Genomic DNA, 72,089 nt, shown 5'->3' with positions numbered 1-72,089 from the left:
TCCACAACTAAGAGTTGCTATGACCCAAAGTCGAAGACATTAATAAACAAATATGTCTCACACAGAAAATTCTACAGGAATAGATAAATCTGTCTCCCACATAAATACCTATGAGTTTTGTTCCGTATTTTGATAAATCAAGGTGAACAGGAACCAATTGATATACTAGACTTATATTCCCGAAGAACAGCCTAGAACTATCAATCACCTCACAATAAACTTAATCGACTAGCGAAACAAGATATTGTGGAATCACAAACGATGAGACGAAGGTGTTTGTGACTACTTTCTATCTTTCCTATCGGAGATATAAATCTCAAGCCAATCTTACGATTGTACTCAATCACGATAGAAACAGCGAGATCAGATCACGTAACTACAGAGAAAATAGTTGGGTCTGGTTTCACAATCCTAATGAAGTCTTTAAGTCGTTAACCTATAGGGTCTTGAGAGAAACCTAAGGTTAAGGAGAATCGACTCTAGCTTACACAACTAGTATCACACATGAGGTATGGGGATTGGGTTTCCCAGTTGCTAGAGTTCTCCTTTATATAGATTTTAAATCAGGGTTTGCACTCTAAGTTACCTTGGTAACAAAGCATTCAATATACACCATTAGATGAAAACCTGATTAGATTCAAGCTAATATCTTTCAACCGTTAGATAGAACTTATCTTGGTATACACAAATGAAATATAACTTTATTTAGGTTTGAGTAGCCGTACCTAAACGTGTACACCTAGTTGGTTCAACAATAGTTAACCAATGGTTAGCCATATGAGCACTTTCATATCAACCTTATTCATCTTCACCATAACTAGTCCAAATGACTCAAATGAACTAGTTAGATAGTTGTTCAATTTCTTAGATCTCATAGAAGTATACAAGACACAATCGAAGCAAAATCGGTTTTGATTCACTCGAACCAATTCATGAACATTATAACCACGGTTTGCAAAGATTGCATTCCTTAATATATATATAAATGTTTTAGTTCATGAAAAAACCGATTTTAGAAAGTAACGTACCTAAGTATGCGAACATGTACGCGTACTTAAGTAACCGGATTGAGTTTGTTTTCACTTCCAAACTCCAGCAGAAATTCACGGACGTGAACTTTCCGCCAGTACGCGTACGGGTATACATACTTTGGGTTCCCGGATTTGGACTTTTGCACAAATGTGAGAACACACTATGTTTATATCCAAATATGGTTACATGTTCTAAACTCTCATTTCAATCATTGAAACTTTCTTAGAGAATGTTATATAGTTGTTATTCATAAACTATTTTTCATCAAAGCGATTTTCAAGTCATTGAAATAATCAGCATGACTTTAGTCACGAGTAAAGATGAACTTGGCCAAAGCGAAAGCTTACCAACACATATTTCGAGAAATAGTTAAGCGAGATAAACTCGGCTCGAAATAGAAAATGTGTATAATCGAAGTCTATATAGCAATACGACTTTTGTCTCAAGATAGGAGATAGAATAGATAGACTTTTGAGTGATAGATAAGTTCAAGTCTCCACATACCTTTTTGTCGATGAAGTTCCACCAGTTCCTTGAGTAGTTCTTCGTCTTTGCATGATGAACGTCGTGGAGTCTAGAGATCAACTACACTTATTATCCTAGTCCGAGACTTAGCTATAAGTATACTAGAAATCAAGACTTATAGTTTTGGTAACTAAACTTGACAAACAAGTTTGAGATAGCAACGGTTGCGAGTTCGACCGAGCAGTGCTCTAACACTAGTTAATCTAGACTAAATGGTATGATGCAAATTATCCTGAATATTTATATGTGACTGATGACAAAATTTAAAAATTTGTTGAGAGGCAGCCCTAAGATGCATTCGTTTTCCTTCAAAAACCTTAGCACATATAGCTTTCCATAACTGCCACATAGTGACCACATCTAGGTTTAATAAACCTTTCCTATCCTTGCAGACTTTGACAGTTATTAGCATCTTGAATAATATCTTGAGAGGCATAAGACCAAACTTGTTGAGCAAATGAACAGTGAAGAAGTAAGTGATCCTTAGTTTCTAGATGAGTATCACACATCACACAGTTACTGTTGTTTACTGTATCTATTCTTTGAACTCTTGCTGCCACAGGAAAAATGTCTCTGGTGATCTTCCGTATAAATAGTTGACATTTAAGAGGAATATTCAGATGCCAAATAAGAAGCCACATTTTTTCTTGCTTTTTAGAAAAAAGCTGCTGGGAACTCTGTTTTAAAATTGCATTATAAGTATATTGAACTGAAAAGGAACCATTTTTAGTAAGAGACCATCTCAAAGTATCTGTTGCAGGTTGAGAAGGGATTCTGATTGTAGTTATCTGGGAAATCAGATCATGATTAAACAGCTGTTGAAGAATATTTTGCCTCCAAACTCTGTTCTGGTGATCAATAAGAGAAGTAACCTTGAGATCAGCCTGATTTACATGTGTAGAGTTCATAGAATCTTGAAGAGACTCTGTACCAATCCAATGAGCTTTAGAAACTTCAATTCTAGGCCCATCACCTATCTCCCGGATATGAAACTTTCTTATTTGATGCAATCCTGGTTGAATTCCTTGCCATATCCAAGTGCCCTTCTTCTTAATATTCCCATAAAGAGGATCCATATTTCTGAAATATCTAGCTTGCAACAATTGAATCCATTTAGCTTCTGTCTCATGAAGCATTCTCCATGCCAATTTAGTTAAGAGTGTTTCATTGAAAATTTTAATATTCTTGAATCCAAAACCCCCCATTCTTCTTGGCTTATTTAATTCTTTCCATCCTATAAATTTACAACCTTTTTTCGACGCTTTATTCCACCAGTAATTTATTTGCAATGACTCAAGTTTCCTTGCTGATTTTTCTGGAATTTTGAGACATCCCAATTGAAATTGAGCCATAGAAGCAACAACAGCTTTAATCTGAGTTGTTCTCCCCGCCTGATTTACAAGCTTTCCTTGCCACAACTGCAACTTTGAATTCATTTTACTTGTTGTTTCTTCAAAACAAACATTTTTATTCCTCCCATCTCATGTAATGGCATTCTTTTCATCTTAACTTCTGCAAGAATACTCTGAATAGCTGTTTCACTTAGATTTTTATTGAAATGAATATTTGATTTATGAAGATTAATCATTTATCCAGATATGACACAGAATTGATTGACAATATCCATCAAATTAAGCACATACCTCATTGAAGCTTTTGAGAATAATATGCAATCATCCGCGGAAAAAAGGTGAGAAATTTTCGGACCTGTTATAACTGGTTGAAGAGGAATAATGGATCCACTCTGTTGAGAAGTTTGCAGCATTCTACTTAGAATTTCCATATAGAGAATAAAAATATACGGAGATAGAGCATCACCTTGACGTAGACCTCTAGAAGGAGTATATGAAGCAGTGGGAGAACCATTTAACAAAATAGAAATATTAGAGGTACTTATACATTGGTTTATAAGTTGACACCACTTTTCGCTAAATCCCAGTCTCCTCAAAATGTTAATGATAAAGCTTTGTTCCTTTCTATCAAACACTTTCGCCATATCCAACTTAATTGCAACTTCTCCAGGGAAAATATGAGTTCTCTTCATATAAGCAATGAATTCATGGGCAATAATAGTATTATCTAATATATTTCTTCCTAGAACAAATGTTTCTTTCCAAGAAGATATTATATTGTTGAGATTAATCTATTAGCTAATGTCTTAGATATTACCTTATACGCAATATTACATAAACTGATGGGATGAAAATCCGGTGGAGTTTCCACACAGAGCTTTTTTGGAATGAGAACTTGATAAGTGTAGTTCAATTGCTTAAGAAGATCACATGTTCTGAAAAAATGTTGAACCATATCTACTAGATCGTCAGAAACTTCATCCCAACAAGCTTGGTAAAACCCTGCTTGAAAGCCATCAGGGCCTGGCGAAGCCCATGGCCGCATCTGGAAAAACACCTGCTTTATTTCCTCTTTACTGGGAATTTTAGTAAGATCTTCATTATCAACATGTGTAATGCAAGGGTTTATGAGCTCTAGAATCTCCGCATTCTGAGTAGGCTGACTAGTTGTTATTATGGGGCTGAAATGGGAAAGAAGCAACTTTTCAATTATTTGAAAATTAGCGTTATCAGGTCCTTTGGTTAAAAATCATCGGGAATAAGAACTAGTAAGTTCGAGAGAGCTTTTCTTAACTCGGCGATTGACTCAGGAATAAATCGGAGTGACTCATCAACCATTATAACTTAATTTACCTCTCTGATCTTTGCTTTCTGATAATATATGCTATTCTTTAATCTTATCTAATCTTCTTTCATATTTCTATGAACATTTAATGGATTTTTTCACCTTTTTTTAATAGGTGCGGGCTTGAAGTTTGCTTGAAGCCTAGAGTGCTTTTGCCTATTTTTCGAGTAATCTTCTTTCGTATCTATGGATCCACGTTCGATACTTGTTTTCTATGTCTTGATTCAGCTATTACCCTTTGGAATGAATCTCGTATTAAATGAGATATCATTACTATTCTCTTACTATCTTTTTAGGGTTTTAAGACAGAGAATTCGTATTTCATTAATGTTAATTAAGATATTGGGTTGTAAGAACATTTCCACCAGGTGTACGACATTCATCTGTATGAAAAGAGGCAAAGATTTATTATTCCTTTATTTCTACCTCGTTCTTTTCTCCCAAATATTTTCTTATTCCTTTATCATTTGTCGTTCTGAGATGGAGACTGAACTACTACAAGTCCAAAAAAAGATGGAAGGTACATCGATTACTGATAGATTGTTGGCTCTAAAAGAGCCAGAGATCTCCACCAAAGATTTGCTAGAGGGAGTGATGAGTGCTAAAAAGTGCATATTTCTATATATTTTTCTTGGCATTTAACTCATCTTTTGTGCATTAATTCTACATTTTATCCCATATTCTGTATTTTCATTGTTTTCAAGAATAAATATTTTTCTTACTTAATTTTGCATTTTTAGGTAATAAATAAAGATTGGATGAGTTGCGGAGCAAAAAGAGCAGAAAAGTAGTGAAAAGCCAGGAGGAATTACGCAAGGAAGCCGCGAAGAGTGATGTGCGGAAGACCAAAAAAAGGATAGAAATGGGCTTGAAGAAGAAATTTGTTCTTAAAGAAGAAGTGGGCTCAAGGTTTTCCAAGCCCAAACTCATTTCCCAAACCCATATTCTATACCCAAAAGCCTAAAACCCAAATCCATACCCGCTTGCGTCTTCAGCCGTCAGATCAGTTCTCAGAAGCATCCGACGGTCGCTCCCTTGCTGTGCATCGAAGTTTGATATCTCCGCCTTACACTACAGTACCTAACTCCATCAAGTACCGTTCGTTTCGTTGTATCTCTTCATCCGACGGTCGCTCATCGCCTGCCTCCGCATCGCCGTCAGATCCACCTACCATCTTCCCATCCATCGCTCCTTGTCGCAGATCATCAAACGTCGCTGCACCCGCCTAACACCCAAGTATCGAACACCCTATACCCCTAGCCAAACGCCCCCTAACCCAAAATCACTCGACCTCTTCTCCTCCATACCCTGTTGCAGAGAGCTGCTCTGCAACTCCATCACCTCCACCAGCTACACCTCGCTGAACCACACCACCCTGCCATCGCCACTTCCTCCACTGTCACCAAACACCACCTACACGCCTTAGCTACCTCCCCTACCTCTATAGCCATCTAACTTATTGATTTTTCACCACTGAAACCCTAGGTGATAAATCAATAAATTAGGTGAGGCTATAAGATGCAATTGAAGACATGGAGAGGAGCAGAGAAGAGAGAATAGGCATGGGTCGACATCAATTCAGGGATTAGGTGAGTGGAATTTTCAATTCAAAAATTAGGGTTTGCAAGTTAGGGTTTCGAAATTTGGGGATATTTTGTAAAACTATAAAAGGCAATTGATGTGTAGAGAGAAGGGTGTTCTTGGTTAGCCGAGATACCCCCTAATTGGGTTAATTTCAGTTTAATTCCAATTTTAATTTCAGTTTTATCATGTGTTAGTTTCAATTGCTAGGGTCTTAAGGAAGCCTTAACTTGCTATCCTGTGTGATGTGAATATGCATTCTTGAATGTTAAAAATGTTTAGGAGATAATCACTTTGGCATGTATGCAAATTGCTCTCACAGTGGATGCCATGTATCCACTGTAGTTAGAATATCTCTATGTGGACACAGCCACCAATCATGCTAAACCAGACCATGTTGAGCCTTAGACTAGTTATACTTAGCCAGATAACTAGTGCTATGGAGCAATGTCTTATTGGGGATGATTTCTCTATTGGAGAAACTTCTTAGACATAGGGCAGACCACATCTTAACCCATGTCATCACAAGAACAAGAATGTAGTCGTTGAATACATGGTGTAGGTTAGTGGTGGAATTAATGATCCTAGCTCCCTTCATCTGCTTTGTTTGCTTTCACCACTGCTCACCCACTGCCTATGACCTTTGGTCACTGTCACTGTTTTTGTTACATTGCCTTGTTTCTTTCTGCTTTGCTCACTCATCATCTTCACTGCCCTGTTCACTGCCTCTTGGCTTTGCTTTTCTCTTTACTGCCTTCTCATTGTTCTCACTGCACTGTCACTGCCATTTAGCTTAGGAATCTTCATGAACACACCCAAGTCCCTGTGGATCGACCCGTACTTGTGCACTCACTACATCGAAACCGTGCACTTGCGGTATCACTGTAGGCCTTAACTTTCTCCATTTTTTATACACTGTCCCCGGCCTACCAAGTTTTTGGCGCCGCTGCCGGGGACTTGGTTGTGTTGTGTTGAATTTTTTCTGGGCTGTTTTTGCATGTTAGTTCATTTGCATCATTGCATACTCTTTTGCATATTGTTTCATTCTAGCATACTCATCATGCATTGCATTCTTGCATTTTAGTGTAACTTGCTGTTTTAGTAGCTGTTGTGTAGTGCAGCTGAATTTCTTAGCTTCTAGCAAGAAACTTACTTCTCTTTTTGAGCCAACAGGTGTTGCTGCTGCTGCTGCTTCCTGTTGCTGCTTTTCTTCCTTGCTGTCTGCTGCTGCTGCTGCCAAGGCAAGTGCTGGAGAAGCTGCTGCTGTGCCTGAGAGCCTCTTGCTGCTGAGGCTGCCCCTGAGTTGCTGCTGAACTGCCCCTCCTGAGACTTGCTTGCCAAGACTGCTGCTGTTGCTGATCCCTGCTGCTGCTGCTGAGTCCCTGCTGAAGCTGCTGCAGCTGGTGTAAGATAAAGCCCAACTGGGCTTGTGAAGTGAACTGATTTGAACCAAGCCCAACTGGGCCTTAAGTATTGAAGCCAAAGCTTAGGATGATCCAAGGCCCAACTGGGCTTTTGCAACCAAACTGAGCAGCTGGGCTGTGCTTAAGCAAGTAAGCCTAAACCCATTAAGAGAACCCAACATGTGGGCTTCCATTTTTAATTTGTGGGCTTGTAATAATTTTTTCCATTTTTTTTGTTGGGCTTGTAATTTAAGTTAACTTTTGGGTTTGTATTTGAGCATTAACTGTGGGATTGTCCCTATCAAAATTTTGGGTTTCAAAAACCCAACAAACAACCTAAACAAGGTTAACTGAACCTACCAACTCAGCTGGGCTTCATTAGTTTCTGGGCTTGCTGAAGTCGTTAGTGGGCCGTGTACCCAAACTCTAGGCCGAAAGTTGGGCTCTGTTTCACAACAGTTCCCCAAACCCATTGCCTCACCAAAGCACAACCAAAACAGTGGGCTTATCCCCATAAAAACCAAATGTTTCCCATCAAAAACCAAATGTTTTTCATTCCCATAAAAACCAAATTTTTCCCAAAAATCCAAACCCATTAAAAACCAAATTTTGGGCTTTGTAATATAGTTACTTAGCTTTTGAGCCCAATCATGTCTAGATCTTGTTCTACAGTTGGGGAATACAACGAATCCCTTAGAGAACTTGCGTATGGACAAACTTCACGTTATGAACCTCCCACAGACCATGATGTCAATAGTTATAGGAATTATTATGGACATTTTCAAAGTCCCGAGCTTCAATACATGAACCCTACTGACTATTCGCACATGCATCGTTTGCCACAACGTGAAAATGAACATTTTGCTAGTGCCTCACTCACACAATCATCTCTTGTGGATCAATTAGAAGCTAGGATCGCAGCTTTAGAAATGCAATCACATGAGGAATCTGTCACATCTAATTTTCTTAGGCAACCTAAAATCTATGCATGTCCCGCATGTGGTAGTTTAGACCACCCTGTTGAGAATTGTCATATTTTGCATAATTTTAGGCAATCTAGAGAAAATCCAAGGTATGAAATGCCCATAAATTGTGAGAATGGTAGTCATTGGGAACATAATCAATCCTTTGAGGGTTGCGATCAATCTTTTATAAACCCTAATGACCATGCACACATGTACCAATCACTACAATTTGAACATGAAGAATTTTGTACTCCCATGAATTTAGACTCCACCACAGAAGCTTTCAAACTAAGTGAGCAAAACTTCGATAGATCTACATCACGAATTCAGGCATATTTAGATCAGATTTTGCTTCACCTACAAAAGGAGGAAATTCATGAGGAAATGTATGTTGTCCCTAATGAAGTGTCTAGTCCCATTCATGTAAATGATGTTGAATATGAACCTAATTTAGAGGAACATGAATCGACTAACGACACCACCACTTTTAATGAGGACCAATATGCATGCTACCATGATGATGATTATGATGATTATGATGATATGTTAGAAGAACATGAAAATATTGTGGAACCTGTTGGTTCAATAACATATGGCTTCTCGCCCTCAACCTTCATGAATGTTGTTCTTTCTAATACTCATTGTAATTCATATGATTTTGATATTGACATGGGATTCGTACAATTATTTTGTGAAGATGAGCATGACATAGGAATAGTTGAATCTTCTGTAGACACTAATATGCATGAAAATATATTTGATGTGTCTGATTCTCTACCTAGGTCACATTGTGATATTTCTCCTGATTTGCCGATGCATGAGAATAAATCTGTTGATGATGTTGATAATTCTGATTGTGATCTTGCCAATTTGATTGATGATTGTGAGCATGATGTGACATGTGTAGATGAGTTAGAAGATTTTGATTTGATTGATAATGATATGCCTATTCTTCTACCTAAGTCACAATCTGATGGCCTTCCACCCAACCTAGATTTGGTTTGTACCAATATTGTAAAACCAATTTTTCTGAGAATGCCCAACCTAGGTTTGGAACTGTGTGCTTCCCAAGTCCTCTTGGACTATTTTGCTTCTAAGTATAATACATTTGAGGAACCACAGTTGGAAATTGCATGTTTGCCCGTCCCTAGCACAGTTCACTTTGAGCTAGACCTTTTGCATGATGAACCCCCGAAACTGCGCGATTTTGTTTTCAAAATTATATCTTCTGTAAAATCCAGGTTTGGGGGTAGCTCATTTTTTTTCAGAGCTTCACTTGAGAGTTTTCAGAGATTAGGTAAACCTAATTTCAATCTTTATGAAACCCTAATTTTATGTTTTTTGGAAAAACTTGTGCATGTATAAATAGATGCTTTGGGATGTTGTAATGGGTATGCTGGGTTAGCCAGCTTCACTCTTGTAGAGAACTGGACTAGCCAGTTTCTCATATGTTTGCCCTGTTTTGTTTGAACTTCAATTCATATGTTGTTTTGTCTTAATTTCAGTTTTATCATGTGTTAGTTTCAATTGCTAGGGTCTTAAGGAAGCCTTAACTTGCTATCCTGTGTGATGTGAATATGCATTCTTGAATGTTAAAAATGTTTAGGAGATAATCACTTTGGCATGTCTGCAAATTGCTCTCACAGTGGATGCCATGTATCCACTGTAGTTAGAATATCTCTATGTGGACACAACCACCAATCATGCTAAACCAGACCATGTTGAGCCTTAGACTAGTTATACTTAGCCAGATAACTAGTGCTATGGAGCAATGTCTTATTGGGGATGATTTCTCTAGTGGAGAAACTTCTTAGACATAGGGCAGACCACATCTTAACCCATGTCATCACAAGAACAAGAATGTAGTCGTTGAATACATGGTGTAGGTTAGTGGTGGAATTAATGATCCTAGCTCCCTTCATCTGCTTTGTTTGCTTTCACCACTGCTCACCCACTGCCTATGACCTTTGGTCACTGTCACTGTTTTTGTTACATTGCCTTGTTTCTTTCTGCTTTGCTCACTCATCATCTTCACTGCCCTGTTCACTGCCTCTTGGCTTTGCTTTTCTCTTTACTGCCTTCTCATTGTTCTCACTGCACTGTCACTGCCATTTAGCTTATGCATCTTCATGAACACACCCAAGTCCCTGTGGATCGACCCGTACTTGTGCACTCACTACATCGAAACCGTGCACTTGCGGTATCACTGTAGGCCTTAACTTTCTCCATTTTTTATACACTGTCCCCGGCCTACCAAGTTTTTGGCGCCGCTGCCGGGGACTTGGTTGTGTTGTGTTGAATTTTTTCTGGGCTGTTTTTGCATGTTAGTTCATTTGCATCATTGCATACTCTTTTGCATATTGTTTCATTCTAGCATACTCATCATGCATTGCATTCTTGCATTTTAGTGTAACTTGCTGTTTTAGTAGCTGCTGTGTAGTGCAGCTGAATTTCTTAGCTTCTAGCAAGAAACTTACTTCTCTTTTTGAGCCAACAGGTGTTGCTGCTGCTGCTGCTTCCTGTTGCTGCTTTTCTTCCTTGCTGTCTGCTGCTGCTGCTGCCAAGGCAAGTGCTGGAGAAGCTGCTGCTGTGCCTGAGAGCCTCTTGCTGCTGAGGCTGCCCCTGAGTTGCTGCTGAACTGCCCCTCCTGAGACTTGCTTGCCAAGAACTGCTGCCTGAAGCCTACCTGTGCTGCTGCTGCTGCTTCCTGTTGCTGCTGCCAGCCTCTGCTGCTGTTGCTGCTGTGCTCCTGTTGCTGTTCCCTGCTGCTGCTGCCTGCTGAAGCTGGTGTAAGATAAAGCCCAACTGGGCTGTAAACTGCAGAAGGAGAGGAAATTGAACCAAGCCCAACTGGGCCTTGAGTGTTGAAGCCAAAGCTTAGGATGATCCAAAGCCCAACTGGGCTTTTGCAACCAAACTGAACAGCTGGGCTGTGCTTAAGCAAGTAAGCCTAAACCCATTAAGAGAACCCAACCTGTGGGCTTCCATTTTTCATTTGTGGGCTTGTAATAATTTTTTCCATTTTTCTGTTGGGCTTGTAATTTAAGTTAACTTTTGGGTTTGTATTTGAGCATTAACTGTGGGATTGTCCCTATCAAAATTTTGGGTTTCAAAAACCCAACAAACAACCTAAACAAGGTTAACTGAACCTACCAACTCAGCTGGGCTTCATTAGTTTCTGGGCTTGCTGAAGTCGTTAGTGGGCCGTGTACCCAAACTCTAGGCCAAAAGTTGGGCTTTGTTTCACAACAGTTCCCCAAACCCATTGCCTCACCAAAGCACAACCAAAACAGTGGGCTTATCCCCATAAAAACCAAATGTTTCCCATCAAAAACCAAATGTTTTTCATTCCCATAAAAACCAAATTTTTCCCAAAAATCCAAACCCATTAAAAACCAAATTTTGGGCTTTGTAACATAGTTACTTAGCTTTTGAGCCCAATCATGTCTAGATCTTGGTCTACAGTTGGGGAATACAACAAATCCCTTAGAGAACTTGCGTGTGGACATACTTCACGTTATGAACCTCCCATAGACCATGATGTCAATAGTCATAGGAATTATTATGGACATTTTCAAAGTCCCGAGCCTCAATACATGAACCCTAATGACTATTCACACATGCATCATTCGTCACAACGTGAAAATGAACATTTTGCTAATACCTCACTCACACAATCATCTCTTGTGGATCAATTAGAAGCTCGAATCGCAGCTTTAGAAATGCAATCACATGAGGAATCTGTCACATCTAATTTTCTTAGGCAACCTGAAATCTATGCATGTCCCGCATGTGGTAGTTTAGACCACCCTGTTGAGAATTGTCATATTTTGCATAATTTTAGGCAATCTAGAGAAAATCCAAGGTATGAAATGCCCATAAATTGTGAGAATGGTAGTCATTGGGACCATAATCAATCCTTTGAGGGTTGCGATCAATCTTTTATAAACCCTAATGACCATGCACACATGTACCAATCACCACAATTTGAACATGAAGAATTTTGTACTCCCATGAATTTAGACTCCACCACAGAAGCTTTCAGACTCAGTGAGCAAAACTTCGATAGATTTACATCACGAATTCAGGCATATTTAGATCAGATTTTGCTTCACCTACAAAAGGAGGAAATTCATGAGGAAATGTATGTTGTCCCTAATGAAGTGTCTAGTCCCATTCATGTAAATGATGTTGAATATGAACTTAATTTAGAGGAACATGAATCGACTAACGACACCACCACTTTTAATGAGGACCAATATGCATGCTACCATGATGATGATTATGATGATTATGATGATGTGTTAGAAGAACATGAAAATATTGTGGAACCTGTTGGTTCAATAACATATGGCTTCTCGCCCTCGACCTTCATGAATGTTGTTTTTTCTAATACTCATTGTAATTCATATGATTTTGATATTGACATGGGATTCGTACAATTATTCTGTGAAGATGAGCATGACATAGGAATAGTTGAATCTTCTGTAGACACTAATGTTATTATGCATGAAAATATAAGTGATGTGTCTGATTCTCTACCTAGGTCACATTGTGATGTTTCCATTGAATTGCCGATGCATGAGGACAAATATGTTGATGATGTTGATGATTCTGAGTGTGAACTTGCTAATTTGATTGATGATTGTGAGCATGATGTGACATGTGTAGATGATTTAGGAGATTTTGATTTGATTGATAATGACGTACCTATTCTCCTACATGAGTCACAATCTGATGGCCTTCCACCCAACCTAGATTTGGTTTGTACCAATATTGTAAAACCAATTTTTCTGAGAATGCCTAATCTAGGTTTGGAACTGTGTGCTTCCCAAGTCCTCTTGGACCATTTTGCATTTAAATATAATATCTTTGAGGAACCACAGTTGGAAATTGCATGTTTGCCCATCCATAGCAAAGTTCATTTCGAGTTAGACCTTGTACATGATGAACCCCCAAAACTGCGAGATTTTGTTTCCAAAATTTTATCCGTTGAAAAATCCAGGTTTGGGGGTAGCTCATTTTGTTTCACAGCTTCACTTGCATGCCTATCATATTATTATTGTGTGAAGCTGTTGAAACCTCTACACTTTGTCTTTTGGGTTGATCCTCAACTCTTTAGATTGTTAGTGTATGGTGAATTTTTGTATATAATCCAGTAGATAAAATTTCTTAAAACCCTTTTTGTTCCTTTTGTATATATTTTGCTAATCCAATATGATCTCGGCTGAAATATGTTGGATTTTTGCCTTGAATAACGGAGTTTTAATTCTGCTTTCGCCGAAATCGGGTATTCTCTCTTCTTTTACTCTACTCAACATGTCCCTTTCCATATGTTGCATTTTAATTCTTTCCATATTTTGAAACATTGAGGACAATGTTTAGTTTAGGTTTGGGGGTATAGAGTAGATACCATGATAATTTGCCATAATTGAAAACGAAGTCCTTCTTCTTTTTGAAAAAATTGAAAAATTCCAAAAAAAAAAAAAATTGAAAAATCAAAATAAAAATAAAAAATTAAAAAAATGAAAAATCATAAAAATGGAGCTCATTTACCTTGAAATGTTGACTCTTGTGCAAATATGTAATTATTAGGAGTCTTAGTCTAGATATTTAGGCACCCTGATTCTAGCACAATTCACATTGTGATAAGAAATTTGCACGCGCACGATCTACCAATACATGTATGGCCTCGATCTTCAAGGTGTTTGATAGGAAGTTACGATTGCCAATCACTTTAGAATACTGAAAGAAACTTGACTAGCTTGTTCTTTGGTTGGTTGGGATAGAAGGTGGAGGTTACATTAAGAAAGACAACCATCGAATTTAACTGGGTGCATCAAAAAGGGCTACCTCTTGCAAAGTGTCATGTAATTCGACCTTGGTTCTTAGCCTGAGAAACTATCTCTTGGTGATTAGTAGTCATAACTTCAGATCTTTCTTTACACATGTGTAGATACACTTTACACTCTTATCACATGTCTTTTTTTGTTATCAGTGCTAGGATTGTGCCTTTGATAGCTAGATTGACATCTCCATTTTGCTGTGAGCTTAACTGACTTGCACATGTCACATTTGATGGAATCTGAGCTTATATTTTGACCTAGAACTTTGTAGGTACGTTCTAAGCAAACCTTCACGAGACTTCAACTCGTCCACTAGGGACACTTAGTGGTTTAAAAGGCTTAGTGCATACGCTAAATGCATTCGAGAGACCAGCGACAGTGGTATAGGTAGGATTTCCTTAGTTTTTTTTTACTTGAGGACAAGTAAAATTCAGGTTTGGGGGTATTTGATGAGTGCTAAAAAGTGCATATTTCTATATATTTTTCTTGGCATTTAACTCATCTTTTGTGCATTAATTCTACATTTTATCCCATATTCTGTATTTTCATTGTTTTCAAGAATAAATATTTTTCTTACTTAATTTTGCATTTTTAGGTAATAAATAAAGATTGGATGAGTTGCGGAGCAAAAAGAGCAGAAAAGTAGTGAAAAGCCAGGAGGAATTACGCAAGGAAGCCGCGAAGAGTGATGTGCGGAAGACCAAAAAAAGGATAGAAATGGGCTTGAAGAAGAAAGTTGTTCTTAAAGAAGAAGTGGGCTCAAGGTTTTCCAAGCCCAAACTCATTTCCCAAACCCATATTCTATACCCAAAAGCCTAAAACCCAAATCCATACCCGCTTGCGTCTTCAGCCGTCAGATCAGTTCTCAGAAGCATCCGACGGTCGCTCCTTGCTGTGCATCGAAGTTTGATATCTCCGCCTTACACTACAGTACCTAACTCCATCAAGTACCGTTCGTTTCGTTGTATCTCTTCATCCGACGGTCGCTCATCGCCTGCCTCCGCATCGCCGTCAGATCCACCTACCATCTTCCCATCCATCGCTCCTTGTCGCAGATCATCAAACCTCGCTGCACCCGCCTAACACCCAAGTATCGAACACCCTATACCCCTAGCCAAACGCCCCCTAACCCAAAATCACTCGACCTCTTCTCCTCCATACCCTGTTGCAGAGAGTTGCTCTGCAACTCCATCACCTCCACCAGCTACACCTCGCTGAACCACACCACCCTGCCATCGCCACTTCCTCCACTGTCACCAAACACCACCTACACGCCTTAGCTACCTCCCCTACCTCTATAGCCATCTAACTTATTGATTTTTCACCACTGAAACCCTAGGTGATAAATCAATAAATTAGGTGAGGCTATAAGACGCAATTGAAGACATGGAGAGGAGCAGAGAAGAGAGAATAGGCATGGGTCGACATCAATTCAGGGATTAGGTGAGTGGAATTTTCAATTCAAAAATTAGGGTTTGCAAGTTAGGGTTTCGAAATTTGGGGATATTTTGTAAAACTATAAAAGGCAATTGATGTGTAGAGAGAAGGGTGTTCTTGGTTAGCCGAGATACCCCCTAATTGGGTTAATTTCAGTTTAATTCCAATTTTAATTTCAGTTTTATCATGTGTTAGTTTCAATTGCTAGGGTCTTAAGGAAGCCTTAACTTGCTATCATGTGTGATGTGAATATGCATTCTTGAATGTTAAAAATGTTTAGGAGATAATCACTTTGGCATGTCTGCAAATTGCTCTCACAGTGGATGCCATGTATCCACTGTAGTTAGAATATCTCTATGTGGACACAGCCACCAATCATGCTAAACCAGACCATGTTGAGCCTTAGACTAGTTATACTTAGCCAGATAACTAGTGCTATGGAGCAATGTCTTATTGGGGATGATTTCTCTAGTGGAGAAACTTCTTAGACATAGGGCAGACCACATCTTAACCCATGTCATCACAAGAACAAGAATGTAGTCGTTGAATACATGGTGTAGGTTAGTGGTGGAATTAGTGATCCTAGCTCCCTTCATCTGCTTTGTTTGCTTTCACCACTGCTCACCCACTGCCTATGACCTTTGGTCACTGTCACTGTTTTTGTTACATTGCCTTGATTCTTCCTGCTTTGCTCACTCATCATCTTCACTGCCCTGTTCACTGCCTCTTGGCTTTGCTTTTCTCTTTACTGCCTTCTCATTGTTCTCACTGCACTGTCACTGCCATTTAGCTTAGGAATCTTCATGAACACACCCAAGTCCCTGTGGATCGACCCGTACTTGTGCACTCACTACATCGAAACCGTGCACTTGCGGTATCACTGTAGGCCTTAACTTTCTCCATTTTTTATACACTGTCCCCGGCCTACCAAGTTTTTGGCGCCGTTGCCGGGGACTTGGTTGTGTTGTGTTGAATTTTTTCTGGGCTGTTTTTGCATGTTAGTTCATTTGCATCATTGCATACTCTTTTGCATATTGTTTCATTCTAGCATACTCATCATGCATTGCATTCTTGCATTTTAGTGTAACTTGCTGTTTTAGTAGCTGCTGTGTAGTGCAGCTGAATTTCTTAGCTTCTAGCAAGAAACTTACTTCTCTTTTTGAGCCAACAGGTGTTGCTGCTGCTGCTGCTTCCTGTTGCTGCTTTTCTTCCTTGCTGTCTGCTGCTGCTGCTGCCAAGGCAAGTGCTGGAGAAGCTGCTGCTGTGCCTGAGAGCCTCTTGCTGCTGAGGCTGCCCCTGAGTTGCTGCTGAACTGCCCCTCCTGAGACTTGCTTGCCAAGACTGCTGCTGTTGCTGATCCCTGCTGCTGCTGCTGAGTCCCTGCTGAAGCTGCTGCAGCTGGTGTAAGATAAAGCCCAACTGGGCTTGTGAAGTGAACTGATTTGAACCAAGCCCAACTGGGCCTTAAGTATTGAAGCCAAAGCTTAGGATGATCCAAGGCCCAACTGGGCTTTTGCAACCAAACTGAGCAGCTGGGCTGTGCTTAAGCAAGTAAGCCTAAACCCATTAAGAGAACCCAACCTGTGGGCTTCCATTTTTAATTTGTGGGCTTGTAATAATTTTTTCCATTTTTCTGTTGGGTTTGTAATTAATTTCTTGTGGGCTTGTTTGTTTAATTTCTTGTGGGCTTGTGGTTTTAGATTGATTTGGGCCTGTTGTTTGAATTAAAGAAAACTGAACTTTTGAAAGCCCAGTTGGGCCTCATATTTTAGTTAGTAGCTAGCCAAAGCCCAACTAAATTTCTGGGACTGTGGGCTTAACATCCATTTGAAAACAAAACATTTACACTGTGGGCTTGCCCAAAAACAGAAAACGTTTTCAAAAGCCCAGTTGGGCCTCGACCTTTGGCTATTTAAGAGCCCAAATTTCAAATTGTTACCTGGGCGTGTTTCTGAACTGTGGGCCTGAACCAAAGTTCAAGTGGGCCAAAATTTCAAAATTCCAAAAACCAACAGTGAGCTTTACTCACCAGTCACCAGCAGTGGGCCTGTTTTTAAAAAAAAAGAAAAAAAAAAGCGTAGCTGGGCTTCGCAAAACCCAACAGTGGGCTTGGCCTTTTATCCCATAAAAACCAAAATTTTTCCTCATCCCATAAAAAACCAAATTTCTTTTCCAAAATTCCCAAGAAACACAAAGCTCTTTGCTCCCTTTAAAAAAACCAAAAGTTTCCAAATGTCTCCCGCCAAAACCAAATGTCTCCCGACAAAACCAAATTTTTCCCAAAAAGTCCAATCCCATTAAAAACCAAATTTTCTTGTAGATAATGTGTTAGTTAAATTTCCTTTTGTATATATTTTGTGCTCATCCATTGTGACTCCGAATATGTTGGAGTTTTGCCTTGGATAACGGAGTTTTAATTCTGCTTTCGCCGAAATCGGGTATTCTCTCTCCTTTTACTCTACTCAGCATGTCCCTTTCCATATGTTGCATTTTAATTCTTTCCATATTTTGAAACATTGAGGACAATGTTTAGTTTAGGTTTGGGGGTATAGAGTAGATACCATGATAATATGCTATAATTGAAAACGAACTCCTTCTTCTTTTGAAAAAATCGAAAAAAATTCAAAAAAATTAAAAAATGAAAAATCATAAAAATGGAGCTCATTTACCTTGAAATGTTGACTCTTGTGCAAATATGTAATTATTAGGAGTCTTAGTCTAGATATTTAGGCACCCTGATTCTAGCACAATTCACATTGTGATAAGAAATTTGCACGCGCACGATCTACCAATACATGTATGGCCTCGATCTTCAAGGTGTTTGATAGGAAGTTACGATTGCCAATCACTTTAGAATACTGAACGAAACTTGACTAGCTTGTTCTTTGGTTGGTTGGGATAGAAGGTGGAGGTTACATTAAGAAAGACAACCATCGAATTTAACTGGGTGCATCAAAAAGGGCTACCTCTTGCAAAGTGTCATGTAATCTTTTGTTTCCTTTTGTACATGTATCAAAAGTGTTTCCAAAAAAATCAAGTATTTATCAATTCCATCATCTCTTGTTCCAAAAATAAAAAGAGAATAGTCAATGTAAATAAGAGTCATGTAAAGAGTCATTTTGTTGTTTCATTGTAATAAGCAAGGAGGGTGTATGCCATTGATGTACAACGCGAGTAATTGTGAAATACCTCCAACTCATTCACAATTCTCGTAAAGTCCGGACAGCTAGCTAGATTTCGACCTCAGTTCTTAGCCTGAGAAACTATCTCTTGGTGATTAGTAGTCATAACTTCAGATCTTTCTTTACACATGTGTAGATACACTTTACACTCTTATCACATGTCTTTTTTTTTTGTTATCAGTGCTAGGATTGTGCCTTCGATAGCTAGATTGACATCTCCATTTTGCTGTGAGCTTAAACTGTTTTGCACATGTCACATTTGATGGAATCTGAGCTTATATTTTGACCTAGAACTTTGTAGGTACGTTCTAAGCAAACCTTCACGAGACTTAACTCGTCCACTAGGGACACTTAGTGGTTTAAAAGTCTTAGTGCATACGCTAAATGCATTCGAGAGACCAGCGACAGTGGTATAGTTAGGATTTCCTTAGTTTTGTTTTACTTGAGGACAAGTAAAATTCAGGTTTGGGGGTATTTGATGAGTGCTAAAAAGTGCATATTTCTATATATTTTTCTTGGCATTTAACTCATCTTTTGTGCATTAATTCTACATTTTATCCCATATTCTGTATTTTCATTGTTTTCAAGAATAAATATTTTTCTTACTTAATTTTGCATTTTTAGGTAATAAATAAAGATTGGATGAGTTGCGGAGCAAAAAGAGCAGAAAAGTAGTGAAAAGCCAGGAGGAATTACGCAAGGAAGCCGCGAAGAGTGATGTGCGGAAGACCAAAAAAAGGATAGAAATGGGCTTGAAGAAGAAATTTGTTCTTAAAGAAGAAGTGGGCTCAAGGTTTTCCAAGCCCAAACTCATTTCCCAAACCCATATTCTATACCCAAAAGCCTAAAACCCAAATCCATACCCGCTTGCGTCTTCAGCCGTCAGATCAGTTCTCAGAAGCATCCGACGGTCGCTCCCTTGCTGTGCATCGAAGTTTGATATCTCCGCCTTACACTACAGTACCTAACTCCATCAAGTACCGTTCGTTTCGTTGTATCTCTTCATCCGACGGTCGCTCATCGCCTGCCTCCGCATCGCCGTCAGATCCACCTACCATCTTCCCATCCATCGCTCCTTGTCGCAGATCATCAAACCTCGCTGCATCCGCCTAACACCCAAGTATCGAACACCCTATACCCCTAGCCAAACGCCCCCTAACCCAAAATCACTCGACCTATTCTCCTCCATACCCTGTTGCAGAGAGCTGCTCTGCAACTCCATCACCTCCACCAGCTACACCTCGCTGAACCACACCACCCTGCCATCGCCACTTCCTCCACTGTCACCAAACACCACCTACACGCCTTAGCTACCTCCCCTACCTCTATAGCCATCTAACTTATTGATTTTTCACCACTGAAACCCTAGGTGATAAATCAATAAATTAGGTGAGGCTATAAGACGCAATTGAAGACATGGAGAGGAGCAGAGAAGAGAGAATAGGCATGGGTCGACATCAATTCAGGGATTAGGTGAGTGGAATTTTCAATTCAAAAATTAGGGTTTGCAAGTTAGGGTTTCGAAATTTGGGGATATTTTGTAAAACTATAAAAGGCAATTGATGTGTAGAGAGAAGGTTGTTCTTGGTTAGCCGAGATACCCCCTAATTGGGTTAATTTCAGTTTAATTCCAATTTTAATTTCAGTTTTATCATGTGTTAGTTTCAATTGCTAGGGTCTTAAGGAAGCCTTAACTTGCTATCCTGTGTGATGTGAATATGCATTCTTGAATGTTAAAAATGTTTAGGAGATAATCACTTTGGCATGTCTGCAAATTGCTCTCACAGTGGATGCCATGTATCCACTGTAGTTAGAATATCTCTATGTGGACACAGCCACCAATCATGCTAAACCAGATCATGTTGAGCCTTAGACTAGTTATACTTAGCCAGATAACTAGTGCTATGGAGCAATGTCTTATTGGGGATGATTTCTCTAGTGGAGAAACTTCTTAGACATAGGGCAGACCACATCTTAACCCATGTCATCACAAGAACAAGAATGTAGTCGTTGAATACATGGTGTAGGTTAGTGGTGGAATTAATGATCCTAGCTCCCTTCATCTGCTTTGTTTGCTTTCACCACTGCTCACCCACTGCCTATGACCTTTGGTCACTGTCACTGTTTTTGTTACATTGCCTTGTTTCTTTCTGCTTTGCTCACTCATCATCTTCACTGCCCTGTTCACTGCCTCTTGGCTTTGCTTTTCTCTTTACTGCCTTCTCATTGTTCTCACTGCACTGTCACTGCCATTTAGCTTAGGAATCTTCATGAACACACCCAAGTCCCTGTGGATCGACCCGTACTTGTGCACTCACTACATCGAAACCGTGCACTTGCGGTATCACTGTAGGCCTTAACTTTCTCCATTTTTTATACACTGTCCCCGGCCTACCAGGGAGCAGTACAATACAAGTTTAGTTTTTTGGGTAAAATCTATACCTCAAAAGTTTATTCAGTTAGTGATTTAGATAAGGAATTTAAAAATCTTTGGCCTAAATGCAAAGATATCTACATCAAGAAGGAGGACAATGAATGTCTTCTCATAGTTTCATACTCATGATGATTATGAAGTTGTACTGAAGTTCAAGCCTTGGTTTCTTGAAGGGGATATTTTTGTTTTAGAACCTTGTTAGAAATCCGTTGCGTAGAGGATTCTGGGTGAAGAATGCAGCGGGAGAAGAGGTGTGGATAAGATTATTTTATGAAAAACAGCCATTTAACTTATGTGGTCTTTGCTACACAATTAATCACAAGGATATGGAATGTGAAACCATAGTTGCGCTTCTCCTTCAACAACAGAGAGGTTATCTGTCTTCTACTTCTCTACTTGATCCACCATCATGGACTAACCCAGATACTAGAAGAGTTGGAGTTGAGAACCAGCTAGAAAACATTGAACAAGATGATCAGAGTACTAAGGAAGGCAATCAACCTTAGGAGACTCACCTGCTGAAGGTACAATGATAGTTGCATATTTAACATGCATGCATGCAAGAAATACAAATTTTAATTGTGTGCAATTTAATGTTGAACTGTCTAAAGATGCAGTATGTTTAATCGAGAAGGATGCTGACAATAATTTAAGAAATATTCATTTGGCTTCTTCTGATTCAGTTACTGTGGTTGACTGCAACTCTCAAGGTATGATACAAGTTCAAATGTTAAACAACCAAGATTCTGATAATGTGGTCCATAGACAAGAAAAAGGAAATAGATTTGAAGAAGGTGGTCCTAGTAATACTAAAAATATTGATCAGGATGTTTATTAAAACTTAGAAAAAGATAGTATTCCAGGAAACATGTCTGAGGAAAATGTGGCAGAACAATTGAAATTTTTTTAAGGAGTCTATGGGTCAGAAAGGTGGATACGGGTCGAATATGGAGTTGCTTAAATCTTATATGGCACTAGGGGAATTCGATGTCTCTTTTGATGACTTCAATGTCGGTAACATTGATCCAGACTCACTCCACTCAGAAAATGTATTCAAGGAGCCCCTTCAAGAACTGATTAATCAAATCGAGGAAAATCTTTCCAGTTATAACTCTTCTAGCCGCAACATAGATAACTCCGGGAATGAATGTGTCAATTTGGAAGTGGATTCACCATCTCCTGATTCTTATCCTATCTTCCATGGAACAGTTTCTGAGCAAAACCACCCCAAAAGGCGGAAATCGACTAACTCAAGCAATGCTGGCCAGGTACCTTCTTATCCTGCAAACTTTCATCAATTTAATTTATCTCTTCCTTATTATACTTTCTGCATCCAAGCCTATACTTTCAATTTAAGCAATTTTCACTTTATAGTTCTTATTCCCGAGTCTTTTGCTTGATAACATAATCTACATAGTCAACATGAATTTTTTTTATCTTGGAACGTGCAAAGTCTTGTTGGAAAATAAACTAGAGATACTTTAAATGATCTAATTCGTATTCAAAATCCAGGTGTTGTCTTTTTGATGGAACAAGATAGGGATGGATAAAGCAAAAACCTATACTCAATTTCTAAATTACCCTAATGCCCATTTTGTTAGCTCTATAGGATTATCGGGTGGATTAGCTCTTCTTTGGAAAGATGGTTTTCCTTGTGACATTGTCTGTAGTAATGATAACATGATACACCTTTTAATCACGTCAAATCCATCTAAACAAGAATGGCTTCTTTCTTGTGTTTATGGATCAACACAACAAGATTTTAAAAAATGCCAGTGGGAATTTATCAAAGAGATTAGTGAGAATGTTTTTCAAGCTTGGGTAATTTTAGGGGATTTAAATTTCCATCTTACAAACTCGGATGCTTCTTCTAGTGTAACTACCATGGATAATTGGATTCGCAGTGTAGTCAATAATGCAGGTTTAATGGATTTTGGATTTTCTGGTTTTCAACATACTTGGTTTAGTAGAATAAATGGACTAGGCCCAAGAAGAGCTATAATTGATATGGCCCTTCATAACGCTAGCTGGATTAGAGATTTCCCAGACTCTAAAGTCAAACATTTGTCGTTTCTAGGTTCGGACCACTGCCCTATACTACTGGTTATTAAAGCTGAAGTAGTTATACCTAGAAATGCTTGGAAATTTTATAGATGTTGGCTACAAAATCCAAATGCTTCTGCTATTATAGAAGATGCTTGGAATTGTGCTAATAAGGATAATACTGTCTCTCAAACACTTAACATCACAAGGCGAAAGCTCTCTAAATGAAATCGAGAACAGTTTGGTCGTATTGATTTTCACATAAAACATCTGAGAGATCAACTATCTGCTCTTCAAGCTCTGCCTTATAGTGGAGAGAATTCTTACAAGATAAATCTCACTTTACAAAGGTTACAACATTGGAAAAAGATAGAAGCTGATTTCTGGCATCAAAAATCTGGAGATAGCTGGTTCAAAGACTTAGACAATAATACAGCTTATTTTCATACTATGGCTAATAGAAGAAAAACGCGAAATCATATCTCGGCTTTAAAAGATGAGTATGGATAATGGCATACTTCACCTTAGGATTTATAGTATATTTTGACTAAACACTTTTCTTCTATTGCTCAGTCCACTAATCCTCATATTTCAGCAGAGTCTTTTCTAACCATATTTCCAGTTATTACTCAAGCAGAAAATGAGCAATTATTATTTGTTCCTGATGATAAGGAAAATTTTGGATGTGCTTAAATCTTTGCCGAGCTGGAATTCTCCAGGTCTGGATGGATTTCAGGCGGGGTTTTTTCTAACGCAATGGTCTACAGTGGGAGAAGATGTGTATAAATTTGTGAAGCAGTTCTTCATCACAAAACAAATGCCTTCTTCAATTTACCAAACAGTTACTTGTTTAATTCCTAAAACTCGTCATCTATCATCACCAAATTATTATAGGCCAATTGGCCTGTGTAACATCATTTACAAAATAATCTATAAGTTAATTGTTACTCGTATGAAACCTCTAATGGATAAGTTAATTTCTCCGACACAAGCGGCGTATGTTCCAAAAAGGTACATTAACGATAACATTGTGATGTCTCACGAGTTAATCCATTCAATGAAGAAGTCTAGGAAAAAACAATGTTTGATAGCTCTTAAGCTAGACATGTCGAAGGAATTTGATATAATAGAATGGGCTTTTTTGGATCAAATGATTAATGCTTTGGGGTTCTTTCAAGATTGGAGAACCATCATACATCAATGTATTTCAACTACAACAGTATCAATTCGTCTGAATGGTAGTCTCTGTAAGTCTTACACACCAGCTATAGGCCTAATACAAGGGGACCCATTGTCCCCTTATCTCTTCATCATCTCAATGGAGTTCCTCACAAGATCTCCTTTGAATGCTCAAGCGGAAAATAAGTTGTGTGGAATCAGGGTAGTAAAAAACTCTATCTCTGTAAACCACTTACTTTTCGCAGATGACTGCATTTTGTTCTTTCAAGATGACAAGCAAAGCATACATCAGATTAAGGTCTGTCTGGAAAACTTTAGCAACCTATCAGGTCAGATGATCAATTTTTCAAAATCTTCGGCATTTATAGCAGGAGACATATCTCAGCAGGACAAGCAATCCCTTTTAGACCAACTTGGAGTTAAGCAGCTTTGTACTTCAGACAAGTATTTAGGCTTATCCACTCTCCTGGGAAAGTCTAAAACACACTCTTTTAAATCCATTAAAGATGCATATGAAAATAGATTTCAAGGATGGTGTTCAAAGACTCTGAACCAAGCTGCAAGATCAACTTTGGTTAAGTCAGTGCTGAATTCAATCCCTTCTCATTACATGAGTAATTTTAAACTCCCTAAAAATCTTATTAGGAAATTAGACTCAGCTCAGAGACAATTTTGGTGGGGCCATAAAACAAATAAAGGGCTCAATCTTACATCATGGAATTCTTTATGTACCTCTAAAGATGTTGGAGGCCTCTCTTTTAGGGATTTAGAGAAGTTTAACATTGCTTTAGTTACTAAACTTGATTGGAGTCTATGTACTGAGAAGGATAAAGAGTGGATTAAAATAATGAAATCTAAATACTCACCATATTGTAGTTTTATTCACCTTCAAGAATATCCTACCAATTCATCTTGGATTTGGAAGGGTATAGAAGTTGGCCTACAATATGTCAAACAATTTCACAGGTGCGAAGTAAGAGATGGAAAACAGATTTTAGTATGGTCAGACTAATGGGTAATAGGATTAAATTCTCCTCCAACTCCTAGAGACTCTTATTTGGAACCTGCTAGAATAGTATATATCTCTGGGCTAATTCTAGACAATCCTAAAAGATGGAATGAAGAACTAGTTTGGTATTTATTTCCTGATGAAGTGGCAATCTTAATTCTCATAATGCAGTTAGTTCAACAAGGTTCGGATAAACTTGTATGGGAGCCAACCATATCAGGTGAATTCTCAGTCAAATCAACTTATAAAATACTAACACAACAGAGTTATATTAGTACCAGGCTTAATCAAGTAAACTGGAAGGTTATTTGGAAATCTGAGGCACCACACAAAGTTAAATTATTTATTTGGAAGTGTATTAGGGGAATTGTTCCAACAAAAACTAAATTAGACTCTTATAAGCCAGACATAGAAGTAACATGCCCAAGATGCCTACAATCCCCTGAAACTTTGCAACATCTCATTATAGATTGTGATCATTCTAGATTGGTCTGGTTATCAATTTATATAAATGTGGCAACTTTGCAAGCACAACAAATTCAAGTTCAAGACTGGATGGCTAGTTGGTTTCAAACAGATTCAAACTCTTCATTTAACAGTGAAGATAGGAAAATATGGATTCTCAATCTGATGACTTGGTGGGCCCGGAGATGTGTGAAAATTAAGCGCAATAAAAACGGGCCTACAGTAATACCACAAGTGCACGGTCGTCGGTTGTAGCTCGTGCAAGTACGGGTCGATCCACAGAGACTGGGTATGTTTGGAGTTTCTAACTATTTTGGGTTTCTAAATTGCTAATGGGCTTTGAGTACCAAAGGGTTTTGAATATCAATGGGCTTTGAATAACTTTGAAGCTTTTGCTTTCACAATAAGAGCAAGATGGGCTTTGATTAACTGTGAAGCAGTTTGGGCCTTTGATGGACTGAACTGGGCTAGGTAACCTAGTAATGAGCTGGGCTTTGAGATTAACTGTGAAGCCTTTGGGCTTGTAGTGAACTGGGCCTTGGATATGAACTAAACTTTGGTCTTAGCTGAGCCAAGCTCAGTTGCAGCAGCAGCAGTGCAAAGGGCAGGTGCTCAGCAGGGAAAGGGAGAGCAGGAGCTGTGCAGGCAGACAAGGTAAAGCAGGCTCTAGGCAGACAGGGCACTAAGTCACACAGGTCCAAGGATGGCATTTACAATGACATGTACAAAGAAAAAGTGACAATGGTATATACATGGAAGCAACACAGGGCAAAAGGATGCAAATTTACAATGGCATGGCAGTGATAAATCAAAGGCAATGGCCAAGGGCCAAAGGCAAAGGAAGAACAGGGCACAAAACAGTTATAAAAACAGCTATAAAAACAGTGATAAGAAGCCACAAAAACAGATAGATAACAAAGAAGAACAGGAAAGATGCTAGGCAATGGCTGTTTTTGGGTTAAATCCTTGTCCCTAATGGAGCTAGGTGGAGGTTCTAGCCTGCCTATGTTCCAGGGCATACATAAATGGAATGGAAGTAGAAGAAGCTTGTCCAATTGTTTTACTCCTAGCATTGACTGTCTTTTAACAGCACAATCAATCACAAGCAACAGTGGACACTAAATTCCTCCATTTCTCAATCAGCTCAATTTACATGAATTCTAACCTAAACTTCCACCACTAACAGTGAACAAACTTAACATTTGAGGAACTAAACATTAAACACTAAACATAACAGTGAACTAACAGTGAACTATTGAGAAAACAGCAATGAAGGGAGACAGTAAACAAGAGTGATGAAAGAACACTAGGATGTTGAATCCACCATTAACCTAAGGGATATTCTACTCACAGCTAAGATAATTACCAAAGTGCTAATTTTCTGATTAAAGCACAACTAGTCTAAGGGTTTAGCAACACTGAACATGAGCTGCACATGATGAAGACTATCTCAGCTGGTTCATAATTTCATCTAGTCCTAGCATTTGGGATTCAGAACATACATAACAGAAACAGTACAGAACATGATACAAATATTACAGAAACATAACATAACAGGAGACAAGAAACATAACATGGATAGCAACAGCACATTACATCAAATGGAGAAACTGAACAATACACAGAACATGGAAAAACATGGATAGCAAAACAGTGAAGAACAAAGGATAAAAACAGAGCATAAAATGGAATTTTTTACAGAACTCACATTTCTGGACACACTGGCTAATCCAGGCATACCCCCTTTCACACACATCACAACTCTATTTATAGTTACTCCCAATTCTCAAAAATACCTAATTTACAAAATTAGGGTTTATCCAAAAAAAAATCCCAAAACAATGAATTTAGGGTTTCGATTTCACCTAATTTGATGGGTCAAATCTTACCCACAACGTCGACCCAATCTTCCTCTGACTTCACTGCTTCATTCCCACACCTCAATTTCTTCTTTAGCTTCACCTAATTCATCAATCTCTAACCTAGGGTTTCAGAGATAGGAAAGGTGCGAGATTGATGAAGTAGGCGTCTAGAAAGATGGGGGAAATGATGGGTTTCGCTTTTAGGGTGGAGTAGAGTGGTTTGGTGGTGTCAGGGAATGGTGGTGATGATGGAGAAGGTGGTGACAGTGGTGGTTGAGCGGGGCAGGGTAAGGTGGTGTTGCAGAGGGTGAGGGAGAAGATGGAGTCGATGGGGTTTGAGGAAGGGGTTGTTTGTTTTGCGGGTATAGGTATTTGGTTGTTTGGGTGTTGAGCAGACCCATCAAATCTCGATGTTTTGTGAGGGGAATCCGTATGATGATAGGATGAGGGAAAGATCCAACGATGTGATGTAAATGGATGTGGAGCGACCGTTGGATATGTAATACATCAAAACTGACGGTCCAAGATGGAGTTAGGTGTTGTAGTGTTTGACAGGAGCTTCAGACTTCGATGCACGACGATGAAGCGACCGTAGGATGCTGAGATGATCCAATCTGACGGCTGAAGATGAATGCGGGTATGGATATTGGTAATGGGTTTGGATGAGGGTTTTGGGCCTTGGGTATGCCAAGCCCATATCTTGTTTAAGAACAATTCTTCCTCTTCAAGCCCACTTCTAGCCTTTTGGTCTTGTGCACAACATTCTTCGCGGCTTCCTTGTGTAATTCCTCCCGACTTTTCACTACTTTTCTGCTCTTTTCGCTCCGCTATTCATCCAAACTTTATTTATTACCTAAAAATGCAAAATTAGTTAATAAAAATATTTATTCTTGAAAACAAAGAAAATACAGAATATGGGATAAAATGTAGAATTAATGCACAAAAGATGAGTTAAATGCCAAGAAAAATATATAGAAATATGCACTTTTTAGCACTCATCAAATACCCCCAAACCTGAATTTTACTTGTCCTCAAGTAAAACAAAACTAAGGAAATCCTACCTATACCACTGTCGCTGGTCTCTCGAATGCATTTAGCGTATGCACTAAGCCTTTTAAACCACTAAGTGTCCCTAGTGGACGAGTGAAGTCTCGTGAAGGTTTGCTTAGAACGTACCTACAAAGTTCTAGGTCAAAATATAAGCTCAGATTCCATCAAATGTGACATGTGCAAGTCAGTTTAAGCTCACAGCAAAATGGAGATGTCAATCTAGCTATCAAAGGCACAATCCTAGCACTGATAACAAAAAAAGACATGTGATAAGAGTGTAAAGTGTATCTACACATGTGTCTAGAATGACCTGAAGTTATGACTACTAATCACCAAGAGATATTTTTTAGGCTAAGAACCGAATTCTAAGCCAAGCTAGCTGTCCGGCTTTACGAGAATTGTGAATGTTCACCCAATGAGTTGGTGATATTTCAGTTTACCCGCGTTATACATCGATGGCTGCACCCTCCTTGCTTATTACAAGACTATTTACAACAAAAAGATGACTCTTTACATGACTCTTATTTACATTGATTACTCTCTTTTATTTTTGGAACAAGAGAGAATATTGTCTTTAACATGACAAAACATGGAATAAATACTTGATTGAATTTTTTTTTTTTTTTTAAATTTTTTTTTTCTGATTTTTTTTTTGAAGAAATAACTTTGATCTTTACAACAAAATGACACTTTTGATACATGAACAAAAAGAAAAACATAATTACATGACTCTTAGCAAGAGGTGGCCCTTATCGAATGCATCCGGTCAAATTCTATGGTTGCTTTTCTTAACGTATCCTCCAACTTCTATCCCAGCCAACCAAAGAACAAGCTAGTCAAGTCTCATTCAGTATTCTAAAGTGATTGGCAATCTAACTTCCTATCAAACACCTTGAAGATCGAGGCTATACATGTATTGGTAGATCGTGCGCGTGCAAGTTTCTTATCACTATGTGAATTGTGCTAGAATCAGGGTGCCTAAATATCTAGACTAAGACTCCTAATAATTACATATTTGCACAAGAGTCAACATTTCAAGGTAAATGAGCTCGATTTTTATGATTTTTCATTTTTTTAATTTTTTTGGAATTTTTTAAATTTTTTCAAAAAGAGGGAGTTCTGTTTTCAATTATGGCATATTATCGTGGTATCTACTCTATACCCCCAAACCTAAACTAAACATTGTCCTCAATGTTTCAAAAGATGTAAAGAATTATAATACAACATATGGAGAGGATTATGCTGAGTAGAGAAAAAGGAAAGAGAATACCCGATTTCGGCGAAAGCAAGATTAGAACTCCGTTATTCAAGGCAAAAATCCAACATTTTTTTAGCCGAGATCATATTGGATTAGCACTATATATACAAAAGAAACAAAAGATTTAACTAAGAAACTATCTACTAGATTTTATACAAGAAAATTTGGTTTTTAATGGGATTGGACCTTTTGGGAAAAATTTGGTTTTGTCGGGAGACATTTGGTTTTGATGGGAAAAAGAAAAATTTTGGTTTTTAGGGAAACATTTGGAAAACTTTGGTTTTTATGGGAGAAAAACATTTGGTTTTTAATGGGATAAGGAAAAATTTTGGTTTTTAAAGGGAGCAAAGCCTTTTGGTTTTTAATGGGTTAAAGAAAAAAAAATTTGGTTTAAATGGGATAAAAGGCCAAGCCCACTGTTGGGTTTTTCGAAGCCCAGATAAGTTTTTTTTTTTTTTTTTAAAAAAAAAAAAAACAGGCCCAGCTCAACAACATCAGCTGTAGCAGCTCAAGGCAAGTTGCACAGCACAGCAGCCTTTGAACAGCAGCAGCAACAGGCAGCAGCAGCAACACAGCAAAAGCAGCAGGATAGGCAGGTACCTGCTGGCTCAAAGCAGATAGTGAGTAAAGATGCAAGCTATGATGCAGGAATGTAAGTGAACAATATGCAAATGAGTATGCAATGCAGGGAAAGATGCAAATGCAATGAACTATGATGCAAATATGAAGATGAAAGTGAATGCAACAAAACAGCAAAGAACAAATCAACACACAGCGCCAAGTCCCCGGCAGCGGCGCCAAAAACTTGGTGGGCCCGGAGATGTGTGAAAATTAAGCGCAATAAAAACGGGCCTACAGTAATACCGCAAGTGCACGGTCGTCGGTTGTAGCTCGTGCAAGTACGGGTCGATCCACAGAGACTGGGTATGTTTGGAGTTTCTAACTATTTTGGGTTTCTAAATTGCTAATGGGCTTTGAGTACCAAAGGGTTTTGAATATCAATGGGCTTTGAATAACTTTGAAGCTTTTGCTTTCACAATAAGAGCAAGATGGGCTTTGATTAACTGTGAAGCAGTTTGGGCCTTTGATGGACTGAACTGGGCTAGGTAACCTAGTAATGAGCTGGGCTTTGAGATTAACTGTGAAGCCTTTGGGCTTGTAGTGAACTGGGCCTTGGATATGAACTAAACTTTGGTCTTAGCTGAGCCAAGCTCAGTTGCAGCAACAGCAGTGCAAAGGGCAGGTGCTCAGCAGGGAAAGGGAGAGCAGGAGCTGTGCAGGCAGACAAGGTAAAGCAGGCTCTAGGCAGACAGGGCACTAAGTCACACAGGGCCAAGGATGGCATTTACAATGACATGTACAAAGAAAAAGTGACAATGGTATATACATGGAAGCAACACAGGGCAAAAGGATGCAAATTTACAATGGCATGGTAGTGATAAATCAAAGGCAATGGCCAAGGGCCAAAGGCAAAGGAAGAACAGGGCACAAAACAGTTATAAAAACAGCTATAAAAACAGTGATAAGAAGCCACAAAAACAGATAGATAACAAAGAAGAACAGGAAAGATGCTAGGCAATGGCTGTTTTTTGGTTAAATCCTTGTCCCTAATGGAGCTAGGTGGAGGTTCTAGCCTGCCTATGTTCCAGGGAATACATAAATGGAATGGGAGGAGAAGAAGCTTGTCCAACTGTTTTACTCCTAGCATTGACTGTCTTTTAACAGCACAATCAATCACAAGCAACAGTGGACATTAAATTCCTCCATTTCTCAATCAGCTCAATTTACATGAATTCTAACCTTAACTTCCACCACTAACAGTGAACAAACTTAACATTTGAGGAACTAAACATTAAACACTAAACATAACAGTGAACTAACAGTGAACTATTGAGAAAACAACAATGAAGGGAGACAGTAAACAAGAGTGATGAAAGAACACTAGGATGTTGAATCCACCATTAACCTAAGGGATATTCTACTCACAGCTAAGATAATTACCAAAGTGCTAATTGTCTGATTAAAGCACAACTAGTCTAAGGGATTAGCAACACTGAACATGAGCTGCACATGATGAAGACTATCTCAGCTGGTTCATAATTTCATCTAGTCCTAGCATTTGGGATTCAGAACATACATAACAGAAACAGTAAAGAACATGATACAAATATTACAGAAACATAACATAACAGGAGACAAGAAACATAACATGGATAGCAACAGCACATTACATCAAATGGAGAAACTGAACAATACACAGAACATGGAAAAACATGGATAGCAAAACAGTGAAGAACAAAGGATAAAAACAGAGCATAAAATGAAAATTTTTACAGAACTCACAGTTCTGGACACACTGGCTAATCCAGGCATACCCCCTTTCACACACATCACAACTCTATTTATAGTTACACCCAATTCTCAAAAATACCTAATTTACAAAATTAGGGTTTATCCAAAAAAAAATCCCAAAACAGTGAATTTAGGGTTTCGATTTCACCTAATTTGATGGGTCAAATCTTACCCACAACGTCGACCCAATCTTCCTCTGACTTCACTGCTTCATTCCCACACCTCAATTTCTTCTTTAGCTTCACCTAATTCATCAATCTCTAACCTAGGGTTTCAGAGATAGGAAAGGTGCGAGATTGATGAAGTAGGCGGCTAGAAAGATGGGGGAAATGATGGGTTTCGCTTTTAGGGTGGAGTAGAGTGGTTTGGTGGTGTCAGGGAATGGTGGTGATGATGGAGAAGGTGGTGACAGTGGTGGTTGAGCGGGGCAGGGTAAGGTGGTGTTGCAGAGGGTGAGGGAGAAGATGGAGTCGATGGGGTTTGAGGAAGGGGTTGTTTGTTTTGCGGGTATAGGTATTTGGTTGTTTGGGTGTTGAGCAGACCCATCAAATCTCGATGTTTTGTGAGGGGAATCCGTATGATGATAGGATGAGGGAAAGATCCAACGATGTGATGTAAATGGATGTGGAGCGACCGTTGGATATGTAATACATCAAAACTGACGGTCCAAGATGGAGTTAGGTGTTGTAGTGTTTGACAGGAGCTTCAGACTTCGATGCACGACGATGAAGCGACCGTAGGATGCTGAGATGATCCAATCTGACGGCTGAAGATGAATGCGGGTATGGATATTGGTAATGGGTTTGGATGAGGGTTTTGGGCCTTGGGTATGCCAAGCCCATATCTTGTTTAAGAACAATTCTTCCTCTTCAAGCCCACTTCTAGCCTTTTGGTCTTGTGCACAACATTCTTCGCGGCTTCCTTGTGTAATTCCTCCCGACTTTTCACTACTTTTCTGCTCTTTTCGCTCCGCTATTCATCCAAACTTTATTTATTACCTAAAAATGCAAAATTAGTTAATAAAAATATTTATTCTTGAAAACAAAGAAAATACAGAATATGGGATAAAATGTAGAATTAATGCACAAAAGATGAGTTAAATGCCAAGAAAAATATATAGAAATATGCACTTTTTAGCACTCATCAAATACCCCCAAACCTGAATTTTACTTGTCCTCAAGTAAAACAAAACTAAGGAAATCCTACCTATACCACTGTCGCTGGTCTCTCGAATGCATTTAGCGTATGCACTAAGCCTTTTAAACCACTAAGTGTCCCTAGTGGACGAGTGAAGTCTCGTGAAGGTTTGCTTAGAACGTACCTACAAAGTTCTAGGTCAAAATATAAGCTCAGATTCCATCAAATGTGACATGTGCAAGTCAGTTTAAGCTCACAGCAAAATGGAGATGTCAATCTAGCTATCAAAGGCACAATCCTAGCACTGATAACAAAAAAAGACATGTGATAAGAGTGTAAAGTGTATCTACACATGTGTCTAGAATGACCTGAAGTTATGACTACTAATCACCAAGAGATATTTTTTAGGCTAAGAACCGAATTCTAAGCCAAGCTAGCTGTCCGGCTTTACGAGAATTGTGAATGTTCACCCAATGAGTTGGTGATATTTCAGTTTACCCGCGTTATACATCGATGGCTGCACCCTCCTTGCTTATTACAAGACTATTTACAACAAAAAGATGACTCTTTACATGACTCTTATTTACATTGATTACTCTCTTTTATTTTTGGAACAAGAGAGAATATTGTCTTTAACATGACAAAACATGGAATAAATACTTGATTGAATTTTTTTTTTTTTTTTAAATTTTTTTTTTCTGATTTTTTTTTTGAAGAAATAACTTTGATCTTTACAACAAAATGACACTTTTGATACATGAACAAAAAGAAAAACATAATTACATGACTCTTAGCAAGAGGTGGCCCTTATCGAATGCATCCGGTCAAATTCTATGGTTGCTTTTCTTAACGTATCCTCCAACTTCTATCCCAGCCAACCAAAGAACAAGCTAGTCAAGTCTCATTCAGTATTCTAAAGTGATTGGCAATCTAACTTCCTATCAAACACCTTGAAGATCGAGGCTATACATGTATTGGTAGATCGTGCGCGTGCAAGTTTCTTATCACTATGTGAATTGTGCTAGAATCAGGGTGCCTAAATATCTAGACTAAGACTCCTAATAATTACATATTTGCACAAGAGTCAACATTTCAAGGTAAATGAGCTCCATTTTTATGATTTTTCATTTTTTTAATTTTTTATTTTGATTTTTCAATTTTTTTTGGAATTTTTCAATTTTTTCAAAAAGATGGAGTTTTGTTTTCAATTATGGCATATTATCGTGGTATCTACTCTATACCCCCAAACCTAAACTAAACATTGTCCTCAATGTTTCAAAATATGAACAAAATTATAATACAACATATGAAGAGGATCATGTTGAGTAGAGAAAAAGGAAAGAGAATACCCGATTTCGGCGAAAGTAATATTAGAACTCCGTTATTCAGGGCAAGAATCCAACATATGTCAGCCGAGATCATATTGGATTAGCAAAATATATACAAAAGGAACAAAAGGGTTTTTAAAATTTTTATCTACTGGATTATATACAAAAAATTCACCATACACTAACAATCTAAAGAGTTGAGGATCAACCCAAAAGACAAAGTGTAGAGGTTTCAACAGCTTCACACAATAATAATATGATAGGCATGCAAGTGAAGCTGTGAAACAAAATGAGCTACCCCCAAACCTGGATTTTTCAACAGATAAAATTTTGAAAACAAAATCTCGCAGTTTTGGGGGTTCATCATGCACAAGGTCTAGCTCGAAATGAACTGTGCTAGGGACGGGCAAACATGCTAATTCCAACTGTGGTTCCTCAGATGTATTATACTTAGAAGCAAAATAGTCCAAGAGGACTTGGGAAGCACACAGTTCCAAACCTAGGTTGGGGACTCTCAGAAAAGTCGGTTTGACAATATCGGTACAAACCAAATCTAGGTTGGATGGAAGGCCTTCAGATTGTGACTCATGTAGGAAGATAGGCACATCATTATTAATCACAGTAAAAAATGATCATGGGAAAGAAGCAAACATCAGTGGCAAAAGGATGCAAATTTACAATGGCAAAAGCAAACAGTACAAAGTATTATGAGAAGGTGACAGAACAATGAAACTAAACAAAGAACAATGGAACCAAGGCCTAAGCCAAGGGCAGGGGTGTGAAGAAGTAACAAAACAGTTAAGTTGCAAGTGACTGTGAAAACAGAATGTGGGTTAAGCTAAGGCTTTGAATCCACCCTTGTGTCCTAGCCAAACAATGTGATCCTAGGTTGAGTTGAAAATCCTATGCATACATCTAGAATGGGAGGAAAACTAATTTGCTCACTAGTTTTCCCCTAGCATTGACTGTCTTTTGACAGAACAATCAATCACAGGCACTATGAGCATCAATCTCTTCCCATTGCTCAATCAAAACAGACATCAGGATAACTATCCTAGCAATTCACCATTTGACAATGCACTAGGATTCATCTGAGCCTCAGCCTAATGCAGTTTAGCTCATGCTAAACATGTAACTAGCAATAACATTCATTGAGTATGATAATTCAAGCAACATTCAACATTCGAGATAATTGAAAACAACATGCACACATTCACTGTTAACTGCATAAGAAGAACTGAAATTGGAATTGCATCAAAATAAATTTGTTTCCATTCTCTACTGGCTAGTCCAGAGATGCCGAATTTTACAACCCCTAACACCCTTTTATAGTTACAACAAAAAAATTCCAAAATCCCCAAATCAGTGAAATTAGGGTTTTACAAAAAATCCTTACCTAATCTCTGAAAACGATTGATAGCTCTCACCCATGCTTCCTTGTCGTCTGCTGATGCTACCCATGCCTTCGATTTATCCTCTAACCTCACCTATTTCATCAACTCCTAACCTAGGGTTCCTGTGAGATGAAACGATTAGGAGGTGATGTTATAAGTGGCTAGAAAGGTAGGTCTTGGTTGTTAGAAGTGATGATGGCTCGAGTGGTGGTGGTTGAGTGATTTGTGGGTTATGGTGGTGGTGATGGAGACAGCGTCGCTGTTGCAGAAGAGGGGAAGAAGGAGATGGCTCGATGGGTTTTGGCTAGGGTGTGTTTGTTTTGGGTATATGGTATTTGGTTGTTTGGGTGTTGAGCAGACCCATCAAATCTCGATGTTTTGTGAGGGGAATCCGTAGGATGATAGGATGAGGGAAAGATCCAACGATGTGATGTAAATGGATGTGGAGCGACCGTTGGATATGGAATACATCAAAACTGACGGTCCAAGATGGAGTTAGGTGTTGTAGTGTTTGACAGGAGCTTCAGACTTCGATGCACGACGATGAAGCGACCGTAGGATGCTGAGATGATCCAATCTGACGGCTGAAGATGAATGCGGGTATGGATATTGGTAATGGGTTTGGGTGAGGGTTTTGGGCCTTGGGTATGCCAAGCCCATATCTTGTTTAAGAACAATTCTTCCTCTTCAAGCCCACTTCTAGCCTTTTGGTCTTGTGCACAACATTCTTCGCGGCTTCCTTGTGTAATTCCTCCCGGCTTTTCACTACTTTTCTGCTCTTTTCGCTCCGCTATTCATCCAAACTTTATTTATTACCTAAAAATGCAAAATTAGTTAATAAAAATATTTATTCTTGAAAACAAAGAAAATACAGAATATGGGATAAAATGTAGAATTAATGCACAAAAGATGAGTTAAATGCCAACAAAAAGATATAGAAATATGCACTTTTTAGGACTCATCAAATACCCCCAAACATGAATTTTACTTGTCCTCAAGTAAAACAAAACTAAGGAAATCCTACCTATACCACTGTCGCTGGTCTCTCGAATGCATTTAGCGTATGCACTAAGCCTTTTAAACCACTAAGTGTCCCTAGTGGACGAGTGAAGTCTCGTGAAGGTTTGCTTAGAACGTACCTACAAAGTTCTAGGTCAAATATAAGCTCAGATTCCATCAAATGTGACATGTGCAAGTCAGTTTAAGCTCACAGCAAAATGGAGATGTCAATCTAGCTATCAAAGGTACAATCCTAGCACTGATAACAAATAAAGACATGTGATAAGAGTGTAAAGTGTATCTACACATGTGTAAAGAAAGATCTGAAGTTATGACTACTAATCACCAAGAGATAGTTTTTAGGCTAAGAACCGAATTCTAAGCCAAGCTAGCTGTCCGGCTTTACGAGAATTGTGAATGTTCACCCAATGAGTTGGTGATATTTCAGTTTACCCGCGTTATACATCGATGGCTGCACCCTCCTTGCTTATTACAAGACTATTTACAACAAAAAGATGACTCTTTACATGACTCTTATTTACATTGATTACTCTCTTTTATTTTTGGAACAAGAGAGAATATTGTCTTTAACATGACAAAACATGGAATAAATAAATACTTGATTGAATATTTTTTTTTTTTTTTGTAAGAAATAACTTTGATCTTTACAACATAGTGACACTTTTGATACATGAACAAAAAGAAAAACATAATTACATGACTCTTAGCAAGAGGTGGCCCTTATCGAATGCATCCGGTCAAATTCTATGGTTGCTTTTCTTAACGTATCCTCCAACTTCTATTCCAGCCAACCAAGGAACAAGCTAGTCAAGTCTCATTCAGTATTCTAAAGTGATTGGCAATCAAACTTCCTATCAAACACCTTGAAGATCGAGGCTATACATGTATTGGTAGATCGTGCGCGTGCAAATTTCTTATCACTATGTGAATTGTGCTAGAATCAGGGTGCCTAAATATCTAGACTAAGACTCCTAATAATTACATATTTGCACAAGAGTCAACATTTCAAGGTAAATGAGCTCCATTTTTATGATTTTTCATTTTTTAATTTTTTATTTTGATTTTTCAATTTTTCAAAAAGAAGGAGTTCTTGTTTTCAATTATGGCATATTATCGTGGTATCTACTCTATACCCCCAAACCTAAACTAAACATTGTCCTCAATGTTTCAAAATATGAACAAAATTATAATACAACATATGAAGAGGATCATGTTGAGTAGAGAAAAAGGAAAGAGAATACCCGATTTCGGCGAAAGCAAGATTAGAACTCCGTTATTCAAGGCAAAAATCCAACATTTTTTTAGCCGAGATCATATTGGATTAGCACTATATATACAAAAGAAACAAAAGATTTAACTAAGAAACTATCTACTAGATTTTATACAAGAAAATTTGGTTTTTAATGGGATTGGACCTTTTGGGAAAAATTTGGTTTTGTCGGGAGACATTTGGTTTTGATGGGAAAAAGAAAAATTTTGGTTTTTAGGGAAACATTTGGAAAACTTTGGTTTTTATGGGAGAAAAACATTTGGTTTTTAATGGGATAAGGAAAAATTTTGGTTTTTAAAGGGAGCAAAGCCTTTTGGTTTTTAATGGGTTAAAGAAAAAAAAATTTGGTTTAAATGGGATAAAAGGCCAAGCCCACTGTTGGGTTTTTCGAAGCCCAGATAAGTTTTTTTTTTTTTTTTTAAAAAAAAAAAAAACAGGCCCAGCTCAACAACATCAGCTGTAGCAGCTCAAGGCAAGTTGCACAGCACAGCAGCCTTTGAACAGCAGCAGCAACAGGCAGCAGCAGCAACACAGCAAAAGCAGCAGGATAGGCAGGTACCTGCTGGCTCAAAGCAGATAGTGAGTAAAGATGCAAGCTATGATGCAGGAATGTAAGTGAACAATATGCAAATGAGTATGCAATGCAGGGAAAGATGCAAATGCAATGAACTATGATGCAAATATGAAGATGAAAGTGAATGCAACAAAACAGCAAAGAACAAATCAACACACAGCGCCAAGTCCCCGGAAGCGGCGCCAAAAACTTGGGCCCGGAGATGTGTGAAAATTAAGCGCAATAAAAACGGGCCTACAGTAATACCGCAAGTGCACGGTCGTCGGTTGTAGCTCGTGCAAGTACGGGTCGATCCACAGAGACTGGGTATGTTTGGAGTTTCTAACTATTTTGGGTTTCTAAATTGCTAATGGGCTTTGAGTACCAAAGGGTTTTGAATATCAATGGGCTTTGAATAACTTTGAAGCTTTTGCTTTCACAATAAGAGCAAGATGGGCTTTGATTAACTGTGAAGCAGTTTGGGCCTTTGATGGACTGAACTGGGCTAGGTAACCTAGTAATGAGCTGGGCTTTGAGATTAACTGTGAAGCCTTTGGGCTTGTAGTGAACTGGGCCTTGGATATGAACTAAACTTTGGTCTTAGCTGAGCCAAGCTCAGTTGCAGCAGCAGCAGTGCAAAGGGCAGGTGCTCAGCAGGGAAAGGGAGAGCAGGAGTTGTGCAGGCAGACAAGGTAAAGCAGGCTCTAGGCAGACAGGGCACTAAGTCACACAGGGCCAAGGATGGCATTTACAATGACATGTACAAAGAAAAAGTGACAATGGTATATACATGGAAGCAACACAGGGCAAAATGATGCAAATTTACAATGGCATGGCAGTGATAAATCAAAGGCAATGGCCAAGGGCCAAAGGCAAAGGAAGAACAGGGCACAAAACAGTTATAAAAACAGCTATAAAAACAGTGATAAGAAGCCACAAAAACAGATAGATAACAAAGAAGAACAGGAAAGATGCTAGGCAATGGCTGTTTTTTGGTTAAATCCTTGTCCCTAATGGAGCTAGGTGGAGGTTCTAGCCTGCCTATGTTCCAGGGCATACATAAATGGAATGGGAGGAGAAGAAGCTTGTCCAACTGTTTTACTCCTAGCATTGACTGTCTTTTAACAGCACAATCAATCACAAGCAACAGTGGACACTAAATTCCTCCATTTCTCAATCAGCTCAATTTACATGAATTCTAACCTAAACTTCCACCACTAACAGTGAACAAACTTAACATTTGAGGAACTAAACATTAAACACTAAACATAACAGTGAACTATTGAGAAAACAGCAATGAAGGGAGATAGTAAACAAGAGTGATGAAAGAACACTAGGATGTTGAATCCACCATTAACCTAAGGGATATTCTACTCACAGCTAAGATAATTACCAAAGTGCTAATTGTCTGATTAAAGCACAACTAGTCTAAGGGCTTAGCAACACTGAACATGAGCTGCACATGATGAAGACTATCTCAGCTGGTTCATAATTTCATCTAGTCCTAGCATTTGGGATTCAGAACATACATAACAGAAACAGTACAGAACATGATACAAATATTACAGAAACATAACATAACAGGAGACAAGAAACATAACATGGATAGCAACAACACATTACATCAAATGGAGAAACTGAACAATACACAGAACATGGAAAAACATGGATAGCAAAACAGTGAAGAACAAAGGATAAAAACAGAGCATAAAATGGAATTTTTTACAGAACTCACAGTTCTGGACACACTGGCTAATCCAGGCATACCCCCTTTCACACACATCACAACTCTATTTATAGTTACACCCAAAATTAGGGTTTATCCAAAAAAAATCCCAAAAAAGTGAATTTAGGGTTTCGATTTCACCTAATTTGATGGGTCAAATCTTACCCACAACGTCGACCCAATCTTCCTCTGACTTCACTGCTTCATTCCCACACCTCAATTTCTTCTTTAGCTTCACCTAATTCATCAATCTCTAACCTAGGGTTTCAGAGATAGGAAAGGTGCGAGATTGATGAAGTAGGCGGCTAGAAAGATGGGGGAAATGATGGGTTTCGCTTTTAGGGTGGAGTAGAGTGGTTTGGTGGTGTCAGGGAATGGTGGTGATGATGGAGAAGGTGGTGACAGTGGTGGTTGAGCGGGGCAGGGTAAGGTGGTGTTGCAGAGGGTGAGGGAGAAGATGGAGTCGATGGGGTTTGAGGAAGGGGTTGTTTGTTTTGCGGGTATGGGTATTTGGTTGTTTGGGTGTTGAGCAGACCCATCAAATCTCGATGTTTTGTGAGGGGAATCCGTATGATGATAGGATGAGGGAAAGATCCAACGATGTGATGTAAATGGATGTGGAGCGACCGTTGGATATGTAATACATCAAAACTGACGGTCCAAGATGGAGTTAGGTGTTGTAGTGTTTGACAGGAGCTTCAGACTTCGATGCACGACGATGAAGCGACCGTAGGATGCTGAGATGATCCAATCTGACGGCCGAAGATGAATGCGGGTATGGATATTGGTAATGGGTTTGGATGAGGGTTTTGGGCCTTGGGTATGCCAAGCCCATATCTTGTTTAAGAACAATTCTTCCTCTTCAAGCCCACTTCTAGCCTTTTGGTCTTGTGCACAACATTCTTCGCGGCTTCCTTGTGTAATTCCTCCCGGCTTTTCACTACTTTTGTGCTCTTTTCGCTCCGCTATTCATCCAAACTTTATTTATTACCTAAAAATGCAAAATTAGTTAATAAAAATATTTATTCTTGAAAACAAAGAAAATACAGAATATGGGATAAAATGTAGAATTAATGCACAAAAGATGAGTTAAATGCCAAGAAAAATATATAGAAATATGCACTTTTTAGCACTCATCATGACTACATCATGGAAACTGTGGAAAAATAGATGTTCTAAAGTCTTTGAAAATAAAAATCAGAATATACATTTTACAGTTCACTCCATTAGGAATCTGTTGAAACGATGCACTGCACTCACTCAGTTACAAAAGCAAAAAACTCATCAGAACTGGATTGCTCCTGAGCCTAATCAGTTTAAAATTAATCTTGATGCCTCTTTTGATAATGTTACTCGCACCTTTGGCATTGGTTTGATTATCCATGACTCCACAGGGCACTGCAGCGGAATCAGAGGAAAATATTTCAAAGGAGGAATAGACGCAGAACAAGCAGAGTGTCTGGCAATGAAGGAAGCTATCATGTGGGTCAGAAACTGCGGTCTTAGCAATGCTATTTTGGAAGGCGACTGTCAGAATGTTATAAACTCTATCAACACTGCCAAACCTTGCGTCCACTGGATGAATCAAGGCCTTGTGGATGAAATAAGACATATGTTATCTTCTGTTTACAATGTTATGGTTAAACATGTTAAAAGATCAGCAAACACTGCTACTCGTGTAATAGCTAACTCCTCTAGGTCTGACAGACTATCTTTTGCTTATGATCATGATATCCTGGATAAATTCTTAAGTATAATTAGGAACGATCAAACGGCCTGTCAACCTAAGGCTATGTACAAATCTTAAGATATAATATATCTCCTTTGGTTTGCATCAAAAAAAAAAAAAAAAGCAACTTTTCAATTTCTTCTCTTGAGTTAAACCATCTTCCATTGTCATCTTTTATCGAATCAATTTGATTTCTTCGTTTTCTGAAGAGCATTAATTCAATAACCAATTGTCCCCGTGAATTCATGGGGTCGCATTATTGTGCAGAACAAATTTTTTTCTTTTTTTGAAGGTGTAGTACAATTTTTGACCATGTAGGCATGTACTACTAGAGCCAAAATATTGCATTGGATGACTTTGCATCGGTGCTGTGCACCGACATGTAACGGGGGTGTGAGCCCAAGTGGATTTGGTTGTTAAGTTTGTGAACATCATCATTGACATCACACCGTGCTTAATTGCTAGATCGATATATACTACTCCAGTACATGAAAGGCAAGATCATTTCGGGGTCAAAATCTTCAGGTATTTCTTCCTTCCCGGCTTTGGTGCGTTTTTTGCTCGAGAATTGTTTTAGTTAGTTTGGAGAGATCTTCCTGTTCAGGGAGAAAATGTCAAATATCACGAAACTCTATACAGTGGAGGAAGCTTCAAAACATAATACAAAACAGGATTGTTGGCTCATCCTTGATGGGAAGGTACATATCCGAATCCAATTGATCTGTTCTTGAGATTAGATACAATATACAATTCATTCTTGTTGGATCCACATGATGCCAATCATGGCAATGCGGATAACACTAATATTGATCTTCTTGAATCTTGGGTAGTACCTTTCTGCGACCAATCTTTTCACATATATACATTTCTTATGATTAGTGATTACTAGGGTTGGAGACTCAAATTCAGTCTAAAACATATACTTTAGAGCTTGATTCATCATTTAGATATGTTTAAGTACTGGTCTTGTTTTCTTAATGATCTTGTTTGTTGGGACCAGGTCTATAATGTGACAAAGTACTTGGATGACCATCCTGGTGGTGACGATGTTCTTGTCAATGCAACAGGTATTATTATTATTTCTTAGTACAATGTTACACCATGTTCCCTCAGTCAATAAGGTGATGAGAATCCTAATAAAATCTTGAATGATGATGTTCAATAAACCAAAACAACTGCAGGACGAGATGCAATCGAAGATTTTGATTTTGTGGGACACAGCAAAAGTGCAAGAGAACTAATGGATACTTATTTGATTGGGGAACTAGATCCATCTTCAATTCCACAACAAGAAGATAAAGCTACTACAACCAGACATCAGCAGCAAAAAGATCAAGTCACTCAAAAGTCCCAAGATTCATCAGCTTTCAACTACTGGTTCATTTCTCTAGTCATACTTGTCATTTCTGTGATAGCAGGGGGTTATCTGTATTTCCCCAGTAAAGATCAATGAGTGTTTAGACAATGCCAGTTATTAATTATTATCATTTCCAATTTATGTATCCAAAATCCGAAGTGATCTCATCTGGGTTCATCTAATAACAAACAAACTGAAATACCATTAAACTAAGGCCTTTTTTCCTTGTTGATCTACAAGTCATGAAATCGTCGTCATTTCCAAAGTGAATTACTAAAGAGTACTGTTGGATCCAGAATCTTAAGACTTGAGTTCCATCTCTGTCTCCACAGTAAAAGATCAAGAAAGCTATTGATTATTATGATCCAGAATCTGAAAACTCATTAAATAAAAATCAAACCAGACAAATAAACTAAGGCCTTTTTCCATGTTGACCATCATGAAATCTTCAGACGAAAAAGTTCAGAGAATCTAGTTCTTACTGAATGTACTTTATTCAGAATCTGAAGACTCATTTGTGTTCAACCTAAACAATTTTTAGGTCTGATCAGAACACTAAACTAAGGTCTTTTTTTACTTGTTTAACCACAATCATGAAATCGAAAAAAAAAAAACACAAAATACCATAAATAGCAAGAATAAAAGATCAGAGATCTGGAAAACTGAGTTAAACAAACAGTAAAAGGAGATGAAAGAAACGAAAGGAAGTAACCATCGGAAACCTTCGGTATGGGCGGACTCGGAAAGGGGATTTGATTTCCATTTCCATTCCAATACACCCATACCGAGAGCTTCCGAAAGATCAAGCTACCTTTCGTACTCATCTCTTTTCTTCTTCTTCAAACATCTTTTACTACTACTGAGACCCTAACTTTTCACATCTACTATTTCTGAGAAATCTGATCACTGTAGAGAAAGAAAAGAAGAAGAGAGCGGCAGAGAAAAAGTTGAAGAAAGAAAGACAAAGTAAGGGACCAATGGAGAGAGGGGGGTATTTATAAACCTCCTTCAGATTAGGGCGACGAGGGTAAAAGTAAATTACTTACATGCCCATTAACATTTGTGACTAATCCACGTCTCGAACCGGCTCAAACCCTACCTGTCCCATGCCATTCCAGGTTATCCAACCAGTGTTAAAAAGTACATGATCTTGACAAAACGTGGCCTCAAACAACTACAAATGGTTCCCCCAGACACCTGCATATCCATTGGCTGTGGTTAAAAAAAAAAAAAAAACATATATTTTTTTTTCGTAGACTTTTTTCTTTGGGAAGAACGATGTCCTCTTCTAATTTAAAATTCGGCCGTCGGATCATGCGCGTGACAGGATATCAGGAACTACCGCGTTACGAGTTTTTTCAAGGTTGACCACTGATGAACAATAATTTTATTTTATTAATAAAAAAAATGAAAATTAAAAAATATAATCTCTGTCGTCTCGATAATCCAACAGCAATATTACTATTTAAGATTTATTTATTTATTGGAGAATAAAAGAATTTTCTTTTCGGTACCATGAAAAGAAGAGATAAGGAATTCAAATGGTCAAACAGCATTACAAAAATAAAAAAAGAAAAAATTATTCTAACTTTTTCATTACATTCAGATCGTGCGAGAATCGATGTTACCACCGGCAACAATCACGACTATATGGCCACGTAGTGGGTATCAAAATTAACAGGGTTACCATTTGAATAATCCGGCGATCAAGAGGATCGGATCTTTTTGTCCGATGGGTATTGTACCACCGGCGGCAAGCATGCTTTATCCACAGATACGAGGAGTATGATGAGAAAGGGGAGAAAATCACAGAAACAATAGGAATAGGTGGTACGGGAAAATAAATCATTTTCCTACTTTTTTTTTTTGTTTTGTTTAATCTTTTCATTTTCATGAGCTTGAAAATAAAAGAAAATATAGACAGCTATATATATTTACCCGACCACGTATTCCCACTGTGTCTGGGACTTCAATCTCCCATTTCCGATCAGCCATCAAAAAAGACTAGGCACAAAAACCCATTTCAACCATGGCTAAAATGAAACCAGGATCTCGTCTTATATAGAGGGTGAATGTAGAGACAGACCTTCGCAGCTTAAGACGAGCACGCGGAAAATATTATTATCAATAAAGGAGTATCAAGGTTGAAATTGAGGGGATCTCTGTGCGCGTCTGGCAAATAAAGATATACATTAAAGGGTAGATCCTCTGGAGTCTGGAGCGTTAATTTAGATCAATGAAGTTGATCACGAAATGTGTACAATCAGATGCAGCTACACATATGTATATATTATTATCAACACAACTGCTCTAGGTGAACATATGGACACTGAAATTAAACCTGCCGAGACATAGAAAACGTAATAACTTAACCTGGCCGCACCTGTGGAAGAGGTCTCAACATAGCAGGTGCACAAGCAATCTTCTGATATTTTTCCATAAGCTTCAGCTGACATGATGTACTTGTCAAAAACAAAACCTTCTTCTTCTTTCATCAGACTGCAGATACTAAGAATGCAAGAGCAGCAAAGAAGGCTGAAACTATCTGAATCAAAGGAATAAGTTCTCTGGAAGTAGAATTTGGCAGCCATGGGTAGGCATCAGGAGGTGGCATGACGCAATTATCACCATTGAAATAAATCCGCCGAGGAAAAGCCCACCCTTTGTCAAAGGTAAAACTTGCCTTGTCCTTTTTAAAAAGAAACTCTGATTGTACATTTCCCATAGGCCCTGCTTGCATGAGCAAATCATTGTAGAATTTTATCCCCCATAGCATTGCGGTATCATCTGTATACCAACAGATACTCAAGAGATTTCAATTCACATTCACAGCATGCATGTTAATAAAGAATACTTAAGCCCGAAGTTTTAAATCCTCTTAGTAGAAGATATGAACATTTATTAGTAATATTTTCTCGAAAGTGGCTCAGGAATTAGAGGGGTTTATGGAAACTTAAGATTGAACTTACTTATGGATCCGTAAGTAGATAAGCTTTTGTAGTTGAAGCTGAATATTTGTGTGAGATTATCAAAATTTGGATGCTGAGCAACTAAATTCCACTGTGTATAGTTCATCCTGTAATTAAAGTTAGTAATCGTGACCTTCACCCGCCAATACTCTTTATAGTTAGTCTTCACATGCCAGTGAATGCGAACGGGACACATGTGGCTTGTACATTCTACTAAAGGTGTGAAACTATTTTTGCTAGGACGTGCAAGAGCGGATGCTAAATACGGCGAATCTCCCCTGTAAACCAATACAAAAAATTGAGTCATTATTCTTAACCTCAGAAACTTGACACGAGGAGAAACACAGCATAGATTGCACACTCGAGTGCATGCTAGATACGGTATGAGACTTACTCCACGCAACTTCCTGGCTGAGTTATATTATTTTGGCAGCCACAACTGCATGTTGGACATGGGACAATTGTTTCGTTATAAAAGGCGGAGAGAGAAACACAGCATGCAGGAGCATTTTGGGAGAGAAATTGAGAGTATGTACAGGTAGCGTTCCATGTCCCTGTCACAAACGATAAATGTTATTAGATAAAAAAAAAACACGGGGCATTCAAAATGTTGTATGCAGAAAGAATTATTAACCCAACTCAAGTTTTTATCTTCTGAGATTGTCTTGCAAACCAGAAAAGGCAGTAAATAAGAAAGCGAAAAAAATAGATGAGAGATCATTTGGAACACAATACAACAAGGAACTAACTTACACAAAGCTTGAGTTTCTCTCCTCTGATCAGCCGATTTGAATTTACTTGGTCGGACAATCCTTGCAGGTCCACAAGTATATCCAGGTCCAGGTGCACTCAATGTGAAATTCCTTGGAGCTCTCACAGTTTTGTTGGAACTGCCTGAAGAACCAACAACAATCTGGAAAGAGCTAACTGCATTACCTGGATCCTGAACCCATGAATTTATTACTCCTCCTTTGCAGCAATTTGCTACCATTTGGTTGTACGGAGTTCCTGGCAACAAATCCACAACCTCTGGCTTCTTTTTACAACAATGAGGGATGTTCCCTTTGAATCTCGAACAATCACCCTGCTCTGTTGTTTGAGCTCCCACCATGTTCCAAATCACTTCTTTTTTATACCATGTCCATCCCAATGTCCATCCAGGGGCTTGGATATGACGATATTTCTGGAAGTTGAAGATTGATACGACCGCCTTCCATTCCAATACAAAGGTGACAGAAAATTAGAGGCCACAAGAGGGAAGAGAAACAACAAATCTAGTATCCATTTGTGCAAAGATTAACTTTGAGATAATATATGATGACAAAAGGAAAACTATCATACACACAAAGATACATGGTAGAATTCCATGTCCACCAGTATGTGCAAGGGAATAAACGATAGAAGGGGCAGTCTCTGGCATGTCTGAGTTGAAATATTATAATTGTTTATATGATAGTAAGTGTAAATAACACTTCAAATTACTGTCGCAGTAAACTTAAGTTACATCAACTTACATCGATATGAAGGAACATGGGGTTTCCATGTGTATATCAACATTGCTTACAACTAGTACTTAAGAACCACCACATTTCTAACTTAAATTCTAGTCGAATTTGGTAAGACAGTTGGAAGGAATATGGAATCAGTTGATAAATTATATGGAACTCAGGGACGAGAAGACTAAATAAACAAGTTTAGTTTAGTTTAACAATTGATGAAATGACTTAAAATTATTATTCGAAAATGTTCAATTTGTTCCGTCTTCAACTTCAATCAACGCTCATAATACTTGTGAGAAAACATGGAAATGCAGTCAAACAATGGCGTATATTAACGCATTGGCTGAAAAGTGTTGAGCAAAATCCAAAACACGGTCAAGTAACGATACATCATTCTCTTGAGCATGGATTGAAAAGTTTCAGTAAAATGTACTAGTTGGATAATATACTTACAACGTATCCATCTGGAGTCCAGCTCATGATATCCCACTTTATTGTGATATTTCCATTTGGATCAAGAGAATCGTAAGCTTCTGAAACAACGAAAACAAAATCAAAAGCTATTGAGATAACAGATAAGACAAACCAGCAAAAATAACAAATTCAAACCTTAAACATCAATACGAAAGAATAATCCAACGATGAAGTTCTTAGAATACACTGGAAATGTACATGCATGAACAAACAATCTATTCATCTTTAATCACTAATGGTGAACTCTCTCTATGCCATTCAACTAATATTTCCATTTTGCTATTCGATTCCATTTTTGCATATGGTAGATATACAGCATCTAGCCATCTATATTAATTAAGGAGAAACTTAACAAACATCAAACCACAAACTAATGGCTTTGAGTCTTTGACTTAAACCACCAACCATCAAAAGTATATTTAGAACTCTATGAACATCTATCTCTCTAAGTATCTGGGAAAAGCTTGAAGAAATTACTTAAAACTCTGTTAAATCTTAGTAATCTACAAGTAAAATTGCAAACTTTGTAATGGATTAGACCAATAATATTGAAATCAAATCACCCATTTCAGGAATTACATGAAAAAAAAAAGGAAATAAGTGAGAACCCATTAACATGATTAGATGATCAAGGAAAAAGAGCAGAAGAGATGGTCAAAATTTCAAAATTTCAGGGGGAAAAAAGGCAAAGAAAAATAATCATCATTAAAATATCCAGCAAAACCCCATTAACAAACTGAGATATAAAACCTAGAAAATTAAATCAAACAGGAGCAGAAACTTAAAATGGGGAATGAGAAGCGAGAACAAACCTGTTGTGGGATGGAACACCAAAATCAGAAAGAAGATGATGCATTTTGAAATACTGCATGTCCTAGAAATCAAACCCAAAGCCAGACCCATTGCTTCTTCCATTGACCTTGCCATGCTAATGCAACAGAAGAACAGAACAGACTTTAAAAAACAAGAAAACACAGAGGAATGAAAAACGCGGACTTGACTTCACGTGACTCCCTCTAAAGCTCAAGAAGAAGAAGATGAAGAATGTTCTACCATGTCCACGTCACTTTACCAGCTCACAGGCACTATGTGACACAGAACTTTAGCCCTTGAAACTCGATATAATTACCAATTTCAGCCATGTGAATAGGCCTCAAAAGCTCACTACTCTGGGAACCTGGTTGGTGGTGTGAATGTGCACGGCTCCTAACGGGCTGTACCAATTTGATTGAGGGTGCACCGAAATTTAGATAAGACAAAGGTTTTTCCTATGCATCGGGTTGGCACACCCCAAAACAAATCCGGTATCCCTGTTAGCAGTTTTGGTGGATGTGACTGATGATGCCTGCTAAAAGTCTTTTTAAACCTTTTGAATTCAATTTTAAGGAAGAGAGAGGGGATTTTATTTGTTTTGTTTTTTTGTGTCAATCTAGAAAATGACGTCCACAGGCAAATGACGTGGAGCATCAAGGAGAACCGTTCAATTTTTTTTTCGTGTGGGCGGGCCAATCCAAAAATTTCCATAAAAGCCCCAAAGTTGTTTTGCATTTTGCTCCATTAAAACACCTATTATAGGGTTGTAGGGGGAACTTTGAGTGATGACAAAACCGATGGGGTTTCCATCTATGGATGGATGCTAATAATAAGGCGGAAAAAGAAATTGTATTTTCTGGATTGTTACAAGAACCTAACAAAACGATCTGGGATGAAAAAAAGAAAACAAAAAGAAAAATCATGTAAATTAAAAACTATGACAATAACAAAAAATAAATTAAAAAACTCACAAATTTAATGTGGTTTGGCAATATATATGATATGTATAATGTATATATTGTTTATATCCATCAAAACGGTTACAACCTCTTTCTTTATTGTTCAATTACGCAAGAATTGAATAATCAATCTATCGATTCACCACGGTGTGATCGGGCACAGGAAACTCCCATTAAAGAAATGTCTTCAACGTATCCAAACGAGATAATGTTTACCACAGTGAGATGATTTTCTTTACACACCCTGACATAAATTATTCTTGGACGCCTCTGCTCAACACCAATAAAATACTCCAGCACCACCAAGATGATCTTACAAACGAATACTCCATGAAAACACATCTTTCAACATCGATAAATACTCCATAAACTCATACTTCCTTCATAATGGTCTCTCACATCCACCCCAAAAGGTGCGATGAATTTCTCGCAACTCTAATGAGAATTTCTTTGAAAACCCATAGCCTAGACCTTCTTTATAAGTGTCACATTACTTATCCTACAATTTTACTTGTATTTTAAGAACTTACGCCTTAGGAATAAATTTTCCTTAACTTAGATCTCAAGTTGCCAAACTGAGCACAAGTAAACAAACAAGGGTTAACCCCAAAACTGTTAATTTTAATCCTAATAAATCACGATTATGTGTGGGTTATCCTAAACCCAAAACTGACCGACCAAGTAAGTTTGACTTTCTTAAAACCTACTCACGGACCTTAACAACGATTAATCACCTCGGTTCATATCCTAGAATTGAAGGTCAGACCCAAACCGATTGCTTCTTCCATTGACCTTTCCATGCTAATGCAACATAAAACAGAACATACCAGAAAAATCAAGGTCGTCTTCGTAATATGATTTGGAATCTCTCGATGTTTGTATTGGTATTTATTTATAGAAATATTGGGTTTTATTTCTTACACAACTTTGTAGAGATTACTTCATTGATTCATATTTATATAGGTTACATAACACATAGGTTTACAAAGATAAGTATGCATCAACAATATGAGCAAAAGAATAGGAAAACTAGAAGACATAATAACTAACTGTCTACGAAGAAGGAAGACTGAGACTTGTTACAACAACTAGTTTATCTGTTGACCAAGGTTGTTTGGACAAAAATTCGAAAACCGAAAATATTCTCAAGATATGCAATAAGTACCTAATTTCGGTTTTCATATTTCCAACAACCTATAATTCTGAAATCTCTGCTTAGAAAATATCTAATATTAATTTAGCACTTAACTAATATAATTTTCCAAGAGATATGTTTTTTGATTGCTGGAAAATCAAAAATATCTAATCGAAAAATCTTAATTAAAAGATTCTCACTATTTTGATTAGGGACCACGTCGGGTATCAAGGAATATCTTTGAATAATAAAAGATAAGAATTATCTACATGTTCAAATTATATCGACATTTGGAACTTTCCTACTCACGCAAAACCGTACATAATATGTGAAAGTTGGAAATCGGTTTTGCTCTTGGGACCGGTTCTACCATGACTCCTAACATAGGTTAAGATCGGTTCTACCAAGTCTCTAAATATAGGTAGGGATCGGTTCGACCATGACTCCCAACATACGCTAGGATCGGTTTTACCATGACTCCCAACATGGGTAAGGATCGGCTCTACCAAGACTCCTGGTGCATTTTTTACAGTGGTAAGAAATAAGGTTCGTTGCTCAAACTCGTTGAGGTTTGATTTAAGACTCAAAAATAAAATAAAGAAAATATATTTACAAGGTTGTCACAAATATCAAGAGGTACTGAGACTAAGGATTTCACCATTAATCAAAATCGATTGGTTCATATAATGACTCATAACAATTATAGCTCTTTTGTTGACTCTTTTCTTTGCCAAAAGTAGATTTCTAAAACATTAGATGTAAATCACAAGCATGGTCTATCAAAAGCTCTTACGCCTAAGCATATACCATCAAACGAAATCACAACTAGTTAGTGAAAATCATAAATCAATTAAAATAAGTGCAAAAAGTCATAAAGAATCAATTATAGTTACCAAACAATTGTGATAAGGCTTCCTCCGTCGTCCTGGTGACGGGGTTTAGCTCCTCATGATAAAAACACGCTCAAAATATTTATTCATGGCTTAAAGGTGTTTTATTGAATAAAAATAGAGAAAAAGAACAAAATAGCAAAACTGCAACGTTTTAAACGTTACAGACCAACTGTTGCAAAGATTACAGATAAAATAAGACCGTTGAATTGCGACTGTCTTCTTTGTCGTGATATTACAACGTTTTCTGCGACTGTCCTTAGCAGCACAAAGTTCGTCGTGTTCTTCTTCTTCCCTGCAGCTGCAGGAAACTCACTGCAGCTCTCTGGTCTTCTCTTATCGTCTATGTTTGGTCCTAATCAAGACCCCCCAACACTCGATTATCCTTTTCCAGGATCCTACAACCTCTATTTATACACATAGGCTTATCAAATCTTCACAAAATCTTCTTTTCTTCTCTCCAAAGTTGTGGAATAATATTTTCCTTTTTCTTATCCATATATGCGTCTGAGTTGTTCGATTCTTCCCTAAACTCTCTTCATGATGTAATAAAATCTTTAGAGAGGATCTTATTTTCATTTACACACGTAACTGCCATATGAAACTCATAAATCCAACCCGATAATAACACCTCCTCTATTTCGAAAAGGAAAGAATATCTTCCCTTTTTTTATCATTGATACGCTCATTACCTTTCCTGATTCGGTCAATCAGGTTTATTCCAGTCGAAGACCAAGCCAAACTCCGACTAAAACTCTTTCAGTTTACAAATAAAAATCCGAAACTCTTTCCTCCCCTGATTCACCAAGATATACATGGAAACTTATTTTTCTTCGACTCAAAGCCAACTGCCAACCCTGTTTTAATATAATCGGCCCAAACAAATTCAGTCCAATGAAAATCCACGAGAAAATACCGTTCAAATCCAAATCAGGGAGTTCGCAACTTCTGTAAATATGTTCTCTCCAAAACCATAAGTTCAAAAGCTAGGATCTGGAGTGCACTTATCACTCTTCCGGGTGCCTATAGCAGTGAGGTTCCCCTTATCAACTGGATGCCCCTTATCCATTTGAGGGGTTAAATAACATATGTCTTGGGTGCTTTTATCAATTCTCCGGGGTGCTTCCAACATACTTTCGGGGTTCCTTTAGTAATTTCCTTCCAGCGGTCCAAATGCCACTTTTCGAGCCAATTTCTCCACAAAGGATTATTTCTCCAAAAACGCCTACAAAAACATAAAATAATCAAATAAGCGTAAAATGAGCACTAACAATACACATAATTGAGATCAAAATAGACATATAAATGCATCTATCAAATACCCCCAAACTTATTATTTGCTAGTCCCGAGCAAATCTAAGAATAAAAAATCCTAACTCACTGTTGCAGGCATCGCGATTGTGCTTAGCGTGTGCAACAAGCCTTTGAAACCCTAGGTGGCCCTAGTGGTTGAGTTATAGTCTCGGGAGGGTTTACAAGAGGTGCAACCGCAAAACCTTTTATCCAGACCCTAGCAATCTACGCAGAACCTTGGAAGGCACTAAAGAATCTCCTTGGTTGGCATATTCTCATTGACTACAGGCGGAAGTACCCTGATGCGAAATTTCAATTGTCGTACACGAGTTTGCATTCAAGCATACTAAAGTTCATATATAAGTGACAAAGCTCTACTCAGATAGTCGCACTATGGACATCAATATCCGGAGTCAACAAATCACATGAATAGATTAAAAAGATAGATGGTTTTAATGTTGACTAAGGTGAATGGTGTTTCCCATATCTGTCTGAAGGCCACTGCCAAGATCAACCTATCCTAATGGACTGGGCTACTGTTCTGACTAATATCAACGCAACTGGCATATACAAGGGAACCAGTGGTCGATAATCCTAATTCTAGATCAACTCAGATGGCATATACAATGGAACCAACGGTCGATTTATTCATTAAATTCTTTTTATGTTTATTTTTTTAACAACATGATTAGATATTTTGGATTCAAGTGCATTCTTCTTGTCAGCAGATTACATGGTAATTCCCATGGATCCTGCGTTCCACGCTTGTTTAGGCGACGGAGACAGGGAGAATACCCACATATTGCCATCCAAGTGTTAATTATTCCATTTGGTCTAATTGGTATGGTTTTTTTTTTTTAGTAACTCAATCACTCTACTCCATCCCAGCAGTGGTAACAACTCGATGCGTGTGACCCACCAAATCACTTAGAGAAACATATTTTAAAAAGAAAATAAAAACAGAAGGTAAAAAGGACTTAACGAGATATGGAGAAACTACCATGTTATTTCTAACACCTGAGTTCTGTGTATGAATATACTCTATTTAGATGTTTCCATCTACTCGGATTGGTTCCTCAACTCCTAAGATCAAGATGCTTCCATCCACTTAGATTGGTTAGTGTCATCCATAATATGCATCAATTTCTAGGCTCTGGAGTTTTTAAAAAAAATGCAAATAAAAAGTTTCTCCCATACCCCCAAACTTAAATCTAACATTGTCCTCAATGTTCTAAAGATAAAAATAAAAACATGAACAAAAAGAAGTTGTTACCATTTGAAGCAAAAGAGTTAAGGAAAGATATTATCGTGTTGCATGAGCATGGGTTACCTCCCAAGAAGTGCTAATTTTAAAGTCTTCAGCCACACACAATCACCTCGAATCATATAGCAATAGCCGGAACAACTGTGGATCGTCTGCATCAAAAAGTGTTATCACAAACAAAAGGAAATTGCAACAAACCAAGAATAAATATAGCACACCCTTGGCTTAAGACACTACATCCAGTTTTGGTTCAGGTTCAGGTTCAATAATGGGGTCTAAATAAAATATTTTCATGGGTTGCACCTCCTCATAAGTAAGATCCGAAAGATCGGGTTCTAAGGTCTGAAAAAATTTAGAATCACATAATAATGACCTGAATAATTGAGGATCCTCTAAGTCAATCAGATTTGACTCACAATGGAAGTGGTGGTCATTCTTAAGCAAATGTGTTGTTTCTATTCTCCTAAAGTATTTAGGTTTAGTCTCAGAACTTAATAACTGACACATTTGAAAATCATACATTCCCACATTTGGAAGAAAAGTATTTGGTGGGAAAACAAAATCAATCTGGATATCATAGCCTGGGTAAACCACATCAACCATAGGATGGGTTTTTAACAACTGGACTTCTTCCGGGACATCACTAGGCTCAGGAAAACGTGTATGAAGATAATCTTTTAAAATGGTTGAGGCAGAAATGTCATGTCCCAAATGAGGGACCTTTCTAATAGTTAAAGCACATGAAGAATGATACCCCCAAACTTAGAGTTTTCAGTGTCTCTAGAAAGACTAGTCACAACTTCCCTAATTTCTAGGTCATCAGATTCCTGAAAATGGTCAATTGATTCTTCTAAGTCAGGTACATCCTCACTCACATCGACGGGTTCATATTCTTTTTCTAAGTCTATTGTTTCTAAATCGCTAGACTCAAAATATACTCGTTCCTCTAAACCATAATCGTCCTCGTAATCAAAGGAAATACTACATTGTTTAAAACAGGGGTATCTCTAGTCAAATCGTCGTCCTTTTGAATAGGTGAATAATTATTAAAATTATTTGGATTTGAACTAGAAATAACATTGTTATTATTATAAAGCTCAATTGGAGTAACAAATTCCTGATCACTATGCCTACATATTTCAGATTCTTCATCAGCACTATCCTCATCATAATCATCATTATAATAACATGAAAATGGTTGAACCTCATCTAAACAAGTAGTGTTACCAATTATAACTTTTGATTATGCAAATAACTATCTTCATTTTCAAGGGTATTATTGGAACACTGTATTGGAAATTAAGATTATTTCGAGCAATTCTTTCGTGTGCCTCTAACTCAAGTCTACGTGTCGACTCAGCTATCCTCTCAGGGTCTGTTCTAAAGAAAGTCCTCTTAATGCTGGATCTAAGTTTTCACTTAACCTCTTGTGGATATCTTCAAAAGAAGGTTCAGTTGTTACAATTTTTTCATTTGTCTCAGCTGATTTATATGTCGACTCATGTAACTTCCGTGTTAACTCAAATATCTTACATGCCGACTCTAGTTGAGGAGAAGTATACGAATCTTGCTCGTATGACCGGTATGCATGTGGATAGTAATTTGGCTCACCATAGTATGAACCATATCCTTCAAAAGGGCATTCCCAACCACTATTCACACTATAGTCATAATAAGGATAATGTCCATGTTGCTCAGTCGAATAATCATTGTATTGGCTATTATAATACCCATTCGACATTCTATTGTGCACGTGCAAATTCAAGGTTGACTAATATGGGTAGGCTCAGGTTACCACAACAAAATATACCTACAGTCAAAGACTGGTCAAAGGTACAAGGCTGAGGTTTGTGAACTTTCAGCTGGTAACTCCCATAAGTCCCAAGGCACGGGTTCAGCTTATTAATCCACGAGTTTTCCTAAAATCGGTAGACTGACGATGCAATTGGTATGTGCACATGTTTTTTATTTATTTAATAAATAAAATAAACAAACAATATATACAAGTCCAAAAATAAAGAAAATAAAAACTAACAAAAAATCTTGGATTTTCTGTACTTTTTAGGCAAGTCCAACTTTCCACTTTTAGCTTCAAGCAAAACCTGCACACCAAAAACAAAAATACCCAAAGTAAAATCTAATAAAATAAATAAAATAAAATAAATAAACCTAAAAAAAAAAACTAAAACCTAACCTAAAAACAAGTATGCGTCGGCGGCGCCAGAAATTGATGTAGTTTTTACAGTGGTAAGAAATAAGGTTCGTTGCTCAGACTCGTTGAAGTTTGATTTAAGACTTAAAAATAAAATAAAGAAAATATATTTACAAGGTTGTCACAAATATCGAGAGGTACCGAGACTAAGGATTTCACCATTAATCAAAATCAATTGGTTCATATAATGACTCATAACAATCGTAGCTCATTTTTTTAACTCTTTTCTTTGCCAGAAGTAGATTTCTAAAACATTAGATGTAAATAACAAGCATGGTCTATCAAAATCTCTTACGCCTAAGCATACACCATCAAACAAAATCACAACTAGTTAGTGAAAATCATAAATCAATTAAAATAAGTGCAAAAAGTCATAAAAAATCAATTATAGCTACCAAACAATTGTGATAAGGCTTCCTCCATTGTCCCAGTGACGGGGTTTAGCTCCTCATGACAAAAACACGCTCAAAATATTTATTCATGGCTCAAAAGGTGTTTTATTGAAGAAAAATACAAAAAAAGAACAAAACATCAAAACTGCAACGTTTATAAACGTTACAGACCAACTGTTATGAAGATTACATATAAAATAAGACTGCTGAATTGCAACTGTCTTCTTTGTCATGATATTACAACGTTTTCTGTGACTGTCCTTAGCAGCACAAAGTTCTTCGTTTTCTTCTTCTTCCCTGCAGCAGATGGAAACTTACTGCAGCTCCCTGGTCTTCTCTTGTCGTCTCTGTTTGGACCTAATCGACCCCCAACACTCGATTATCCTTTTTCAGGCTCCTACAACCTTTATTTATACATATAGGCTGATCAAATATTCACAAAATCTTCTTTTCTTCTCTCCCAAGTTCTGAAACAATATTTTTCTTCTCCTTGTATGCGTCTGAGTTGTTCGATTCTTCCCTAAACTCTCTTCATGATGTAATAAAATCTTTAGAGAGGATCTTGTTTCCATATACACACGTAACTGCCATATGAAACTCACAAAACCAACCCGATAATTACACCTCCTCTGTTTCGAAAAGGAAAGAATATCTTCCCTTATTTATCATTGATACGCTCATTACCTTTCCTGATTCGGTCGAACAGGTTTATCCCAGTCGAAGACCAAGCCAAACTCCGACTAAAACTCTTCCCGTTTATAAATAAAAATCTGAAACTCTTTCCTCCCATAATTCACCAAGATATACATGGAAACTTATTTTTCTTCGACTCAAAACCAACTACTAACCCTGTTTTAATATAACCTGCCCAAACAAATTCAGTCCAGTGAAAATCCACGAGAAAATATCGTTCAAATCCAAATCACGGAGTTCGCAGCTTCTGTAAATATGTTCCCTCCATAACCATAAGTTCAAAAGCTTGGAGTTGGAGTGCCCTTATCACTCTTCCGGGTGCCTATAGCAATGAGGTGCCCCTTATCAACTGGGGGCCCCTTATCCATTTGAAGGGTGTAAATAACATATGTCTTGGGTGCTTTTATCAATTCTCCGGGGTGCTTCCAACATACTTTCGGGGTTCCTTTAGTAATTTCCTTCCAGCGGTCCAAATGCCACTTTTCGAGCCAATTTCTCCACAAAGGATTATTTCTCCAAAAACGCCTACAAAAACATAAAATAATCAAATAAGCGTAAAATGAGCACTAACAATACACATAATTGAGATCAAAATAGACATATAAATGCATCTATCAACTCCCGAAAAAAGCTAGGATCGGTTCTACCATGCATCCCAATATAGGTAAGGATCGTTTTTGTTAGAGCATTGCTCTGTCGAACTCCCAAGTTTTGCATCTCAGTCTTGTTTCCAAATTTAGTTGGTGAAAATTATATCTTGATTTCTAGTCTATTGATGGTAATTTTTTAGGTTAGGATATAAGTATGTACTTGAGCATTAGACTTCACGACGTTCACCATTTGAAGAAGAAGATCTACTGAAGACTTTGGAGGAACTTCGACTACAAAAGGTATGTGAAGACTAAAACTTTTTTATTACTCATATGTCTATTAAATTCTATCTAATAAATGAGACTAAGTCGTATGGCTATATAGACTTTAAATTATATACACATTCGATTTTATCTCGTTAATATAATTCTCGAAATAAGAGTTTAAAGCTTAGAATACTTCATTCATTTACTTGACAACTTTGGTTAAGAACAATTCATTTTTTTGGAAACTAAATATTAAGTCAAGATGATCATATGAAAACTACCTTGAACATTTTACATGATCTGTGTGAGACAATCATTTGATGTTAACTCGGGATGTTTTGTATTGATCAAATAATCATTTGAAAATTATTTGAAGCTAGTGGTATGTGTAAGATTACCATTTTCGTTCTTCTAAGGATGTTTCAAATCGATTATCGAGAGTTCTAGAACAACTACTAGAATTCTGGATACATCATAGTATGCGTACCTAGCATGCGAACTGTGAAACTAGTTTGGGTCCGGAACTATTTTTTTCATACTTTGTGTGCGAACTGGTTTATCTGTGATGGATCTGGAGATGTAGTTTGCGAATTGTGTTTGCAAACCAGCAATGTTATGTAAGGTCCGGAACTTTTGTACATGAATTCAGTTCACATATAGGTAGATTCTAAATTCGGCAGTTATAACAACTTATTCACATACTCCGCATACAAACTAAATTGTCTTTGCTCGTGATCTCAGGCTTGTTTACGAACTCCGTTTGCGAACGAATATCCCTGAATTTTCAATGCCTTAAAGGTATGCGAACCCGTTTTGCAAACCATGGCATAACATTCATGAATTGGTTATGGTACGTACCTTGTACACATACTAACCAAGACGAATATGTTTCAAATGCTTCACATATATTTATATGAGATATTAAGCATTTGAAAAAATCTCTAAAACACATATTAAATACATTTGATCACCTATCAAAATCATAATTGATTATCAAATTGAGTCTAAAAGTGTTTGATGAATATGGCTAAGCTAAAATGCTCATATGGCTAACTTCAATTAACTGTTATGAGCCAACTTGTTATACACGTTTATGTACGGTTCAATCTTATTTAAATATAAGTATATTTCATTTTTGTATGTCAAGCTAAACCATCTAATGGTGGATATTGGTTTCTTTATTTTTAAGCAAACTTAGCTTGATCTCAAGTCAGGTTTTCATCTAATAGTGAATATTAATTGCTTCTTTACCAAGCTATCTTAGATTTGGTTCTAAGCAAACCCCGATCTTAAAAGACTATATAAGGAGAAGCTCTAGCATCTGGAAAATCTAATCCCAACACTTCTGTGTGTCTTAGTTGTAAACTAGAGTTGATTCTTTCTTAACCTAGGTTTCCAGTTCTTCTGAAGACCATTATTAGGTTTAAAAACTTCGCTTGGGATTCTTGGAGCCAGGTCCAACTATTTATATTTGATAGTGTGTATCCTGATCTTACTTTTCCATCATATTGAGTTTAATCTTCTCTAAGATTGTATCGAGTTTATCTCCTATAGGTAAGACACAAATAAATCACAAAGTTCTTCGTCCCAGACTTTGTGGTTCCATAATAACTTCTTATATCTATAAGTTAAGTTATTGTGAGGTGACTAATATTCTAGGTTGCTCTTCGGGAGATATAAGATCAGATTATTATTTTATTTCCTGTTCACCTGGATCTTTGAATCCAAAGACAGAAAATCATCATAGACTTATCCGTGGGAGACAAATTAGTATATAAGTCTTCGACTTTGGGCCGTAGAAACTTCTAGGCTATAAAGGACGTTAGCTAGGGGAATCATTTGCATAGAGTCTTGTGAGGATCAAGAGGCGTAAGGAGCGTGATTGTATCTTAATCGGTGTAATACTTGGTTAGGGCTCAACTACATTCTAGTCCGTAGCTATCTTGTCAGTAGGATATTGTCTATAGCGGCCTAATACAGTTTGGTGTTCAAGTCTAGACTGGGTCCCGTGGTTTTTCTGCATTTGTGGTTTCCTCGTTAACAAAATTTCTAGTGTCTGTGGTATTTCTTTGCCTATTATATTTTGTTTATATAATTTATATATCACAGGTTGTGCGCATATCATTCACAGTTGTTAAGTCTAACTTTGTTCATTGGATATGACTTGATTGAACTTGGATATTGGTATTTGGTACCATCCAAATTTTCTCACAGTATAATCAGGTTTACATACTCAATTCTGTTTAACTAATGATTGTGCGGAGAAAGAGATAAAATACTTTAGTATTATTACTTGATTGGGTTTTTACTCTCGGAATCTTATTAAGGTTTAGTCCATACAGGTTGTCGAACGAAAAAGTTGGATGTAATGTTATACCCCCACGTTTTCAATTGGTATTTGAGAAGACAAACACGCTAAGACCTCATAAGTTTGTGTTTGAAGCAATCTGATTATTATGGAATAAGTGTTATCTCTATATACGTACCACCAATCTTTGATGGCTCGAATTACTTATGGTGGAAAATTTATATGCGTGTCTTTCTATAGGCCGGTGACTTTCATACATGGGTTCGTGTTGTAAACAGTTACGATCCTCCAATAGTTATAGTAGACGTTATAACTCTTGCGAAAGATATAACGACTTATAACGAACCCGAAATTAGTGTTGCAAAGCATAACTCTGACGGTTTAAACGTTACTATTCATGCCATAAGCCCAGATATCAGCACCATGTGACTGTGTGCACTAATTATAAAGATGCTTGGGATATCTTAGCAACCGTATTCGGAGGGAATACCTATGAGAAACAAGATAGGCTTCAAAACCTAAATTCAGACTGGGAAAACCTTCTATGACCGACGAAGACTCATTTGATGAATTTAATCAAAAAGGGTCTGAAATTGTTAATCCATTTTTTGCATTGGGTAAGAGTATTCCTGGAAAGGATATTGTGATGAAAATTCTCCGATATCTACCAGCTACATACAATTCTAAAAAACATGCCATCATTAAAGGAAATAACCTTGAAACACTTTCTAGGAATACTCTTGTTGGAAGGTTAAAGATCTTTGATCACGAACGACTATCCAGGGATGGAAAGGATATTGCGTTCAAAGCACAAAAGAACATTGATTTAATTGTTAAAAGGAACAGTGTTGGAAACTCTGTGAATGATCCGATTGAAACTGAACCATCAGATGAAGATCTTGACAACTCAGTTTCCACGATCACAAGACAGTTTAGAGATCTTCTTTTGAAGATAAGTAAATGTTCACCAGAGAAAATGCTGAAATCATAAGTCAAGCCACATAATCGGCTTCCTCCTAAAGCAAAGAATCTATCGATACTGATGATGAGGATATTCCACTTTGCTGATGAGGATATTCCACTTCAAGTGTAAAGGATAATGATGAGGTTATTCCACTTCAAGTGTAAAGGATTCAACCACTTTGCCAATGAGTTCCCAAATCGTATAAAATACACTGGTAACAAGGTTCTTGCTGTAACTCTTGATGAAACATCTGACCACTATGATTCTATAGAAGATGAAAAGTCAAGTGTGTCACTCATTGGTGAAATTATCAATTTTGATGATTGTAGCAATACTCATATCAATATTGATGATTTTCATGATGAGACTTAATCAAATTCGATGGAGGAATTAATGGATTTTCACTTACTAATGAAAATTCTAATTTTAATATTTCAGGTTCTCAACTATGTCTAGCTTCATGCACTGTCATGGCTCCGGAATCCCATACTGTACTTTTAAGGGTCATGCACTCTCTAATTGTTTCCAGTACAAACATAAAGTAAGGTATGTCAATATGTTGCAACATAGATCCAGTCATTTTGCAAACAAGCTTAAACTTGTTCAAAAGTCAAATTTATCCGAGGTATATAAAATTAAATCTTCTCTTAAAAATTTGATTTCTGTGGAAAAGGTTAGATCTCTATGTAAGAAAAGAGTTGGGTATACACGATTTACAAAAAAGGATCTGGTATCCATTCAGGAATCAAGTGGTGAGCCATCTTCTTCTCACTCCAACATAGCCTAACTATGTTGAAAGTGCATCTTGTCTCAAGTGCTCAAAAAAGAGACAAGAAATGTGCACAACCGGGCTTTTGGGTCAAACTATTTTAGTTTACGTCTTGAATATTATTACTTGAATTTACACCCTTTCTATTCACCTTGCTCTATTTTTCAAGTAATGGTATTGAAAAGATTTCACCCAAATAAGGAAGGTTAAATTTGACTTTTCTACCCTTTGAGGGTTACTTGTTTTATAATACGCAAACCCTATTTACCACTATATATAGGTTCCGTAATCCTGTATTTTTATACTTTCATTGAAACTCTTTTCATAAAGAAATTGTTGTAGAGTGGTATTATTTGTGTATTCACAAATCCATATTCTAACGAATCATGGAGACTCCAAGCACCATTCGTTAGAATCTCCCCATTTATCAATTTTAGTAACAAAACTCTAATACTTATGGAGATAAACGAATTACAAAATAACTCATTCTTCATACACTTAATTCAAAGTTTCAACAACACAATATCCTGCACATATTCAAAACTAAATGTCGTTGTTTACATTTGAATAAAAAAATATTTACTCCCCCTAAAGGAAAGCTAGGTATATATTCAATCCGAACATATCTGTTATTCCCCTTTTGTAGTATGAAAAACTACACATCAAGATGATATGTTTCTTCCCCTTAGTTTATGCTTTACTCTTTCGTTAGATATAATGTTTAAGCATATATATCCTTTTCCTAGTGATCATAAATCACTTGTTTAGTCCATATATTTCTCCCTCTTTTTGTCACGAAAATGATAAAGAAACGAATAAACATAAGAGCAAACCGAAAGGATCTTACAAATCCGTAAAAACTTGTACAACCTATAAGAGTTATGCAATAAGAGTTTGTATACCATTTTAGATAACCAATATTAAAACCTAAACTACGTAAGTAATCTTTCTTTAGTGAAAAAGCGGGGGTCTAACAACCTCACCCAATATATTGTTTAGGCAATCTGTATGGACAAACTCCAATCCAAGAGAAGAAACTAGACAGTCAGACTCAATCAATGGAAATATATCTGAAAAAGCGGGGGTCTAACACCACCACCCAATATTTCCTTAGCAATTTGTATGGACTAACTCCGAAATACTTTTCTAGAGAATCAACTAGACAGTCAGACTCAATCTAGATAAAATTATCTCAAGGAGTTATTATCTCTCTCTTGTTTTGATTTACTCGAACTAATAGAAATCAGCGAGTTTTTAATCAAACACAAGGAATAACTTGGACGGTACCAAAGACCAATATCTAAGGATCAATCAATATCAATCAACAACCAAAGGTTGGATTTCCAATTGATGATATTTAACGCACAACCTGTATTATTTCAATTATATAAAAAAATATAATGCGGAAAAGAAATAACACATACACCAAAAGTTTTGTTAACGAGGAAACCGCAAATGCAGAAAACTCCCGGGACCTAGTCTAGATTTAATACATACTGTATTAAGCTGCTACAGACACTAGCCTACTCCAAGCTAACTTCGGACTGGACTATAGTTGAACCCCAATCAGTCTCCCACTAATTCAAGGTACAATTGTACTCCTACGCCTCTAATCCCAGCAGGATACGACACACTTGATTCCCTTAGCTGATCTCACCCACAACTAAGAGTTGCTACAACCCCAAGTCGAAGAGTTGATAGATAAATCAGTCTCACACAGAAAAGTCTATCAATTTTCTCCCACAGAAGAACCCTAGGTTTTTGTTCCGTCTTATGATATGAAATCAAGGTGAACATGAACCAATTGATAATCCGGTCTTATATTCCGGAAGAACAGCGTAGATTAATCAATCACCTCACAACAGTCTTACTTGTATAAACAAGAGGACGTCGAGGAATCACAAACAGTGAGACGAAGATGTTTGTGACTTCTTTATCTTGCCTATCGGAGAACACTCACGATCTCAAGCCAATCAATAATATTGTACTCGTACGATAGAAGATGCAAGATCAGATCACACAACTACGATAAAAGTAGTATCGGTCTGGCTTCACAATCCCAATAAAGTCTTTAAGTCGTTAACCTGGTTTTAGAGAAGAAAACCAAAGGTTAGAGGAGAATCGACTCTAGCGAGCGCACTAGTATCACACAGACGTGTGGGGATTAGTTTTTCCCAATGCTAGATGTCTCCTTTATATAGTCTTCAAATCAGGGTTTTGCCTTAGACACAAAGCAATCAATATTCACAGTTAGATGAAACCTGATTTAGATTCAAGCTAATATTTCTCAACCGTTAGATCGAAAACTTAGCTTGTCACACACACTTGATATATACGTTTACTGGGTTTGTGAAAACCGTGCCCAAACGTGTACGTGTATGTTGGTTCAACATAGTAACCCAAAAGGTTAACCATATGAGCATTTCATATTAACCTTGTTCTTCTTCACCATAACTAGTTCAATTGACTCAAATGAACTAGTTAGAGAGTTGTTCAATTTCTATGAGATCTTATGTAACTACACAAGACACAATTGAAACAAAGATGATTCGATTCGATGAATCGGCTCATGAACTTTATAGCCACGGTTTGCATACTGCATTCCTTAGTAATTTAAGTTTCATGTTCAGAGCACATATTTAGATCATAACCCACTCAAGTACGCAAACAAGTTCGCGGACTTAAGACAACCGGCAGAGTTTTCCAAACTCAACAGAAAATCTCGGCAAGGAGATTTCCGCCAGTTCGCGGACTAAACACGCAAACGAGTTTTTGGAAAATCCCAGCAGAAATTCTCGGTAAGAGAACTTCCGTCAGTTCGCAGACTGAGTTCGCAAACTGAGTTCGCGGACTTGGAAAAGCCAATTCCTCCGGTTTCTCTCAATCAACAAAGGTCGCAAACTTCGGATTAAGGAATAGGACTTATGCACATATGTGTTACCACACAATGCTTATATCCATCATTGGTTATATTGACCTAAACTCTCATTCCAACCATTGAAACATTCTTAGAGGACGTTATATAGTTGTTATACTATCTCTCGTCAAAGCGATTTTCAAAGTGATTGAAACATTATGACTTTCGTCATTAGGTGAAGATAAACCCGATCAAAGCGAAACGCTTTACCAATACACGATTTCGAGAAAAAGATAAGTAGTGAATACTCAGCTCGACATGTCAAATGTGTATGATCCAGTCTATATAGCATACGACTTTTTGTCTCATAAGAAGTAGGAGATATAATAGATAGACTTTTGAGTGATAGATAAGTTCAAGTCTCCACGTACCTTTTTGTTGATGAATTGTCACGGTTCCTTGAGTAGATCTTCGTCGTTGTATGATGAATCTCCATGAAGTCCTTGAGCTCAACTACACTTTTCTATCCTAGTCCGAGACTTAGCTATGTAGACTAGAAATCAAGACTCATAGTTTTGATCACTAACATTGACAAACATGGTTGATATAGAAACGCATGCGAGGTCGACTGATCTATGATCTAACAATCTCCCCCTTTGTCAATTTTAGTGAAAAAACTATTAATGCATATGGAATACAAAAAAGATAAACTTTAGTGGCTCCTATTCCATAGTCTAATCTTCAACGTTCCCTGAAATCTTCGTCCTTCCAAGTACTCCAATGATCCCAAAGGTTGTAAGTTTAGCATCACCGTTGTTGAATATCCGTAGCTATAACAATGAGATAAATCGAGATTCTCGATCATCATTATAAAGTGACATAGTATTATTATGTAATATCAAAGTCCAATTACATCACGACTTTAACAATAATACTACGGTGATATGTACCACTCCCCCTTAGTCAATACTCCATCTCACATGGAAACCAGTCCCCCTTACACAATGATCTGAAAACCATATGTATATGTAGTAGAACTACACATTAATTCTCCCCCTTTTTGTCAATAAAATTGGCAAAGGTACAAGAACGAGATCCTACTGAAATTTCCGAGAAGAGACGTTTCATAGACTAAAAAAAAAATACATACCACCTTAATTTAGATGCAATCATAAAGCCGAAGCTAAATGCATTCATCAAGGAGTTTTAAGATACAATATAACCCCTATAAAATTCCACAGCCGCACACCCCGCAAGATATTACCATTAAGCACAAGTTCAAAAGATTTCTCCCCCATTTGATGTCATTCCCGAAAGAACAACAAGAGCGACCTTAATTTCGAAAGAAAAGAAGGATTTTTAATTGGACACCAAAAACCATAGGAATGATTTTCTATATCCAAAACTCAATCAAATTAATCACAAGTGTAGTTGCAGGAAATCCTACACTACACTCCTCACAAGATTTCATTAACATTCAACTCCTTTTTGGATTAACAATCTTAATTTTATTGATGAATCTTTGAACAATCTTACAAGAAAAGATAAAGGAATCAAGAATAACCACTACTCTAGATTTTCTCTCTCCTATTTTCTTGCTTCTCACTCAAAACAAATCACTCTCTTTTCTTTTACAACTGAATGACTATTTATAGGGAATTACATAGTGGATGACAGCTAATCTGTCCTTTATTTTCGGATATGGTTTGCGAAATTCTCGCAACCTTACAAATATTAATCTCGCACACTTCCTAATTTTAGCAAGTCCATCATATTTTTCTCATGATTTAGTTGATGTTGTTTATTATGTCGTTTCTGAAATTGCTTTTCGACATTGTTGTGTTATGTTGTTAATAATTTCGCTGAAGTGTTGCAGCTGCGAGATTCTGATCCTACATCTTGCCTCTTTTCATGTCGTCTCTGCGAAGAAGAGAATGATATGAGAAATGCCGCAGTTATCCATCTCTTCGTGTCCTGCATTTATTACACGTATCTTTTCTTCAATTTGTTTCTTGACACGTCTTCTGTAACCGCTGCTTCTCAACCGTTCACGTCTTTTCTCCTTAACTGTGTTTATCTTCTCGAAAAAATTTCCTTTATATATACTCTTTCTTACTTTCCTTTTCTCTCTTTTTACTCTCTTTTTATCTTCTCTGCAACTTCATCATTTTCTCCATAATTCCTCTATTGTAATTTTTCTTCTATCTTCTTCTTTCAATCTTTTTAATTTCTTCTTCATCTTCATACTTTTCCCTCTGTAGATCTTCACTGTTTGTAATTTTCTTCCTTTTTAATTTCTTACGAATTAATCTTCCTGCTGGTGTTTTCCATGGATTCATCGAGGTTAGTTTTCTTTTTCCTTTCTTATGGGTTTTTCTGAAATTGATCTTGCTTACTGCCTTATTTGATGTTGTTTATGTGATTGCCATACTGTTGTTATTTCAGCAAAAATGCCTCTAACACCAAATTTACGGTTCAGAACTCTAATATTCCCAAATCGCAGCATAAGGTTGTTGTAAACAAAAGAAAGTCTGCGGATCATAAGATAGCAAGAAACATTATTCTTTTCTAATAACAATATTGTTGTCTTTGTTTTTTATCTGGATTGTGATTCGCAGGATGATAAGGATGCAAACAAACCTCTCAAGAAATCTCGCCACCTCAAAACCGTTGAAACCTATGTTCCATTTCACTTACTTATCCTTTCAAAATCTCCTGCGACATCTTCTCAAGTTAAACCATTATTTCCAATTCGCGAAAAGGTTTCCTCAGATCTCATCCCTTCAACTGACCTTTCAATGATTGAAACCCCCCATATTAATCCTTCTGTGAATGAAACTTCTTCTCCTCCTATTGATAATGTTTCCCAACCTTCTATCACTGCCAGTTCTCTACCTCAGTCTCTTCATTTTTCGAAAGAAACTGTGGAAGGAATAGATATTGCTTTCGAAGTTTTGTCTGAGGTTCTGGATGATGTTAAGAAGTCTCCCATTGATCCTGTCAAGTCTGGTGTTTATGAAATTCTGAGTAAGTATTTTGGCTCTGACAGAGCTGCTTCGCAAACAGATTTGGAAAAAGAGGTTGAAACTGTGAATAAGAATCTCCAAATGATGACTTTAGAGTGTAATGCTCTTCGTTTCGAAAATCAAAAGCTCCATAATGTTTCGCTGGATCGCGACAATCTTCGCAAGAAGAATGATGAACTGAGAAGTATGATTTCCTTATATGTGTCTTCAATTTGCCTTTCTAATGATTTTATCCTTTCCATATTTAATTGTCCTTGAAATCCCTTTTTCGCATGTTAAGCCTTTTTGAGATCTTCATCTTATTGAAAATTTGTATTCTACTTTTCGCATAGTCTGAGAAAAATCTTCATTCCTCCATTTCTGTTTTGGAGGCTAAATATGCCAGAATTCGCAAAGAAAATGCACTACTCGTCTCTGTCCTTACTGGTTATCGCGACGAGCAGAAAGAAGACTTGATTATCTTGCATACTTTAAGGATATTCAAGATAGGAATCATCAGAGAGCACTTCTTCCTCAAGTTCATCTCCGGGCTGAAGTTCTTGTGAATGATATTTTATTGTCCAAATCTCTTCCTCCTACATCAATCGAACCATTGGAAGTAGATGATGATGAAATTCCTCGTCCTGCTGACAGTGATTATGAATATGAAAGTGGTGGAGAGAATAATCTTTTGGAAGATGAAGAAGATATTCCTTCTAAGGAAGCAACTGCTGGTGCTAATCAAGATGGAATCTAAAAAGAAATCCCTTATAAAGAAGTAATTGATGGCGACAAGATAGCGGGGAAAAAGAAGTCCCTCTCAAAGAAATTATTGTTGGTGAAGATTAGAATCGAAATGAAGAAAAGGCTGGCGAAGAGCGTCCATTGTCTCCTTGTACTGGAATTAATACTGAAGCATGAGCTTCTTATCTAGTTCTATCTTCTTGAACTGTTTCATCTTTATTATTTCTTGCGAATAATATTCTTCAACCAACTTTGGAATTAATTTTCTCTTTTAGTATTTTGCTGGCGAGAAAGATAACGCCTCTTGTTTACTGATTCCCATACTTTCCTCTCATTATCTTTCTTGCGAGAAATGATATGTTATGAATACTTATAAATATTTTTTTTTTTCATGTGGTCTTATTTGGCCTTCATAATTAAAGGTCTTATTATGCCACCTCTTGTCATTGCGACAAAATCGCAGGACGTCCTTGCATTTTCATGCAAAAACCCATTGATCTTGCCTTAACTTTTTCTTTTGTATTAATGCCTCTTCAGGATTGTTGCGACAATATGACAGGCCTGAATATTCTTGTGAAAATGAAGCCCTATGACATTGCCATCGTGCGACAAAATCGCAGAACGTCTTTGCACTTTCATGCGAAAACCCATTGATCTCGTCTTATCTTTTTCTTTAGTATTATTGCCTCTTCAGGATTGGCGCATGATAAGCACGTAAGTGCTACATTTTATACCCATATTTATACTAGTTAGGACTCGACATCTTTGCTAATGATACCATTTTAGTGCTTTTGTAGAAAGTACAAGTGAATTCTGATCATCCAGCGAATAAACATCAAAATGTGAGACTTAATGGTGTTTGCGACGAAAATGGCAAAATGTGGTTGGCCTAGTACTTCCATATATCAGCAACCACAATGATGAAATATGATGGCCTGGTATTTCTATATATCAGCAGCACTTATTATGTTGGCCTGGTATTTCTATATATCAACAGCACTTATTATGTTGGCCTGGTATCCCCATGTATCAGCAACCACGATGATGAAATGGGGTTGGCCTGGTATTTCCATGTATCAGCAACCACGATGATGAAATGGGTTGGCCTGGTACTTCCATGTATCAGAAACCAGTCTGGTTACCATGACAACATAAAGGAGTCGAAATGTTGTCGTGAACTGAAAAGGCTAAATTTCACTGACACTGATTGGCACGGTGAAAAGGTGAACAAAGACGTCAAGAGCTTCATTTCTTAAGCAAGCAGGTAGTGTTCATCATTAAGAGAACAAAGACGTCAAGAGCTTCATTTCTTAAGCAAGCAGGTGGTGTTTCATCATTAAGAGAAAGGTGGATGTGGCTAACTCCCCACCATATGCCAGAACATACAAGCCACATTTCGTCATCTGTGAAGGAGAAAGAAATTCTTATTACTCATCAACGTTCGAGCTGGTGGTTCTCTAAAAGAAAGGAGTTTCGAGCATTTTATTGGAAAGAATTCGAAGCAGCTGCCATTATTCACTCGCACCCAAATCTTTCTCATCATGTCAGCTGCCATGGAGATGGAATCGAGTTGGTGGTGTTGCCATGCTCATGGTTGTGAACTGAAATACAACAACAACGATGAAATTGTGATTCAACTGTTGAAGGCAGTGAATGAATAAGGTATTTACGCTGAGAAGATGGGTTGGCTGAGATTAAGCTGCTATGATCAGTTGTGTTCGATAATGAAGCGATGGAGAAAGCTGTTGGCTTTAATTGTTTTCATGGGTGAAAGCAGTAAGGAGATGAAGAATTCACTGCCGTCGATGTTGGCAGCTAATGCGGAGTTCTCAGTGGGTCTTTTTGATATGAGCTTGTGCAACCAGTCAGGAACGAGATGCAGCTCAGAGAATAGAAACAACTGGTGGCAGTGGTGGTTAAACAAGTCTGCAGACGTAATGGAGATGGACTGTCTGCCAACTGATTTGAGTTCGACATGGAGGATCCCATGTACAAGGTGGGGATGCAGATAACGATTGCATGGCATTTAATGGCCTTCTGTCAAACACCTCAACTTTGTGTTGCTCTTTTCGGATTGAACGGATTGTTGTTAGTGCTGATGGAGCTGTTGTTGATGGCTGAGCTATGAGAAGTCGATGAACCAATGGTGGAACTGGTT

At 37.6% G+C, this 72,089-nt stretch overlaps 2 protein-coding genes and 1 pseudogene across 2 annotated transcripts; 2 read left to right on the top strand and 1 right to left on the bottom strand.

The window, feature by feature from the left end:
* The first annotated feature begins 41,886 nt into the window (after positions 1 to 41,886).
* LOC113278680 (uncharacterized protein YpeP-like) lies at positions 41,887 to 42,555 on the top strand. The gene has a single exon (XM_026527450.1). The coding sequence runs from the start codon at positions 41,887 to 41,889 to the stop codon at positions 42,553 to 42,555; it is 669 nt and encodes a 222-aa protein (XP_026383235.1).
* A 129-nt stretch (positions 42,556 to 42,684) lies between these two features.
* LOC113280928 (cytochrome b5-like) lies at positions 42,685 to 44,047 on the top strand. Its single transcript, XM_026529538.1, has 3 exons — positions 42,685 to 43,175; positions 43,478 to 43,544; positions 43,659 to 44,047. The coding sequence occupies exons 1-3, from the start codon at positions 43,089 to 43,091 to the stop codon at positions 43,928 to 43,930; spliced, it is 426 nt and encodes a 141-aa protein (XP_026385323.1). The 5' UTR covers positions 42,685 to 43,088; the 3' UTR covers positions 43,931 to 44,047.
* Positions 44,048 to 46,005: 1,958 nt separating this feature from the next.
* On the bottom strand, positions 46,006 to 49,812 carry LOC113280925 (annotated as a pseudogene).
* Positions 49,813 to 72,089: the final 22,277 nt, after the last annotated feature.

The sequence above is a fragment of the Papaver somniferum genome, chromosome 5 (genome assembly GCF_003573695.1).
Source record: "Papaver somniferum cultivar HN1 chromosome 5, ASM357369v1, whole genome shotgun sequence".
Lineage (NCBI taxonomy): Eukaryota > Viridiplantae > Streptophyta > Magnoliopsida > Ranunculales > Papaveraceae > Papaver > Papaver somniferum.
The sequence above is the reverse complement of the archived record's forward strand: the minus strand, read 5'-3'. Positions and strand labels throughout refer to the sequence as shown.

What these genes read in the sequence shown, in the direction of transcription:
- LOC113280928 (XM_026529538.1), top strand. Translation starts at nt 43,089, where the DNA reads ATGTCAAATATCACGAAACTCTATACAGTGGAGGAAGCTTCAAAACAT. An exon ending in GGCTCATCCTTGATGGGAAG is followed by an intron (nt 43,176 to 43,477) that starts GTACATATCCGA and finishes TGTTGGGACCAG; the next exon opens with GTCTATAATGTGACAAAGTA. An exon ending in TGTTCTTGTCAATGCAACAG is followed by an intron (nt 43,545 to 43,658) that starts GTATTATTATTA and finishes AAACAACTGCAG; the next exon opens with GACGAGATGCAATCGAAGAT.
- LOC113278680 (XM_026527450.1), top strand. Translation starts at nt 41,887, where the DNA reads ATGACTACATCATGGAAACTGTGGAAAAATAGATGTTCTAAAGTCTTT.